The following is a 53539-nucleotide window of genomic DNA, read 5'->3' as shown; positions in this document are numbered from 1 at the left end:
TGGCCTGCAACTTACTTCCCCAAGATCATTGCTGATATCTTTCATGCTTGGGATTATTCCTTCACAATAATGTGAGACTTTAAAAGTCAAACAGAAAATGATTACTTCAAATTCATGATGCAAAAGCTACGGAGTCGTGTGGTGTATTCAGTTTTTTCTTAAAATATCAAACTATATTGATGCTCACAGTACAATGAAACTGTAAAATATTTTGCAATAAAAACTTGGGGGGAAAAAATCAAGAAATAATATCGTAAGAATTTATATTTATTATAGATTCTCACCAGAGAAACACAAAGACTTTAGACAGTGTAAAGAAGCACTGAGTCTGACGGCTCCTCCAACAATGGCAACATAAATCCGTCCAAAGTCTATAAAAGCAGAAGCTATCACTTAACAACAATTTCACTTTTTATTTGTTTTTCCAAATATATCTGCATTCGTGAACATTTACCAGCGGGTGTTACTGAATGTCTTGGCCTTAAAAACCACTGCGTAAATGGAAAGCCCTGAGAAACTGCCCGTGGCCCCAGACACCAAGTCAGCAGACCAGCTGATGGCTTCGTGGATTGGTTACAACAAAGAAATCCTCATTTTAAAAAAAAATACCGTAACTGTTTAACTCTTTTGCTCCTCATCATACTATTTTTGAGTATTTAGTAAGTGGCAAAAGATAACATATATATTTGTTCTTGGCTAATATATACTGGTACCTTCTTTTGCTTTACTGACTGATTGCAGCATTACAAATAATGGACTACAGGAGTTCAACAACTTCAAGGAGGGAAAACAGCCAAAATGTGATGTGCTTTGAAACCCAGCGAGCATTTAGTTTGGCTTGTTATGTATTCATGATATTGTTCCTGTCATTGCAAGAAAATGCAGTGACAACGGTCATGTAAAACACACCTACAGCTGCAACCTTCTTGGCAGGAAGTTCCTAAGACACCGATTGGTCTTCATCAAGGTCATGGGCTTTTGTTTCCCCAGTGTCGAGTCTTACCTTACACTTAAAAGTCAACACTAAGAAAGGTGTCAGTTGGGTAGTTGGTCAAGGTATAAATATTTGTTAAATTAGCCTATTGCACTGTGATCCTGTAAGAGTACTGATACCATGGTAACAAACTCAAACTGATACCATGGTAATTATGGGTAAATAATTAATTAATTAATAAAACATCACTCTTCTTCCTTTGGCTATTCACTTTGGGGGTCACCACCAGTGTTGGTCAAGTTACTTGAAAAAAGTAATCAGTAACTAATTACTGATTACTTCCCCAAAAAAGTAATCCCATTACTTTACTGATTACTTATTTTCAAAAGTAATTAATTAGTTACTTAGTTACTTTTTAAAAACACAATTTACAACCTGAATAGGTGATAAAGCTGATAGATCTGTCAGCCCAATTCTACTTTTTCTGCATAATCCATCATACAAAATGTAATCAAAGGGAAAAGTCTCTTTTTAAAACTTGTTTTATTAGTTTTAATCTTTTAACTTTATGCATCCAGCAAAAATTTAATTATATGCACCATTCACTGACTGGAAGAAGTTTGTTTAACATTCAAAGACTAGCGGTCCTGTTGCTCTATTTTCACCTGTAAAGCAGGACTGCGGTAGGCGGAGGTTTGCCCTGGTGCAGGTGTGCCGCAGCGGTCAGTGGAAGAATCCGCGAGTTTCTCTGTGAGTTTCCCATTACGTTGGTGTTTGCTTGGAAGTTTAGGGGTTTTTTCGCTTTAAAAAGAAGTTTTCTTCCCACGCACAATGGACGCTAATGTTTTTGTCACTTTTTATGGAATCAAACTTAAAGTAAGGTCAGTACTTCCACGCTTTAAACGCTGCACGCTCATACTCTCTCCCACACTCGATATGTGATCCATTGTTGACCTGCACACAGCTGTTGTCACGAACGTCGCACTCGCTTACGTCACTGCCATGAGACATTCTCGCAAAAAAAAATCACGGTTTTAGTAACGCAGTAACGCAGCGTTCCTACGGGAAAGTAACGGTAATCTAATTACCATTTTTGCAATAGTAATCCCTTACTTTACTCGTTAGCTGAAAAAAGTAATCAGATTACAGTAACGCGTTACCCATCTCTGGTCACCACAGCCACCCCCATCTCATCCTATCCTTATCCTCTATTACACCAACCCTCTGCATGTCCTCCTTCACCACATCCATGAATCTCGGCTATGCTCTTTTTCTTTTCCTCCAGCCTGGAAGCTCCATATTCAACATCCTTTGCCGAATATATTCACCATTGCTCCTCTGCACTTGGGCAAAACCATCTGTTCCTCACTACTCTAACTTTGTGTCCAGCCTGAACTGTCCCTGTGATATGCTCATTTCTAATCTTCATCCATCCAGGTTCATCCAGGTAACCCCCAAAGAACATCTTAGCATCTTCAACTCTTAATACCACCTTGTTACTTTACCAAAAGAAGAAGAAAATCCCTTTATCAAATTTCTAGCTCTACTCTCATTACATGCTTCAGATACACTGTACTTCCACTTTAGTACAAACAGTACAGCTTACACTCTAATTTATTTGCTGTTTCACTTTGACACATGGAATGATTAGATATTTGGAGTGTACTTGGAGTCATGACATTCCCATAAACTGCTGCTGAAACGTGACCGAACCTTTAGGGAATCCTAACACAGGAACTAAAGATAAAGAGGACAAAGAAGGGTCTGTCTGACAAATGAAAGATGCATTTTACTGTATTCTTCTCTATTCGACTTGAAATTTAGAAGACACTTCTGCGCTACCTAAGGAATTACAGCACAGTGCTTGCTTGTGGCATTGTGTGTTACGAGACCACACACTGATGGGCTAGGAAAAGGAAGCATTATCTGTGCTATTCTGCAATAGATCCTGTGAATAACCCATTATCATTGGGGAAGAACACAAGATGTAGCTTTGAATTGTCCTTTTGTGTGCACACAACTAAGCTTGTAACAAGTTGCATCCTCACACACCAACAAGTAAAATTCATTTGTATGCTTAACTCAGTTACGCATGGGGGGTGGCGGGGCAAGAAGCAAAACACATCTGACAAACCATATTTACAGTCTGTGGCTAACTTAATGTGCTAAAGGGCAAAACAGCAGGATTTTGTTTGCACCAGATGTGTTTTTTTTCTTCTTCTGACAATTGATCCCAAAAACTAAACCATAAATCATTTCAAGTTATTTTCTCCACAGGATACCAGGCCTCCAAAAACTCACTAGATACAGCGGGGAAAATAAGTATTTGACACATCAGCATTTTTATCAGTAAGGGGATTTCCAAGTGGACTATTGACACAACATTTCCACCAGATGTTGCCATCAAGCCAAATATTGAAGTCATACAATCAAATCAGAACATATAAGTATACAAGTTAAACCATAATAAATAAAGTGAAATGACACAGGGAATAAGTATTGAACACACTTTATTCAATACTTTGTAGAAAAGCCTTTGTTGGTGATTACAGCTTCTAGACGCCTCTTGTATGGATAGACCAGTCGTCTGCATTGCTCAGGAGTGATTCTGGCCCATTCTTCCACACAAACGGTCTTTAAATCTTGAAGGTTCCTTGGGCCTCTTTTATGAACTTTAATCTTCAGTTCTCTCCATAGATTTTCTATGGGATTTAGGTCAGGTGATTGACTGGGCCATTCAAGCAACTTGATTTTCTTTCTTTGAAACCACTTCATTGTTTCCTTGGCCTTGTGTTTGGGATCATTGTCTTGCTGAAATGTCCACCCTCTTTTCATCTTTAGCTTCCTGGTAGATGGCAGCAGATTTTTATCCAGAATGTCCCGGTACATCTCTCCATTCATCCTGCCTTCAATAATATGAAGTCTGCCAGTACCCCTTGCTGAAAAGCAGCCCCAAACCATGATGCTTCCACCCCCAAACTTGACTGTTGGTATGGTGTTCTTGGGGTGGTGAGCAGTGCCATTTCTTCTCCAAACATGGTGTGTAGAATGACTGCCAAAAAGTTCAATTTTGCTTTCATCTGACCATACTATAGTCGTCCAATAATCCACAGGCTTCTCCAAATGCTGTTGCGCAAATTTTAACCGAGCCTTGACATGCTTTTTGTTCAGCAATGGAGTCTTGCGTGGTGAGCGTGCATGGATGCCATGGCGGTTCAGTGCATTGCTTATAGTTTTCTTTGAAACAACAGTACCTGCTGATGCAAGGTCTTCCTGAAGTTCTGTCCGAGTGGTTCTTGGCTCTTGGAGAACCCTCCTGATTATTCTTTGGACTCCTCGGACAGGGATCTTGCGTGGAGCACCTGATCGTGGCAGGTTTATGGTGAACTGATGCACTTTCCATTTCCGGATAATGGCCCCCACAGTGCTCACAGGAACATTCAGCATTCTGGAAATGCACCTATAACCATTCCCATCAAAATGCTTTTCAACGATAAGATTACGAAGATCTTGAGAGAGTTCTTTGCTTTTACCCATCATGAAGTCTTTCCTGTGTGCCTTCTGGGTAATGAGGAGCCTTTATAGGCCATCAATTAGGACTAAAGCAGCTGATATCAATTAGTACTGATAGGGGACAGGATTTCTCTATCAATACTGACAGATTTCAGGTGATCTCCTGGCTTTCTATGTCATTTTGCCCCTTGTTATCTCCATGTATTCAATACTTATTCCCTGTGTCATTTCACTTTATTTATTGTGGTTTAACTTGTATACTTATATGTTCTGATTTGTTTGTATGACGTCAATATTTGGCTTGATGGCAACATCTGGTGGAAATGTTGTGTCAATGGTCCACTTGGAAATCCCCTTACTGATAAAAATGCTGATGTGTCAAATACTTATTTTCCCCGCTGTAATTGTTGTACTCACACAGATTAAGACAAATGCTGGGTTGTAAAATCTTCTGTGAAGGTACTCAACAGTCAGATCATCCAAGTGCAAGAAGGTGATGAAACAGTCAGGGAAGGAAAGCACCAATTTTAGATCCAAGTTACAACATGGAAATGGCTGAATCACAACTCATGCTTCCTGTTTCTCAGCGGCTGCGCTGCAGCGTTTACAACCTCGGAAAATTTGGGCTTCCACAGGAAGACTAAGGATAGCCTCCTGCCATATCATTGTGTTCCATATGCGTCTGTCATTTAACACATGTGAGTGAGAGTCAGAAATCTAATTATACTTCTTACTTGTAATAAAGCACCAAAAGACATACTTCGAATAAATTAGATTTCTAAGAACACAACATTTTTTCCCACCTTTGGTTTTCATTAGTTTTAGTTCACTGTTGGAGCACACAACATGATGTCAAGCTAGAGACAAGACTTTCTATTGATAATGAAGGAAATGAGGACACTGACCCCCGTGGAGAAAATGTCATGGTTCGCTTGGTGGTTCAGAGCTACCATCACCACAGAACTGAAAAGCTGTTTGTAACGATACAGCAGATTTTTATGAAGCGATAGCATAACGTAACATGGTCAATTTGCCTTTGGCACAAGTGCTGCACACTGTATGGTACGAAGACCTACATAAGCTATCCTGCTACATAACACAGTGCAGAGAAACACACACTGCTTAAAGACTAGTGATCAATAAGCAAGCAAATATGAAAACAATGTATATATCAATATAAAATACAGTAAAGGACAGACATAATGATCTTCACTTAAATTTTTAATTTGCTCCTAAAACGCCTGTGCACTGATGAGCACTTCTTACGTATCGCCTCCTCATTATCAAATCGCTCTTCAGCAGTTTCTCAGCATGTTTAACACTAAACTACTGTACAGTGCTTTTCCTGTCACACATCTGCAGCAGCTGTGTTGCTTGCATTCTATTATGTGTGTAATGTTACGATCCAATGTTGTCAGTGTTTTGTGTTAGGCGTGACTGTTATGTGTTTCCTGTTTTACTTTGAAGGTCTGTCTTATCTCAGTGTGTTCAGTTTACGCTTCCTTGTCTCGTCAGTTCTGATTTGCCCCAGGTGTGTCCCTCCTGTTGTCCATTCCCTGATTGCTCCCTCTATGTATTTAAGCCCTGTGTTTCAGTTTGTCATGGGTCGTGATCATTGTGGTGTTGGTATTGTGGTTTTGTATATAGCTGTAAATAGATTTGTAAAGTAGCAATTGAGTATTTTTTCCCCCCCACCTTGTATATATTGTTCACTGCAGCAGCCTAGTAGGCGTGAGAAGCCATTTTTGTTGATGAAGTTTTCTCCTGTTTTTCATGTAGTGAGTTAGGTAAGAGAATTGTCTTTTGTTTGGTTTTCATTTTTTTGTAGGGAAGCGTAGGGACCATTAGGGAGTTTTTTGTTATTTTTGGCACTGCTCACTGCTGAAGCAAATAAATGGCTGCTTAGCATTTTAAAAGATACTATTGTTTGGGTTCTTGTTTTGGGTGGAGTGTGGTGGGCCAATGTTTTGTTGCGTTCAAGACATTCCTAGACTTAGAACGTAACAGTAACCTTTTCCTAATATTAGAACATTTGTAAAGTCAGCCATTCAATAATAAATAATCAGTGTAATTTGTCACATGCTGCCAGTTTCACACCTTTAATGTGAGTGTACTCGTACCCAGATCAGAAAAGCCTGTGTGAACTCAACAAGCTGCCGACCGGCTTCGTATGACCCCGTATCCTGATTGGCAGTGTTAGGGTTAGTGAATCAAGATAGCAGGAAGATACCCTGGGTATGCTCAGCTTGCTTTGAGTCTCTTACAACAGCAACACACTCAAATCACAGAACTAAAGGTCAAATTCCAAACTAAACTTACCAAATAATCAGTACTTTACAGCACTTGTGTGATTATAAAACCAAAGAAAACCATCAGAAACAAACAAACAAATAAACAAAAACAAAAAAATCAGCAGCAAGTCCTTAATCTTCTTATTGATTTTACACTTGTGTCTCAAAGGTGCCGTATAAAAAGGGGTTACTGACTTATACTTAAAAACAAATTTCCCACGTGTGGGACTAATAAAGGTTATCTTATCTTAGTGTACCTAGTCTGGTTTTATTTCTTATTCTTTTTTGATTTCTACTGTAATAAATAAAATTTTATTTTACTCTTGGTCCTTGGACCAGCTCATCAAAAAGGACCCTTTTAAACGTGCAAAATTTCTGTTTCAACATTTTCTGTTACCTACTTTCATATTAAATTGTCAGAATGATAAGAAGATCTACTGAATTCTGTCATTTTATGCAGCCTCTGCATTCTTGATGTAAATGGGGTGCAAAACTGTTCACCATCACAGCTCTGAATGGAAAAAATGTTGCCTGATAACAGTACTATTGCAAAATTCCAAAATTGCTCATTCTCCTTCCCTAAATCAATATGTTCAATTAAATCACGGAAGTGGAGACATCTGTCACTCGTCTTTAGGCCAGCTCATGAGTGAGACAGCGTTGTGTCACTTCTTACATTTTAGAGCTCTTTAGAAAAAGGAAAGGATCTAATTTCTCAATCTGAAGCAGTGGTAAAGGGTGAATCCTGGAGTCACTGTCATGAAAATAAAAAGGTAAGAAGCGTCCTTGATTCTCTGTAAATATATCTTCTTTTATTTTGGGTCGATGCGCCTCTTGGGTTTAGAATAAAATTCAGCTATGTTTCCCTTAATATTATGTTTCACGTGCCCATTTTTTCTACATTTAACTGAAGCTTGTTTATCATTAACTAAATTGGAACTTCATACCAACAACTGGCAACACATCAGCTGTGTGTCTGTGCTGCACATGCATGTAAATCTTTTTCTTAAATGCCGATTGTAGAGAAATGGCTTGTGGTTATACAAAATCAAAAGGCAAAAGGTTTTTGGAGACTTTGAGATCTTAATTTCACAAACAACTCTGTGGGACTAATTTTGCTGTAGACATGATCCATTTATTTATATTTGTGATGCATCAGTTCATTATTGTTTAGTCAAATTTCCACGGTGGCACTAAATATGTGTTCAATCAATTTAGGAAACACAGGTGTGCAATTATAATAAGATAAATGATAATCTGCTAGGGCATGTTTATGCATATATGCAATTACAAGTCACATTTCTTAAAGGTTTAGTTATGACAGATAGTTGGTTCTGTATTTAAAAGTGACAAACACATGCAGATGTAAGGAACAAACTAACCACAATGGAGAAGCAAAACATGACTAATGGCATTTCTCTTTTTTTAAACCAGTTAAGCTTAAGTATTGTTACACAGTGGCCATATTCACTTTCTGGGATCATTATGACTGGTGAAAATATGTATAAAATGTGTCCTTAAAGTTTTATCAAAACTCTGCTGTTCCAAAACATGTTTAACAAAACATTTTCGGGGAGATTTATTTTAGCTGTTTTTCTGTCATCTTGTTCCATACTGCAATAAGGAGAACAACCCAAACACAACACACCTATAGAGTGAAGTCTGAAACATTTGCACCAAGAAGGAGGTCAGTCACTGTGGCAGAGGGGCAAGTAAAGCAAAACAGTCCAAAAAACTCAACTAGGAACATAAGGAAACTAAGTAAAATGCAAAAACTCATACCTGAGCAAGAAAATGGAAACAAAAACTTAGAAAAGTTTGATGTGGAACACTGAAAGACAATTTTCCAACAGTATATGGTGTAACAGTGTGAATAAAGCTAAAAGACGGAAGCAAACTAACCAACATTCAATAAAATCAGAGATTCCAAAATAAAGTAGGAACTAAACAGAAACCTCAAACTATGACACATGAATGCACATCACATGACTATCCATGTACACTGTGCATCAGCATGTTTTTGTAAATGGGAAGAAGATCGTTGTTTCCTTAATTATGACAAAACACGTAGGATATTGAGTGACTGATAAGATCCACTTGTGCATCTTATCAGTGGGTGAGAATGTGGGTGTCTACATGTTTGTTTCCAATAGTCTTTTTTTGGCCTGTCTACACTTAAACAATGTAAACAGTGTTTTAATATCCTCATCCTTTAGCATTTCATATCTTTGAAAAAAATACATTGTGGTTTGTCAGGGACTAAGCAGTAAAGCATAAAGGACACCGGTGGTTTTAATTCAAAAAACGGGTTTTATTGACCCAAAAATCTGAAAATATATTTAACAAAGCCAAAACTTAAACAGGCAGACCAATAAAAGAGGTCAACTCAATAAACTAAACTCAAGATAATAATTAACAAAACCTCAAACAAACATATGACAAACTGACCTGCTGAAATGACACACAGGTGACCTTAAATACTGGTTTAGCTAAACCAAATGACACACACGGGGGAAACAAGATGGCTGCCATATAACCAACTAATACAAAACAATTAGACAAACATGAAACACCCCCCAGGCAATGAAGCATGTGGTGCAATCCAATTAAGCTGTCAGTGGTACTTCAGGTCTCCCAGCCCTTTGCCACACCTTTGCCAGACAGGAGGAGAAGCCAACCCCCAGGTAACTCAAACAAAGAAAGATGTATTAATATAACATAAAACAGAACTTTGACCTTGCAAGGTTAATGTGTGCACGCCATATAAACATTGGAAGGTGTGATGGAAAAATAAATACATTTAATAAAGAAACAATATTGAACAATAAGTAGAATATTTTAAAGTAGTGACTGTAAATTAAACTAAAGTGAATCAACGGGTGGTGAGGTGTGGAGCTTACCATGTGTGGCATGGTCCAATACCGATATCATAAATTTGGATACCTGCTGATACTGATATATATCTAATATCCAGTATAGAGTATTTTATAATCAATAAAACCTTCTCTTTTTTTTAAATATCTTGCTGCATTTTGTATAAGTTCAAACTCAAGTTTAAAAAATAAAACTAAAGCTATTCTGGTATACCTGTATGCAAAAAATACAGTGTACCCAAAATATTTCATAGTTCAGCAAAACTGATCAATCTAATACTCCATCCTCCCTATTCTGGTATTTTAAAGAGTACTTAGTGGAAATATTAAGCAACCTAACTAATAGGGTTCCAACTCCCAGCAAAAAAAATAAATAAAAATAGGGACACCCCCCCCCCCCCCCGCCCGCTTCATAATGCTTAATTGACGTAATTGATTTTAATTTAATGCACGTGTAAAAAAAAAAAAAAAAAAAAAAAAAAAATGCACAGAAATCGATAATTTTTCTACAATGATTGAACATATTCACCATCTCTCTACAACAGAACTGCAGACTGCACAGATGGTATCTTCCCGAAGGAAAAAGTACTATAGCTTAGGGTATATTAGACTTAATAGTTACTATATACAGTAATGGATTTTGATACATTTTACATCAGATAAAAACTTTGGTTGTAAGATTCAGATAATTATTTATTAAAAGCTAGACATGACAATTTGAAAGAAAAGCATGGTTTTGTGCCCTCCCTTCCCCTGTTAATGCCCTACCTGCCCCCCTGGCTAAACTTTGCTAGATCCGCCCCTGCACAGTTACCAGCTGTCAGCTAAATAGAAAAGGATCCTGGTGTAGAAAGTAATATTAAATAAATTCTAACAACAGCTTAAACGTGCTACTGTTGTTTATCCGCTGGTTTCCTCTTTCTGGCGCAAAGTGGGCGCTAAACAAACAAGAGAGACGGGAGTCGCGACAGAAACGCTGATCAGCTGATCATTGATCAGTTTCATGATTGAAGTAGCAGCAGGAGGGGGAGAGAGAATGAGAGGCAGTCAATCCATATATCGGTTGTTAAGCTTAGCCTGGGAATGCTTTACAAAAATTCAGAGATGAACTTACACACTTGCTTTACTTCTCTGGGATAACGTTCTCGGAGATTAAGTGCTGGTTTGGAAGCACGTATTGAGGCTCCAAATGCTCAACCAGACCCCGTAGGGTGTACATTTTAGGACATCGTCAGGTCTCAGGAAAAAAGTCATCAGGTCTCAGGCAAAAAAATCGTCAGGTATCAGGAAAACAAGTCGTTGGGTCTCAGACAAAGAAATGTCAGGTCTCAGTTCTCAGGAAAAAAGTCGTCAGGTCTCAGAACACGAGCTATCAGACGGAGAGAAAATCTTCCTACAGGTGGCGCTGTTGTCATGTGCCAGCCGAATTGATTTTCAAATACGTCATCAACGTGTGACAGTGAAAGAACGAAAAGTCATAGACTATGTGCACGTTAGCATATGCTACTTCCCGTGCAGAAACTTTTTTTTTTCTTTTTCTTAATTTTTTTCTTAATTTTTTTTAATATGAACTTTATTTAGAACAATAACAATGACAATCTCAAAGAGACAAGCGACATATTAAATCAATCAGAACAGAATCACATCTCCTATACACCACAATGAAATCGACAGTAACTGAAAGTAAACATACATACATACACACACATATATATACATATATATGCATATACATATGCATACATACACATCCATATTCACACATCTACATAATAATATAAAAAGATGAATAACCAATACAAACATAAATAAGAATAAAAAAAAGAATGAAAAACAAGGAACAGAAATAAAGAAGACAAGGGGGATCGTAAAATCTCTAAAAGTGAGGTTCCATAAACAAGACTCATAACTTAAATAAGGGGCTAAGAAAAATCAAACTCTTCTAAAAATCTATGCAATTTGATTGCTTGGGGCTTATTTATTAGCTTAAGAGATTTACGGAACAGGGAGAGGTCGTTTTTAAGAGCAGGCCATGAAGGGGGGGATTTAGCATATCGGCATTTATGTATGTAATACTTTGTTATAATAATGAGATTGTTAATTAAAAACTCACTATTTTTGTCCTTAAGGATTACTCCAATTTGAATATTTTGAAAAGACCAAAAATCTATATATCCATACTGGGACAATATTAGGACATGGAGAGATTTCCATAAATTCTGGATTGTCACACATCCATAGAACATGTGCTCTGTTGTTTCCGAAATTATTTTACAAATATAACAGTTGTCTAACACAAATTTAAATCTTTCTCTCATAAATTCATTGGAGGGGTAAATATTTTTTGTAGTTCTAAAATGGACTTCTTTAAATTTGGGGGGAATTGGAAATGTTAAATATTTGGTTCTGATCAACGAGATCTCAGATTTTTTATAATCTTTAAAGACGAGTGAATGTTTTGTCCTACCTGGATATAAGGTGTTAACCAAATACCTCCTCAAAAACTGATTATTGCATTTTCCATTAACCAATTCAAGACCATCTAGTTTAACTTTATGCAAATTTGGAGTCTGTATATTTGAAAAATTGTTCTTTACCGTATTTACAAGGACTGTTGGGATATTCTGTGAAACCTTTTTATAGAGCTCAAACGAGCAACTCATGTCATATTTCTCATTAAGCCTGTTTAATTCAAGTATATCTCCATTTTCATCCATTATATGTGTCACAGACCAAATTTGTTTTGTCATCCATTCTTCCACAAACATAGATTTCCCCCGATTCAATATCACCCTATTAATCCACAATGGAACATTGTGGGGACTAAAGTTATGTTTAAACATTAATTTCCAATTTAACAAAACTTGTTGATGAAATTTGGAAAGTTTTATGGGTAGTTTAGAAATTTCAAAATCACATACTAAAAGGAATTGGATCCCCCCAACTTTGTTGAAAATAAGAGATGGTATCAAGAACCAGATCTCATTATCATTTTTCAAGAAAGATCGTAGCCAATTAATCTTTAAAATGCCATTCATTATTTCAAAATCGATTGCTTTTAAACCCTCCTCTTCATAATCTTTTATCAAGTCCCTGTTACTAACATAATGATGTTTATTTTTCCATATGAAATTAAAATTCACCTTATTGATGTCTTTTATAATTCTTGGTGGGATGGCTAGGGAATAAGCTGGATAGATTAATCTGGACAAAGATTCAACCTTGGTCAACATTATCCTGCCGAACAACGTTAAATCTCTCTGTAGCCAATGGTTCAGAGTTTTTTTGCATTTGTCAATTGTATTCTGAATATTCTTTTCTTCACTATCAGCCATGCATTTAGTTATCCAGATTCCAAGATATTTGATTTCATTTTTGACAGGTATATCATACAAAGAAGAGTGAGAACAATTGTGGATACTCATGAGTTCACATTTGTCCAGGTTCAGGCGTAGTCCAGAAGCATCAGAAAAGATCTTTATTGTATCTAAGGCCAATGGAATTTGTTCTTTATTTTTTAGAAAGACTGTTGTATCATCGGCAAGCTGACTTATTATTAATTTGTGATTATTTATGTCTAATCCTTTGATGTTTGAGTTTATGACAGTAATAGCAAGTAATTCAGTGGCTACAATGAATAAAAGAGGTGAGATGCTGCAGCCCTGCCTGATACCTCTCTCCACCCTGAACCTGGGACATGTGCCTTCTGAAAGAGAAACACAACTATTAATATCAGTGTATAACATAGTGATCATATCCAGAAATGCATCACCAAACCCAAAATGTTTAAATGTCTTAATAATAAAAGTGTGTTCAATAGAATCAAATGCTTTATGGAAGTCCAAGAACAACATAAAACCATCATCCTTAATTAGGTAATTGTAATCGATGAGGTCCAAAACCAAGCGGATATTATTTTGGATCAACCGTCCTTTGAGAAATCCTGATTGTGTTGGGCTAATTATTTCAGAAATACCTGTTTTTAGTCTTGTTGCTAAAACTTTTGTAAAAACTTTGTAGTCTGTATTTAAAAGTGTTATAGGTCTTAGATTACTTAGTTTTTTCTTATCTTTCCCCGGTTTTGGAATTAATTTTATAACTCCCTGTTTCATTGTTGTCATAAGCTTCTTTTGATTTATACATTCATTTATCGCACTGAATAATAGTAATTTTAGGTCTTCCCAAAAGTGCTTATAGAAATTAGTTGTTATACCATCTGGTCCCGGTGAGCGATCAGATGCCATGCTCTTAATAGCAAAATCAAATTCTTCTATAGTTAGGTCTTCATCACAAATTTCTCTAAAATTATCATCAATTACTGGAATCCAATTACTGATTTTGTCAAAGAAGGAGGTGACATTTTGTTCTGAGTATGAAGACTTATAAAGGTTACTGTAAAAAGTAAATACTTCATTTGAAATGCGTTTAGGGTCTGTACATTCCTCTCCGTCGATTATTAGGTTACATATTGAGTTATATTCTTGTCTACGTTTTTCTAGATTGCAAAAATAGGCAGTGTTCTTTTCACCCTCTTCTATCCACTTGGCTTTGGATCGCAAATAAGCAGCCTTGGCTCTATAAAGGTACATTTCGTCCAATTTAGATTGTAAATTATTAATTTTTCCTTTTTCTTCCTCAGTCCAATTCAATTTGCCATACAGATTCATAAGTTCTTTTACTACATTTGATTCCTCTTCTTTTCTTTGTCTGTTTAACTTTTTACCAAATGCAATTGAGGTTTTTCTGATTCTAAATTTAAGATATTCCCATTTGAGTATCAGTGTATTGATGGCTTCATCATTCTGAATATCTAAAATTAATTTTTTAATAGAATTACAATACTCCTCATTTCTCAGCATCTGACAATTAAATTTCCAATAATCCTTAAATGTGTCATTTTGGTCTTTGCTTTGTAGTCTCAGAATAATGGCGCAATGGTCACTTAAGGGACTGTTAGAGATGACTGTTTCCTTAACATATTGTAAAATTGAGTTGGATACCAACCAATAATCAATACGTGACCTGCTTTGACCATTAGGTTTGTGCCAGGTGAATTGTTTTACATCTTCGTTTAACACTCTCCATACATCTATTAATTTAGTATCATTAGCGAATTTTTCAAATATTGGGTTTTCATGCTCTCTTGAAAACTTTGAAGGCCATCTATCCAACCATTCATCAGGAGTCACATTGAAATCACCTCCAACTACTATATAATCAGTAGGGAATTTGGTATAAAGTTCCTTTATAACTGTAGAAATTTGATGCAGCAGGTTCTTATTCTCTTGATCATTGTTGTATCCATAAACATTAACCAAAATAATCAGAGTATTATCAATATTTAACACACAGGCAACCCAATGTCCATTTTTGTCTGCCATGTTGCACAAAAACCTACCAGGACATCTGTTGAAACAAATAGCAACCCCAGCTGACCTGTTTGTACCATGACTAAAAAAATTTTTATCTCCCCATTGTTGTGACCAAAATTTCACATCAGATTCCTCAGAATGAGTTTCCTGGAGAAAAAAAACAATTTGCCTGTTGCCCCTTGCAGAACAGAAAAACAGCTTTGCGCTTAATTGAGTCTTTAAGTCCCCTTGTGTTAAAGGAAAAAAGAAATATTAGGTTTTAATTGGAACACGGAACACATGAACAGCTTTAAAGAGGAAGTTTAGGAGATGGAGTAGGAAAATCTTGAGGTAAAAGTCCCATCATCCGAAATGTTCCACTGTATATTCCTTTCGTAGTCAGATGTCAGCCCGTACCTGGAGTCTCTACCCTGATACGTTTGCCTTCTATGAAACCAAAAGGACCCCTGAAGCCTGCAGCCTTGCCTTCCTTCCGTGCCTGGTCGATTTTTGGCCACAACGCTTGTCTGGATCTCCAGTCCTCTGGGGTCAGGTCTTCAGCAAAGCGGATGCCTTCTTCTTTGCACACGGGAGAAGCCTTTGTTCGCCTCCAGATGTCATCTCTCACGGCACGTCTCACAAACAGAATAATGATTTGTCGATGCTTATTCTCCACCGCTCTTCCCACTCTGTGGACAACATCAACTGCTTCTTCCATCTTCATCTTTAGGTCCGGAGCAATCCTTCCTAGAAGTTCCACCACTTCTTCTCTGATATTTTCATTTGTTTTCTCCTTTTTCCCTTTGATACGAAGACACCATCTTCTTTTGTATCTTTCCTGGCTCAATACACGATCCTTAATATCGTCATTATCTTTTTTGATTGATTCCATCTCTTTTTCCAGGTGTTTTATTTTCTTTTTGCATTCTTGCAGCTCCTCTGAATTAAATTGCACCGATTTAGCGATGGAAGCCAGCATGGCGCTATGTTGTTGAATTTGTTTGCTAACTTCGTCCATGCGGTCATCAACACGTTTTCCAAGACTCTCAATAGCTTTCAGTATAGTGTCAGTGGATGTGTTGGAGTCATTATCACTAGCCGTACCTTTTGCTTTTTTCTCCATATGTGGTTTCTCAGGAGTATTATCAGGGGTTGTTAACAGTCTGTCCCTCTTGTTGCTGCTGGAATTAGCAGTTTCCATCGGAGCTGGGTAGTCATGCTCGCTGTTTCTCTGGGTTGTAAAAGGGAGGTTTTTCACTGCCGGAGGTTTCGTGTTGTTGGTTTTCTTCATGTTCGGGCTGAAACGTCGTCAATATAGCTCAAAGGGGTGGATTTTATAACTTCAAGATTAAAACATCGGGACTTTAGTGAGGAGTTCAGATGGATGCGACTGCTCAGTCCGCCATCTTGCCCGTCCCCTCCCGTGCGGAAACTCCTGTGGGGAGCTTTGTTTCCTGTGTCCTATTCGCGCCCTGTTTACGGTCCAAAACAAGTTAAGCAAATGAATGAATCAAGCGGCGATTTACATTTCTATAGATGTCTTGGGCATTTACCTAATATATGTGTAAATGATGTTCATTGACTTGACAATATTTTCCCCCCGCGCCTCAGAGCAAAAGAAAAAAGGGATTCAAATTTTATATTTCTCAGTATCTGTAAACAGCAGTCCCTCAGTTATCGCGGGTGTTATGTTCTAAAAATAACCAGCGATAGGTGAAATCAAGTAGCCAATTTTATTTTTTGACGCTGAAAAACGTTTCGTGGACATCGTGGACATACAGTACTGCACTTCAGAGTCACACTGCAGCGATTCTGTACTGTACAGGAGAGACGTCACGGAGGAGATCGTCTGCAGCGATCAGGACGCAGGACAATGTGACGTAAAAAAAAAAAATAAGCATGCAAACTTGCACTAAAAAATCTGCGAAACAGCGAGGTGAAAGGTGAACCGCGTTATAGCGAGGGACCACTGTAATTTTGAAGGTAAGTCACAACATACCCTTCGTAAATACTAAAGTATAGAAACCCTTACCAGCAATCATTCATTTTTGTGTGGCTTTTTTTTCACGGTTTGTTAACATGCTGTGTGGGTGTGTGCTTGACTAGCTGATCTCGACATAATGGGGGAAACATCTGGTTTGACTATTCTTCACCTGCAGTGTGAATGCTGAACATTTGCCTGTTTAAATCATAAGACCAGTCACTATACAGAGATGTGCTTCTGAATGTGGACGATGTGTCTTCTGCTGCAGTAATGCATTTCTGCTTGTGTTGAGTGATGTAAACAACTGATCGATCTAAACTCTTTAAACGTCAAAATTGATCATTAGATTTTTTATGACACAACAGTGGTGAGTGTTCCCACCTTCTGCTCTTTGTAACTTAACGCAATCTTTCCGTTTTCGAGTTTTAGACCTGATTTTGGAGTATATCTTCGCAGTAGCGATTGACCGCAAAGTAAAGCTACCCTACATCCGGTCTCAAACCAAGAAGTTAGCATTTTCTTGTGCACAGGGTCTATTGACCTCACCGGAATACTACCACAGTTCATGCTCCTAACGACACAACGTAAGTTTAATTTGCTCTCCCTTTTGTCCATACTTGTTGGACAGTTGTGTTATATTAAGTTGCGGTTAGGTTGTGAAAGTTACATAACGCATATCAGAGAAGGAAAGCTAATTTTGTACGATAAAATAAGTCAGCACTATTTTTGTCTGACTAATTCCTTCTAGCTAGTGACAGTGGTGTTGAAACGCGATCTAAATTTAAACTGGTTAGTAATTGTTTTATATACGTTTCAGCGAATGGACAAGCTGAAAGCTTACGAGGAGCCTGCATCCTTTCTGTCGCTGTTTTCTTTATTTCTCTTTTTCTGTTGCTACTGTCAAGATATTTTGTGATCCCGATATGTTGTTTTTTGTTGTTGTTTATAGATTTGCTGGAATATGTCATCTGACGAAGATGAAAGGAGTATCCGACTTTGGCTGGTTTCTATGACTCTTCCAAAAATACTTTTTTTAATCAAGCATTAAAAATAAATGACAAAAGTACAACTTATTTAGTAACTACTGTTCACCTCTTTCATACATACACCTCTGTATGTATTATTGTAGGTTCTACCTTACAATATAAAGCGCCTTGAGGTGACTGTTGTTGTGATTTGGTGCTATATAAATAAAATTGAATTGAATATCAAAGAAGTGTATTTTTTTGCTACACTCCTCCTCTTCCTCACACACTGCTGAGTTTGTCCTGGTGGATGATCAGGGCTGCAAAGCCTCACAGATGATGTGCAGCAGTGTGTCCCTCAGTCTGTCCTCACTCTGGACACTTGCAGTTGTCACACATGGAAATCAAATGTGTGATAAGCTGCAGGATTCAAACACAAGTGTAACTTATTAATACATGTTCATACCTTTATTACACAATCAGAGAGAAAGAAAAAGAGAGAGAGTGCAGGACAGACAGGTGACAGTCTCAGGTGTACACACTGCTACAAAACGGCACCAGAGAAGGAGGATTTAGTGTTTGTGTTATTACGAGTGCTAAACAAGAAGAGTTCCCAGATGGTACAGTGAACACATGTGTGACTCCTGTGATTAAAGCATCTTTCTTTCAGCTTAACGAGTGAACCGTCAGCTCGTTCAAACACACGTTAAAGTCCGTTTGGCTCGACACCACCGGACAGAGGCAGCAATATAACATAGCTAACATTAACAGTGCAGTGAATCCTGCTTGTGCCGTGATATTCAGGACTGCAAACCGAGCAGCATCACTGACTTTCAGCTTGTGTTTGTGGATATATTACTGAACTTAATTATCCATAAAATCATCACATTCTCTGTCAGATTAAGGACAACTATTGAACTGCATATATTTTACAGTAAAGGCTTTAAAATCAAGTTAGTACAAACATCGCTAATATTTGTAACTTTGCCGACATGTGGCCAACAGTAATGTTTCAGTGTTCTTCGTTATTAAACATTTGCACATAAATAAGTGACATAATATTCAGTACTTACTTTTGAAAGCTTAGTCTTCGGTCGCCCCGCTTCTGCCGTCTGCCGTATTTCTCGGCAAAATTATCCACATCCATATGAATTGTGGGACATACGGGACCCCTAACCCCACTTCGAATTGTGACAGCCATAGTCGCGTGGCGGTGATGTAATAGGTCTCAAAATGCGTACTCCAAGCATGCGGTCTCTTAATTGGGACACAGCCGTTGTGTCGTTCGGAGCATGAACTGTGGTAGAATTCCGGTGAGGTCAATGACCTTATGTTCTTCCACTGTCACACACGTTGATGACGTATTTGGAAATCAATTCGTCTGGCACATGACAACAGCGCCACCTGCAGGAAGATTTTCTCTCTGTCTGATAGCTCGTGTTCTGAGACCTGACAACTTTTTTCCTGAGAACTGAGACCTGATGTTTTTTTGTCTGAGAACTGAGACCTGACATTTTTTTTTGTCTGATACCTGACGACTTTTTTCCTGAGAACTGAGACCTGACATTTTTTTGTCTGAGAACTGAGACCTGACATTTTTTTTTTGTCTGAGACCTGACTTTTTTTTTGTCTGAGACCTGACTTTTTTTTTGTCTGAGACCTGACATTTTTTTGTCTGAGAACTGAGACCTGACATTTTTTTTTGTCTGAGACCTGACATTTTTTTTGTCTGAGACCTGACATTTTTTTTGTCTGAGACCTGACTTTTTTTTTTTGTCTGAGACCTGACTTTTTTTTTTGTCTGAGACCTGACTTTTTTTTTTGTCTGAGACCTGACTTTTTTTTTTGTCTGAGACCTGACTTTTTTTTTTGTCTGAGACCTGACTTTTTTTTGTCTGATACCTGACTTTTTCCCCGAGAACTGAGACCTGACATTTTTTTGTCTGATACCTGACAACTTTTTTCCTGAGAACTGAGACCTGACATTTTTTTAGCCACTTTTACTTACTTACTGTTACTGTCTATTGCAAAAGCATGTGATTTTTTTCTCATTTCTTTTGTTGTATCTATGGAAAAAGCCAAAAATAACACAGTTTAACAGACAGATATAAAATTGTACTTGCACCAGCAAGATGATTCCCAAAGAAGCTGAAAACTTGGCATCTTACAACGTGTCCTTAAAACATTTGAGGAAACTAGGCGAGGCCTTGAAATATCTACAGCAGATGAAGAGTATCTGAGAATCAGGTCCTTCAGAAAATGGAAAAAAAATCCAGCAAATTCCTGACACAAATATATCAGGCCGTTCAGTTGATCCATCCATTTTCTGAAGCAGGAGTTTCATCAGAAATGGTCTCTTGAGAAGGGCTGCTCACAAAGGTAGCCATATTTACATATTTAAAGTCATTGGCAAGAGGTCTTATAGAGCGGTGAATCCAACGGAGGAGGCCAGGAAAGACGTACAACAGTGGGTGTCTAAAGCCATCTGTGAAACATGGTGGAGGCTCTGTTTCACAGATGGAGATTTTTCAAAATTGATGGAATTATCAGCTCAGAAACTCACATTTTGATCCACCATATAACATCATCTGGAAACAGTCTGATTGGGACTGGCTTTGTTCTTCAGAGATAACAATGATCACAAACATGCTGCCAAAAAAGTCAAAGCATAGGTGAATAAAAAACATGCAATGAAGTCATCAAACTGCCTCCCCAGAGCCTGCACCCCAACATTATGTAGTGTAGGCTCATCTTGATAGAGACCAGAACAAAAGGCAGCCAACATCCAAAGAAGAGCTTTGTATATCCTTCAAGAAGACTTTCCCATTTTCCAAACAAAATATAAAGAAATTAAATGTATACCTCACTATTTTACACTTTAAAACAATAGCTCATGAGCATAATATGGATATAAAATCTGTGCGTATAAAAATATTTCACTTTGCGTGTTTGCTTTTTTTGACTCATAAGTACATATGTCCTAAACCCTGACAGGGTAAATCATTTTTTTGTCTGTAGTGAACAGTGTTTTAAGGACAAAGTTGGATTGTTTCGCAGTAACTCAGCTTCTTGTGAAATTAGAAAAATAATCCAAATTATTTCGATTTTTAATTGATTTTTTTATTGATATTTTCAGCAAGGCAACAATGAGAATACAGCCAGTCTCACTGAACCTTAACAAATGAACTGCAGACTAAATTAAGCATGACTCAGCTTTTTAAAATATGGTTATAACACAAGTATGATTTAAACCATAGCAAGTGCATGAAAACTGCTGTCTTCTAAAAGGCCAAATGGAAGGTATTTTTCTGTGGAAAATCAATATCCGACACACAAACACTGAACATTATAAAACGACTTAATGAACTGGAACTTATTTTTCATAAGCAAGACTCCAAAGAATCACTTTTAATGAAACAAGATATAAATTTCTGTGAAATAGGTTGCATAAAAAAGAAAAAACAAGAGTTTCTTCTGAAGCTCTTTCACTGGTGATGTAAAAGCAATAGCTGTCGACCAGAGGCTAGATTTGACATGCCAGGCTAATTAGTGCGATTATCACACAGCTGCGCAGGCTGAGAGGATTTGAAGTGGTTTTATCAAAAGGATCATTTTCTGAGGGAATGCCTCATCCTGACAGCGTGTGCAATGCCAGACCCAGTTCAGTTTGGGATGTGCAGCTGCTGTCTGCTGAAATATGTACATGGATTCGAATGGATGAACTCTCAGTGGACAGACTGAGATTTTGCACATGAGTAAATCTGCGATGCTTATTAAAGGTTTTCCAAAGGCCTAAGGCACTGCCTCACACCTCAAAGCTGATTGGTTATTTGGAGTCTGACAGTTCATAGTCAGCATTAGATTTCCTTGAAATCATTGTCAGACTTGGCAGAGTTTAGATAGAAACCCAAGCAGACCCAGTGATATTACCAATCTTATCTGGCCATTGTTATTGACATTGAGGTAAAGATCAGAATGAAAAACTACAGTTGATCAGCTTAGCAGCTCAGCTTAGAAATGTACTTTTCCTGGCATCGAAATGTATGCATAAAGGAAACCCTTTATATAATAGAGTCCAAACACATAAATGCTGGGCCACAGACCCCTGACAAACTTTGTTTTGACTTACATATTGATTTATATAATTCATTAAAAATGTTAGGGTTACTGTATGAAAAAACGTTTTCCATTTTCAGGGGTCAAGTTGGAACCAATTACTGATTTTCCATTGAATGACCTTTGGTCCATTGGTCAGTTACTATGAGTAACATGGTAGAGGTTAGATAATGCAGTGAACCCATAACCAGGAATTATAGCACAAATCCCTTAGCTTTGTGGAACATTTATTGCCTGGTAATTTAATAGTTTGGTCTAAATGTTTTTAGCATTGGCACTTTTTTTTATAGTGCTAAAGATAGCACTGTTTATTTGAATAGCTGCAAAGCCCAGTGTAGCACTACACCAAAGTTACACCATGATGTTCATTAGGTGCTATTTCTCAAATCCTGATATTTTTACAAACCAAAAGCAGAGTTACAAAAGAAAATGGACGTTACAGTAATGCTTTCTGTATTATTTTAGGATACTTAATCAGTTAGATTACATCCGTGTTCAGGGTTGTATAGATAATTACCCACCCTCTTATAGTGTATAACAGTCCATGAAGCATAAATGCATCATTCACCCTCATTCGTAGAACAATAACATATTCTCAGTAAAAGAATCTCTGGCTTCCCTCTTGCTCAATCATTACATTGTGCTCTACTACAATACCTCATATAGCTCAGTGACTCAGGATGGCTCAGGAAAAAATGCCATTGGCCAAGTACATACACACCAGCGTTTTGTTTAGCCTGGCTTATTTAACTCCTCCCTCCGTTTTTTGCCCTTGGGTGGGCCGGTGTTTTCAGTGCTCCTCTGGACCAGCATGGCCTCTACAAGCGCTGCCAGGATTCCCCCCCTCTACCGGCCGTGATGTCACAGGTCCAACTCCAAGAGATGCCAGTGTTTTCCCCCTACCAGGTTCGAGAGTGTGGGGAAGCGAGGAAGAAGAAGTCCGGTCACCCTTTTCACCACGGCGCCCAACACAGGTCTGTCCACGACCTGACGCCTCCACCTGGCCCTTCTGCTGTGAGCCAGTCATCCATAAAGGACCTGAAGGTAAGGCTTCCAAGACTCTGGAAAACCTGCTTGAGTCACTGATGATCAGTAATGGGTATTCTCCAGTTGATCCTTGTTTCCAAAAACTGCTTAAGGATTTTGTTCTTCTTTAAATCACAATTTCAACTCTATTATGGACTATGAACAAATACAGTTTTTTAAGAGGGGACTGTGTTAATTCCATACAGGGGATTATCTCTTGACAGAATTCCTGTTTCCAGACATTTGGCATTAAACGCATTTAATCCTATTTGCTCCACTACACTGACATATTTTCATTCATCTGAGTCCTGGAATGACCGGATAGACCCTGAAAGTGTGAGTGTACACATTTTTCAGTCTGCGCTAGTTATAAATATTAGTTTCCTGAAATAAGGTCTTCAAATATAGTTATTTTTCCAGGTTTGAGATGAAGAGAAAGTATGAGTATTTACATTCTGCATTTTAAGTGAGCTGTTAAAGAAAATTTTGACTATAGTTGGTGTGTAGCTGATGGATTGGCTCTATAGATTTGATGTGTATTTGAGTTAAAGTAAAATGACTTTACCATCGCTCTGTTTCACTGGGTTCATTCCTGCTGCTCAGTCTTTTTGCTGATGTGTTGCACCTTTGATATATCATTGTGTTTAAGCCTGCCATAATGTTACTTGGTACATGGAAAAACACAACATTACTGTAATAAAGCAGATTATTTATGGAATTCTTTTGGAGGATCTTTTTCTTATACTTCATAACTTTCACACAACCCAGACAGAAATGCCATGTGGGCAAACACTTCCTGACAGTTTGAACCTTGTCTGTCTGGATTATCAGAGAGACCCCCCTTAAGACATGTATTCAGTGCAAAATTAGCTTAGAAGTACCAGGCAGAGCTGCTGGAGCATGAAAGTGAAAACATAAAGCTCAGTTGAAGTCCAAAAGGGGATGGGGGGGCCCTTAATTAGTCAAGCTTTCTCTGACCCCTGTGAGAATGGAGTGTAAAATAGTTCAGGGATTGAGACAAAGGCACTCACTCAGCAGTGTTAAGAATTGGGTTTCACAGAACTGCATATGACTTTGTTTTTGGATTTGACTGAGTTATGGCCAAAATTTTGGTGCAGATGGCTGGTAATTGATGACGATATGGGGTTTGATGTTTGACAGTTTCATAACCAAGGAGACAGCTTTGAGCTGCAGAGAAATTTGGGTCATAAAACACCGAAACATGAAGCGAAGACATGTTGTTGTTAAAACAAAACCAAAACTTTAATTTATGCAAATGCCTCTTTTTTGTCAGACCTAATGGCTGGAGAAAAGACCCTATAGGAAAAAAGACCAACTATAATATTAATAAAAAATAACTTGAGTTGAGATAATGTTTACACGTTTTTTTTAACAAATAGAATAATGTAGTCCCACATCCTTAACCTTTTCCATTTCATTTTTTTGATGCATGTTGTGGACCCCTATTGGAATTGATAATGTTGTTTCTACTCGTAACCCTACAGAAATGTTGTCATTTTTTGAGCTACTGCTTCAACCAAGTGTTTGCTAAATTGTGGGATGAATTAAATAAAGCCCATTTATTATGTTATCCTTGGGAAGTACCTGTAGCAACACAAAACTCTAACGTCTTACTTGAGTAACCAGACTTCCTGCAATGGCATATCAGGATGGATTGTTTAGTGAAATGTTTCTTTAATAGTTTAGATCATTTCGACTTGTTGGTAAAACGTAAGATAAGAAACACTTGATCTATATCATGTTTGGGATATTTACGCTGCTCTCAAGCTTTAAGAACCAGCTAAAATTCAGACTACTTAAGACTGACAGCACTGCTTATAAAATTATATTTAGGTCATCTAAAAACCAAATCTCACTCAGTTTGAAAACTTGTTAGAGAAACATTTTAAAGGTGATTTTTTTTGCAGTTTAACATCTTAGTGTGTAATAATAACTGCTTTTTGATTCCATGGTGCACCACTGATAGGAAAGCTTCCTTAATTTGTGCCTATGAGCTGGAACTGTTCCTCTTGGGGTTGTGCTGTGTGTACACGGTGGCTTCTAAGATCATATCAGAGCTGTTACAAAACGTCTGTTTTACTTTGCATGGAACAACATACGGACATGAAAAAGCTCCATCAGCAGCTATTTAAAGTTTGCCTGCCAGTCCACCTTCTAAGTTTCAGAACTTTGTCTTGTTTGCTTCAGCTGTGCTTGAATAAAATTCCCTTATTATGTGTGCAGGCGGAATTTCAAATTCAATTCAATTCAAAATTTATTTGTATAGCACATTTAAAAACAACAGAGTTGAACAAAGTGCTTCACAATCTGTTAAAAACAAGAGAAAACAATAGAGAAACAAATAAAGATAAATAAGAAGACAGTGAATTAACAATAGAAGCATAAAACAGGCCTGATGGTACTCATACTGAACTCGAATTAACAGCCAGTAAAAAAGTGAGTTTTAAGACGCAATTTAAAAGACTGAATAGACTGAAGTACGAATCTCCTCTGACAGATTATTCCAGAGTCTGGGTGCTGTTACTGGGAAGGCCCGATCTCCTCTATGCTTCAATCGAGACCTTGGTTGTGCTAAGAGCATCTGGCTAGATGATCTCAGTGCTCTTTCGGGGTCATAAATGTTGAGTTCGTTTAAATAACTAGGCACCATATTATTTAAAACTTTAAAAGTAAGTAAAAGAATCTTAAAATCAATACAATATTTTACAGGGAGCCAATGTAAATTTGCTAAAACTGGAGAGATGTGTTCATACAATCTAACACCTGTTAAAAGACGTGCAGCGGCATTTTGGACTAACTGCAAGCGATGGAGAGATGAGTGTTGGAGACCCAAATAGAGAGAATTGCAGTAGTCCAGTCTAGAGGTGATGAAGGCATGAATAAGTGTTTCTAGGTCTCTTGGAGGAAGATAAGGCTTAGCTTTGGCAATTTCACATAACTGATAAAAACTTGTTTTCACAACTGTGGACACTTGCTTCTCTAATTTAAAGGAGCTATCTAAAAACACTCCGAGATTCCTTACAGTGTGAGAAAGATGAGAAGCAAGAGGACCGAGGGTGTCAGTTAACTTGTTTAAAGGCATTACACCTGTTTCTACAGCTCTGTCGCACATGACGTCCCACCGGGCTTCTCTCCTATCAAAGTTGCTCAAAAGCCATTATTTTCTGGGTTAGTGGTAGGATTCTGCATGGTATCGTTTGAAGGATTAATGATTAATAATAATTTTATTTATTTATTTATCTAGCTCATTATGCACAAGACTTGTGTTTTCTGTCATTTTATTCAAAAATGAACATAAAAACTATGAACATAAAAAGAGATCAGTTATTTTGAACTGACCATATTAAGAAGGTTATTATTAACAGGTAGTCTCTTTGAGATTGAGCTCTATATTTCAGGTGAGACCAGTGTACACAAAGGCTATACAAAAACTGAGACAGCTGCATAATAAAAGGACACATTATACATGATCACACAAAATATTATCTGTGGAAATGTTCCAGTGAAATCAGAAAATGCAGCTTCATAATTTTTTGTAGTTCAGTCCATTTATGAGCATCAAAGTATCTATGGTCGTAATGTGACATCCTAAGTAGCGTGCTTAAATTCCATAAAGAAGCTGAGGGAAGCAGGAAATCTTTTCAGCAGAGCCGTGTAAACAAATATCTTCAGTTTCCCAGGGAGCATCATACCGCTTCTTTATGTAAGAAATGATGAGTAAGAAAAAAATCTCCTGTGATAAATCGTAATACACAAGCCTTCAAGGTGGATGTGGAAGCATGTATATAAACAATAGTGGCACAAGCTAGGGTTGACTGGCATGTTACACTGTGATATTGGGTTGGGTAAAGATAATATTGGTTATATAGAAAGTGAATAAAAGAGGTCCAAGAATAGATTCCTGTGGAACACTGGTACAAATAGGAAGTGGTCTTAACCTGAAACTGCTGGAGATTACTTTCTGAGTCAGATGGTAATCGCCACTCAAAGTTGCCACGTGCCAAGTTAAATGGGCGAGTTGTATGAATATGTAACCCCTGCACAATTTTTTCTTAAGTTTAGGCTATTAGAGGAACTACAGTTTTTTGGCAATTCCTTGCTACCTGGTACTGTGACCAGTACTACCTGACTTTGTTTGGTTTCCCTGGCTTAACTGTTTGTTAATGCAAATATCTAAACCAATCATGTGGGACAAACTCAGTGCATGTGGAATGGTTGTTGAACCCACGGGTTAGTTTACTGGGATTTTCCCACACAACGATGTCTAGGGTTTAGACAATGGTGAAAATCCCTTATTGATGCTATAATTGCAGACTGCTTCAATCCAATTGGAAAGCAACAATAACCATAATCAAGGCACGCAGAATAGCATCTCTGCAGCATCTCTGAATGCACATCATTCCCATCCTACAGGAGTATTGTTGCCGGCCATCCCTTTGCACGTACACACCATGCCACAAATCTCCAACTATCTCAAACTTGTTTCTTGAACATAACCATAAGTTCACTTTACTTAAATGCCATCCACAGATATCAGTCCAACAGAGCACCTTTAGGGAGTGATGGAACCTTGTTTATTCTACCACGAAGAATGAATTCTGTACAGAAAAGGCAGTCCAATGCTATACTAGTTGTTCCTAATAAACTGTCAGGTGAGTCACATTTTTCATGTTTTCCTGTGGCAGTTATTACCTTTTTTGCTTATATAATATAATGTTCAGTGCTAAACTCTGAGCTTGTATTTATGTTTTCATTATTCTTATTTCTAGTAGGATGTTTACTGGTAGTATGATTTTATTTGCAAAAGATTATTTTATATGATCTGTTTTATATTAGATTTTTAAAATAGCATGTAAACTAATTTAAAAATTCATAAATCTTCATGCATAAAAATTGAATTTATTCAACAGTGCCATCAAAGATTTTCCAAAGTCATTTGATGGCACTGCGTAGCCCTAAATAAAAAAAAAACATCAGATTCAAGTCCGCGTGCAGCCCTTTGTGGTTTACACTGACCTTTTCCTCAAACTTCAGGCACATAAGCTGAATAATGCGAGATCTTTGTACTATTTGATTTTTGGGTTTGGCTCAGACTGAGCTGTAAACGACCTAAGAGAGAGTCTTTTGTTTGTTACATTTTTCAGAGTATACCTAAAGCTCTGTTCTCAATTTCGATCCTTCGAGATAACGTTTACCAAGAGTAGGACATGTCTCAACAAGTCTCAAAATCCATGACAAGAATTTTCAAACCCAAAATATAGCATTTGTATATTTTTAATACTGCATTTCATCTGTAAATGCTGGCACTGAGTAAGTGCGTGACCCTTCTCATTATGGCAAGATGGAAATGTACGCTGCTTGGTTAAAATTTCAATTTTAAAACTCAAAGCTTAGTCTAGTGCAAAGCTCCCACATCAGACATGACAGCCAGACAGCGTGTTTATGTAGCTGCTAAATTAAGCACTGTTGTTTGTAACTTAAGCAAGTGCATGTTTCTAATCCCACACTGACTGGACTGCGTGTCTCATTCTTGGAAGAGGATGTTACATTCTTTCTAATGTTACCCGTTAGCCTTAGGGAAAGAAAAAAGAACACGTCTTTGTCCCAAGCTGCTCCTCCTAATGAATTGGCCTGTCTCTGCTGTAGCTGCCTTTGCTAAAGAGAAGTGCTAGTGAGGGCATTGGGCAAGAGAGCAAACTGACTCCTTCAGGCCATGTCAAAACAACATAGTGTGGTTGTTCAACTCAAAATCCTTCTTACGACCACTTTGGATATGAGAGTTTTTGCTGCCTTCTTGAAAAAGAAACAATTTTCTCAAAAAGAGGCTTCGCAGTAACATTTTATTTATTATGTTTATTATGTATTCTGTTGCAATGTACGCAAAGGAATTCATAACTGTATCTACATCAGCGACCTATACTAAAACATTAAAAGTTTTAATGGGGGCCATTTCTTCAGTAGAAAGCAGATTGTGTTCTGTGTTCGGGGTTTTCTGGAATAACAGTGGTCACGGTTGTGTAAAAATATGTGACTGCTTTGTCTTGTTAAATGCTATATCTTTGTGTGAACTTCAAAGACAAATACAGTGTTTTTTAATAGTTTTGTTTTTCCTTGATTTCTCCTGATTAAAGCACCATTTGAATTTAACCCAGGGTAAAATCTGATTAAAGGGCTGATTGTCAGCGTTAATTCAAGGGGTTTAACAAAAGCATTACATTAAATGTTCATTTATCCTGTGCTAGACAGACCCAACACATTACATTAAATGTTCATTTATTACCATCATACATAGTAAAAGTAACAGGACAATTGAATGAGATGGCTCATTGTCAGATGGAAGCTTGCTGTCTTATGAGAAATTAAACACATAAATATGTGGAGGAATGAAGCTTTCATTGGAATCCTCAATGTCTTCACAGTGCAAATGAATAAACAGCTAAAGCAAAGTGGAAAAGCACTTCCCATTTTCCAGGAAAGTGTATTCTGTCATATTCTTGTGATCTACTTATGTTGCCAAATATGTTGGTATTTTGGTGTCCCGGTATCATAAATCATGTCAACATGAGTGAACTATGGCAAGTGAGGAATGTAATAAAGCCTCTATTCAAGAAGTTTCTTACAGATTTTGGTCCTTATTGATATTAAAAAGCACTGAAAGAAACCCAATTTTGTCCTTTGTGGCAATGAATGTCCCGGGTCACGTATTTTTCTGGCCTGTTGCTACAAGCGATTCGATCCTTATACAACCATTGCAAGAGGTGGATCTGCATAGCCGGCAATAAGTTGGACTTGTTCCCAGTGGGAGTTGGAGTCTGCCATGGCTGCCCCTTTGTCACCGAGTCTGTTCATAATTCTTTGGACAGAATTTCTAGGCGTAACCAAGTGGTGGAAGGCTTCACCTTGGGCGGTCTCAGAATTTCATCTCTGCTTTTCGCTGATTATATGGTTCTGTTGGCTTCATCGAGTGGTGGCGTCCAGCTCGCACTGGAGCCTCTGATCACAAGCTTTGGGTAGTGCCTGAAAGTACGAGAACGCAGATTCAAGCGGCGAAAATGAGCTTTGTCCGAATGGCCTCTCCCTCAGAGATAGAGTGGGGAGTTCAGCTTCATTTGACAAGGATGCCACAGACTCGGTCTGTCTCGGTCTCTCTCAGATAAGAATTGATGCCCACTCAGTGACTTATAATTCTGCTTATTATCTAATAATAATAAGCGAAATTATTATTATTAGAAAAGTTATTTAATACACACAATACTATGCACTGCAGAAATGTGAAAAATCCATCTTAATAATTCTACTAGGGTCTGTTCAGATGTTGTAAAAGTTATTTTATGACTAATAAAAATGTCATTTTTAGATATTCTTCATTGATATGAATGGCCACATTGACATTTAAATCAAAATAAGCATTGTTTTGCTTAGCAGCATGTCATTTTGGTAACTTTGAAATTTAAGCTAAGAACAGTTATTCACCAACAAAAAATGGGAAATGTAAGTTGAGGTGAAAGTTACCTTTTTAACCGATATGTTCTGTCTGCTTCTTTATGTCTCACGGTGTTATGAGTAGTTCAAATAGGTTTTGGCAGGTGGAGGAACCCTAAGATTGAGTCCAGCACTGCAGAGTGAAGTGAAGAATCAACTACAAACAAGTCACATCATGTGTTCTGTATGTCACAATAGATTTTTCTTTGTGAACGTCCAGAGATTAGATGATCTGTGCTGGTAGTCTGATGTTCCTTGCGCTTGTAGTTCTCCCCTTGTGGAGCAGTAATTACACTCTGAAGTACTGTGGCCACAACTTGATTTAATTCTGCACTGTGAGAGAAGGAAAAGGGAAACGGAGGAAAAGGGAACATGGTGTAAATATCAGGCTAGAGGACATGAAAAAAAATAATAACAAATTTGACAGTACCATGCATTAATATATCAGATTTAATTGTTTGTTAACTGAACACGCTAAAATCCTGCAGTGCATCATTTATGGGCACTGACATTTTCTCTACTGAATTATCAGAAAAAGTCAAGGTACTAATACCTGTACTAAAGATATTCACAGCTTATGTCTTACATTTGTCAGGAAAATATGTTTTGGGAAATTTGTCACCTTAAACACAAACTTTCATATTTGTGTTTGTATTTATGTGAATTCCTTCCATAAATACAAAAACTTTATATTTACAAAAATGATATTATGTTGGAGATCGATTATTCTACTACTGAAAATTACACAGAAGAAAATGTTAGTATTTTTTGCTAGTATAGTATTTTTAAATTCATTATAAGGCGTTATTAATTTTTGTCTTTTAAATTAACACAATAAAAAAAAAATTGTCAAAATGATCCAAAATATAAGCATGACTAGTGCTGTTTTTGTGGGTTTACTTGGAAAAGAAAAAAAGAATTTACAGATGACTTTTTGTTGTTTATGGACCTCATTTTAACTTTTGTGGTCCTCCGTTTTTGTTTATATGTTTTATATAGTTTTGTTGACCCCTATTACTAGTCGTGTAGTGCTTTGATAGGACTGAAATGTGTATGTCCTGGATATGTCTAATACTACTTTCAGTCAGGCTTAGCTTGACTAGGGACCAGAGAAATCAAATCTTTTCGTGTGCGTGTGTTTATTGTAAACTATGGGGCTCTGTAGTTTTACATATAAATCCGTGAAAGGCTGGACTCTGCAGTTACTGAGTCTACAGAGCTTTGGTGCCTTTACGTGGTCTGCCACTTTGTCGCTGACTTGTTGTAGTTCCTAAATGCTGCCACTTTGCAATAATATCACTGAGAGCTGATATCACAAAACGATTTGCTGCTACCATGATCAAATTCAGTGTGCACATGGCTGAATCAGAGAAAATTTTACTGCACTAATATTGTTCTCTCAAACTCAAGATATGAACTCTAAAATAATTTATTTAATGCTTGACTTTTCAATCTGTCTACTGTACTTCTGCTACTGACTCGCATTGCCTAAGATAGGAAAGATCTTAAGTAGTCAGGACCGCTACTGTAGCCATATTCTTAAATGTTAGCTCACACAATTAGCATCTTCCTTTTGACTGAATGCTTTGAGTGTGGCTGGTTGCAAAGGAAGTTGGAAACAGTGGAGTGGGGCTGGTGGAGTGATATGAATGGATGTATTTCTTTTCAGGGGTCAAAGAGTGACGACTATCTCGAAATGTTATTGGTCCTAAAGGCATTAGTTTAAAGCACGAACCCATGTGCTTTCCTTGAGAAGGTAATAAACCTCTGTCTCACAAAGAGTCTGTGAATAAAGTGAGAACTCGTCTTGCTGTAGGGATAGATGAAATACATCCCTTGTTAATAGTTCCCTCTGGACCCAAAGGTTTTGCTGAAGGAAAAGGCCAAGCTGTGAAGAAGAGACAAAGAAACGTTCTGCTATGAGTTTGCAAAGAATGCTTTCTCTGTTTCATTGTATAAACCTCTGTCGAGCCAGGGGGCTCCTCCTCTGTTTGTGCTCACCTCTCAAGCTTTTACTGAGTTTCCACTAATTCAGGCAAAGGCGTGACGCTCCGTGTTCTATCAGCGGTACACGAGATGCAGTAGCTCATATAGGCATTAAAGAGCTCCCTCGTCAAAAAAGCGTCATCGAGAGGATCTCTGAATAAATGTGAGATTATAGAGATAGTGTACTATTTTTCATCATGAAAAAAGAAGCACACAAAGAGCTTTCAGTGCAGAGTACCTCTCGCTTTGCAGTTGTTTTCTGCTTGTAAAAGCAGACATAAAATATTATTGACAATCACAAAATGCAATGTGAAATAGTGTAAATAATTGATGCTGCAGTTTTTTTTTTTAGCAAAAACATTGAATCTGCTTTCAAATGAGTAATTTAATTACTGGTAGCACTGTGGAACTTTATTTAATGGTTAATCTGCAGAGCCCAAAATGGAAAATAATTTGGCGTGACATCAATGTTACCCCTCTGTGAAGTATGGCCTGAAAATTTGACACCATGTCGGTGGTACAAGAACATGCACAGCTAGTCTAATGTTGCTTGTCATCATGAGTGAAATGTCCTCAACCCTAACTATTACAAACAGAAAAGACAGGTGTCTGTGAACGTGGGCTTTATTTGCCCTTCTTAAATAAAATGTAACGTAATAAATGTGGTGATGAAGTTTCTCATTAAAACTGCAAAAACTGTAAATAGTAGCAGTACAGTGAAAATGGTTAGTCTGTTTTCGTGAACATTGGCAACATTGACATTAAAAATGTTCAATAATAATTTGGGTTGAGGATAAGGAAAAAGAACAAACGCCACACTGTGAATACGAGCCAGAGATTAATAATAATAACTAATGATTAAATGCAGATGGTGTATACATGTTGCATCATGGGAAGCAGCCTAGACCTATTGCAGCCTAGACCTATTGCAGCGTAACTAAGGGAGGTTTCAGGGTCATTTGATTTATCAAAAAGGAATGTTTTAAGCCTGATCTTAAAAGCAGATTCATTCTAGGAACCAAAAGTAAACAAGCAGTCTGAAAGCAAAGTGCTCTGTTGGTGTGATATGCTACTATGGGGTCTTTACGATAAAATGCGGCTTGAGACCTTGGGCTGAGATTTCCAAATCTTGGTTTAAGGAGCTGATGTAAAGAAACCTATATGGGAGAATTGTGTTCTCTCATTCTATTTCCTGTCAGCATTTTGAATCGACCCTGAATGATTTTCAGGGAGGTTTTAGGAGAGTTAATAATATATTGTATCAGGCTAGTAGGCTAGTAGTACAATAACCTCAGTTTTATCTGAATTTAGAAGCAGGAAATAGGAGACCATCAAGATCTTTATTTCTTTAAGACATTCCTAATGGGCGTGTGTCACCTGGCTTCATAGATATGAAAGCTAGGTATCATCTGCATAGCAATGAAAATCTATGCTTTGCCTTCGAATGATACTGCCTAGTGGAAGCATCTATAACTTAAATGACCCATGGGCCACTGCTGGCACGGTCATCTCATGTGACGGCCACTTTAGCGTTCAAGTAGTACAAAACAACAACCAAACAAAAAAGAAAGCACCCACAAATATTTCCGAAAATGTAGTGTTTTGTTTGTTTGGGTGTTTTTTTGTCACGGTTTTGGGTCATTTTTCCAGCATTTTCAGTTTCTTGTATTTTGGTATTTATCTGAATTATGGTTTATGTTCTGATTCTTTAGTTATCTCATTTTGAATATTATAATCCTTTGTTTCAGTTTATTCTAGTTAGAGTTTTGTTCTCAGGTTTTGTGTCTTGTGCCCTCGTGTTTAGTGTAGGTTTAGTTCAGGGTTAAGTCTGCGTCCTTGTTTCTTGTTTCCTGTTTTATTGTGAAGGTCCTTGTCTCATGTGAGTATATTCAGTTTTTCTTGCCCTATCTCGTCTTGTCAATTACTTCCAGCTGTGTTCCCCACCTGTGCGTGTTCTCCCTGCTGTCTACCTTCATGTGCCTTCGCCCACCTTCCTTTGTGTTCAGGTTTTCCGTTTAGTTTAACCCAGTATAGATTATCTTTAGTTCCGTTTTGCCATCCTCTCCTTGTGTTTTATTCTACAATAAACCTCCTTCGCATCTCAGCGAGTGCCTGCTCTTGGGTCCTCATTTATTTCTCCACACGGCTCACTCTGTTAGCCGTGACAGTTTTAAAATTTCAAATATTGTATCACAAGAAAAAACTGCAAACATAATTTGTTCCCATTTTTTCCAGTTGAATCTGTGAAAAATGCCAACAACAACACAGTTTTACATAACTAAAATAATACGTTTGCACCAACAAGGTGATTTGATCCCTGGACTTCGACATTATTGTAGCGCTGTGGGACGCTCTTGACAGAAGAAGGTCAAATTGAAGGTCAAATGGTGCCCGTTATTAAGGTGAAAGGAAAATAGTCATAAAGAGCAATTTTGTTTTTGTTCCTGGCATTAAAAAGCCAATTAACATGTACGTTTGTGCGCGCTGACTCGCTTTTGAAGTCAGCCACACAGGCCACTAGAGGAGCTGCAGTTTGTGTCACTTCCACATTGAATTCATTTTCCAGTTCCAGGGGTTGCAGCTTGGCCGCAAGACATATTTATTTGAAGCATCCAGTTTATGTATTTCATGCTTAAAGGACAAAAGCACAGCCAGCATAAAAATGCAATGTTTTATTTTTTTACACCATTGTTCCCTTGTTGCTCCCAGATATTATTTTACATGTAACACAAGTTAATCATCAATCTTTTGGATAAACACAGCACCTACGGTTTACCTAATATACTCATATAATAAATATTGATATATGTGTGTAACATGTGGCTCTATACCACCTGTTGGACAAGCATTGCAACTATTCTCGACCCTGGGTAATGCCTTTCTGCTGTTTCCCCATCTTTGTTTCTTATCTATGGTTCCTGATAGTTCCATTTCTGGTAAGGCTGGGTAAAATAGCACTGGTTCCCAGCTTTCAGTATTATTATCTCCATGTTCCATCTTTTATGCTTGTTAAGGGCCAATAAGGGGTCACTACTTCTCGGTTCTTTATATAAGACAAGCCAACTTGTTGTTTTTTTGTTCAAAAGATTTATTCATATCAGGACCATCTGTGTAAATTTTTCAGTTGAAAGAAAACAACGCGACTTCCACCAGCGTTACGCTTCATGCATATCTGGCCAAAACATTTTTTCCAAGTCATTCAGCACACCCTCTGGGCTCAATGCAGTACGACATTGACTGAACTTGGTGACAACCAATTCACAAAAATGAAGCGTGTTCAATAAAAGATTTGAAAAGCAACAAATCCCTGTTCACTTTTGCTCAGTTCCAAGTTAATTCTCCTAAATACAAAGATAATTGACCTAGGCAGCACAAAACTGTAGCCAGATAGGAAAAACAGGAATGAAAAAATATTTTGCTGCTAAACCAAGACATTCACCTTAGATATATACATGATATCAATGTGACTTTAACTTTTACCTGCTGATGATCAAATGTAATTAACCTCTAAAAAATGTTTTAAATGGATGGGGCTAGGGAAAACAGCATACGTTTGAGTTTTCGTATGGCTAGATCGTAGTGAAACAATGGTGTCAATTGTGTTTTGGGTGTTCAGAACAAATAATGTTTTATACTGGATGAGCAGAACTAAAGATTAAATGTTAGTTGGCCTTAAGCAAGCTTCGGTTTGCAGACTACTGGCCAACCAGTAGAAAGACTCCTTTGTGAGCTGCAGGTTGTGACGTCAAATGGGCTGTATAAAGACATAAATTCATAGCTAATCTGGAACAACACAGGAGTGGGAGGATGAGTCTTGGTGTCCTCCTCCATTTCTTAACTTGCATAACTAATGAGCCTTAAATATCAGATAAATTAAGCAGGACCAGTGACTGCTGTCAGATTTGCACAAGCTATCTGTGGACCACAGTGTAAGCTAACAAGACAAAGGGATTGTACTGTATGTGCATTATTTTCAACTTCTGAAATACCTAAAAACCATGCTGGAGATGCTTGAATACAGCCACTATCAGGTGAGATGGACTGACATATTTTAAAATTTTTGAAAAAAAAAAAAAGAGTAGATGCAATTTTTACACTAAAAGAGTCAAAATATCTTTGCTGCGCTTGAAAACAGGACTTAAGGTTGAGGATTAGGGTTGAGTTCTAAATACTTCATTATGTGTACCCAGTTCACAAGTCTTTGGTTAAATGAAGACAGGGAAGCTGTTTTACACACAGTCGTATTTAAATTGCTGCACGAGTTGGACAGGTGCTGAAATGTTATATAGTGCTCTTTTAGAAAAAAAGAGCTTGATGAAAAAAAATGTAAAAGAAATGTTGTTTGGACATTTCAACATCTTATCACCGTAATGTTGCAAAGCAAGCACGTTAGATTATTTGGTTTTTAAAAGGCTGTTTTCAGGGGAACTTTTAATGTAACAGAGTAGTATAGTGTGATTAATTTGGATTTGTAAGTTGCACTTTGAAGCTGGAAACATTTGAACATTTAAGTTCTTGCATTTTTAATTTGTGCTTTTACCACACCGGGACAGATGAATTATTATAATGAAAACATTCATTTTTAAATCTATTTTTTTCTCTACGTGCCAGTGTATTTTTCTCCTTACCCTTAACTGTATCACACGAGCTTAGTCAAAAAATAAATCCAAAACTAATGTGGTGTAATGTTTACGACTTTGCCACTTAGGTCCAGACCCACCTGGAAAGTCCCACCAAATACCACATCCAGCAGGCTCAGCGGCAGCAGGTGAGGCAGTATCTGTCAACCACCCTGGGTGGTAAAGCTGGCAGCCAGCCCCCCGAACACAGTATGCCACCCGGTCCTGGCAGCAGTGCACCCAATAGTCCCATGGCTTTGCTCACCCTCAGCACCAACTGTGAGAAAGAGGTACACCTGCTCACTTCGAGGACATTCAGTATCCTTACATGCAGATGTCTCGACAGAGAGTGAGGAGTTCATGAATTGTGCCTTTGTGTTATACAGATGGATGATGTCATTGATGATATTATTAGCTTGGAGTCAAGCTACAACGACGATGTTCTTGGATTGATGGATCCAGGACTCCAAATGAACAACCAGGTAATTTATTTTAAGATAAAATAAATACTACAATAAATACCAAAGTGTGTAATGTTGACACCTTCTTTGAGTTTAAATAAAATATATGACAGTTGCTCTTTTCAAGAGGACACTATAATGACAGGTTTTTAACACCAACAGCTACCTGTGTCAGGAAATTTATTGGATGTATACACCAACCAAAGTCTCCAACTACCAGGCCTCGCCATCAACAGTTGTCCACCCAACATTAAAAGGGAATTCACTGGTAAACTAACACTCAATTTATGAGCGTTTGGATTAGAAAAAGTATAAGGCTTTACTACATGTTGTTTACTACTGGTATATTTGTGGACACTCAGTTTAGTACACTTTTCTGTGACCTTTCTGTGTCTAAAAATTTACTGCTGATAAAATACATGCATAACCTTGTTTTGTATGATGTAATCCCAGTCCACTCAGACATTTTTACATCTAAATACATAGGTTACTTTAGGCTGATGTCAATATTGTGTGCAATTTAGAAGTGCACAAAATACTGTTAAGTCAATCATGTGCCAAATAATTACTCCAGCTCCTGGCATGAAGCAAGTACTGGACAAGCCTGGATCCTGTGGCCAATATGAAAGCTATCAAAGGCCAGAGAGCTTTCCAGTAGGTAAGCAAAGCAAAATGAAGAGAAAAAAAAGACATAATGTTTTGTAAACTGTAAAACTTCACTTTCAGAAACTGTATGTTGAGTGTTTTGTGTATTTTTAAATTGCACACATTATACTACTGTATATTGCAAAATCTGAGATGCAAACTTTAAGCTTTTTTCCAGTTCTAGCCTTCAGATTGTTATTTTTTGTATTGTTTGTGATTAACAGGTTTCAAATATGCTAAACAAACCTCAAAGCATGTGAAATACAAACCTATAAAATGAAATCATTTACTCTGGATTAAATCACATTGTAATCAAATGCTTTTGTCTAAAGTATTGCTATTCAGCCTTCTTTTGCTTCACAGAGGCTGAAGTTCGTGCTCTGGCAAAAGAGAGACAGAAGAAGGACAACCACAACTTAAGTAAGGCAATCAAAATATTACTGAATTTCAATTTTTTTATGTTTAATTTTAGTAGCTTCATTGTGTAGTGGTTTACACAATCGCCTAAATATCCTAAAAAGCAAATAGTTTTTTTATTTTTATACTTAATTTTCTACTGCTAGTTTTTTCGTAAATCTATAATATATATATATAATCTATAATATATAATCCGTGTTCACAGTTCATGTCCTTACTTTGCATTCTAGTTGAACGAAGACGGAGATTCAACATCAATGATCGCATTAAAGAGCTGGGAACCTTAATACCCAAGTCAAATGATCCGTAAGTGTTTTTGCATGTATTTAAGCTAATGGATGCATGTGCCCAGCCATGTACTTGTCTGCCTACTGTAGTGATTCATGCATTAACCGTGTTTCAACATCCTAATGTGTCAAAGTCTCTTTAAAATGCAATTGCCGTTTTGCTCAGCAGGATGTAAAGAACCCTGAGGTGTTCTGGTCAGCTGAGTCTGACTGTAGATATTTGTCTCATGTATACCCCAGAGACATGCGCTGGAATAAGGGCACTATTCTGAAAGCCTCGGTGGACTATATTCGGAAATTACAGCGCGAGCAGCAGAGAGCCAAGGAGCTTGAGTGCAGACAGAGGAAGCTGGAGCACGCAAATCGGCATCTCATGTTGCGTATACAGGTGGGTCACTCTAAGGCTTTGCAGACGTTATGTAGGTTTTTTTAAATTATTATGGTCATGTTTTGTTTTTTTTTTACGTAAAACCACAAAATTAGTACAGCAAAAATCTACTTGATCCCAGATGTACAGTATTTAACACAAAATTAACAAATGCTTGTTCTTTTAATGCATCAATTACAGGTAATATGTAGAAAGCTACTTGTGTTTGACATTCTTATATATAAGGGAATTATCCTGTCCAGCCAGCAGCCAGTATAGCTTGGCAGCTATAGCATGAAGGGTGGCAAAAGAACCTGTGTGCAAAACCAGAGAATGTTTTATCTGGAAAAAAATTGTTCTATTCAACAGATGTTTCAGCCAATTTTGAGTAATTTGGGTCATACACTGCCTGACCAAAAAAAAAAGTTGCCACCAAAATAAAAGGGTCACACACTCTAATATTTTGTTGGACTGCCTTTACGGCATGCATTCGCTCTGGCATTGTTTCGATAAGTTTCTGCAATGTCTTTTTTTTTCCTCTTGCCTCTTTTGCCATCAGAATTAGTGTCTAAAGGCGAAGAAAGATGCCCAACGGATTTACTTTACCAAATGGACCATCCCAGCCTTGCCGTATTGGTCTATTTGGTTCACCTTTTATTGTTTATTTTATTTTATTTTCACTTTGCTAAATACGGGACAGACTTAACTGGGGAAAAGAAAGCGGAGAAAGAAAGAGGGAAAGAAAAACAGCAGAGAAGAGGAAAGGTAATAAAGGGCAAACAACAAAAACCAACAAAATAAGCAGACAAAAAATACATGTATCAATCACCTGGATCACCTGTTGAGAAAGAAAAAAGAGAGAACAATCAGAAGGAAAAAAAGCGCAATATAATAAACAACATCACGATGATCTATGGGAATGTAACAGAAAATACTAAATATTAAACATCATTGTGCAGCACGGAGGAGATAGGCCTCCATACCTTGGAGGGCCTGAGATGTCCCTAGAGGGGTGGCGTCTGATACCCAACCTGACATATAGACACAGACATACAGGCACACACAGATACAAACATCCATTCCCACCCTCATGCTCTCATATGCAATTACTCAACACTCACCCAACGTGGAGACAGACATAAAGAGACGCTGTACACACAATCACACTCCCCAAGTGTACTCTAAGCCCCAGGTCTAGGTACCCAGACCCAGGTAGTGTTACCCTCTTCCCTGGGGTGGAGAGAAGCAGACTGCCCCGACTCGGCAGCAGCAGGCCCCACATTCCAGACCCTAATCGGACGGCCAACTCCTCCTCCTAGCCCCCCTGCTCCAACAGGCAGCAGAGAACGGGGGTGTTTCTGCAATGTCACAAGATTTATTTCCATCCAGATTCTCAATGGGGTCTGGACTCTGTGGTGGCCAGTCTATGGCGACGTCCACATGTACATGGGTATTTTTGAAAACGCAGATTTTTCTATGCATTTGCACCTTTCATCCACACGTAAACGGTGTTTTCGATCACTGAAAACTGAGATTTTTTTAAAATTCCTGCCAGGGTGGAGACTTTTGAAAACTCAGTTTTTGCATTTACGTGTGGACGAGGAAAACGGAGATGCAATGTCAAAGGTGTGCCCCTTTTTTGACGTGATGCTGTGCGCCACGTTATTGTTTATATGTGATTATTTCTACAATGGCGGATATAGACAAAATACTGTTGCTGTTAATCTGACTACTTGAAGTTTTTACACACGTACATATACACAGGCAGTTACTGTCTCTCCATCACTTCATCTGCCTCTCTTCTTACCCTGAGCACTGAGCCCAGTTGGGGTTAAATAACTTGTTGCCAGCTGAACGATAATCGCCCATGCAGTAATTGTCCAATAGGAGGCTCATACCTATTTGCTTAGTTAAGTCCAGGTGGCGACTTTTTGGCCAGGCAGTGTATTTGCATCCTCCCACTTTTCACCAATTGTTTTGCACTTTACAAACAAGATGCAGCACAACCATTAGTGAGTTTCAAAAGATGCCTTTAGTTGGATTTTCTTCTTTGCTCTATGTTCCAGGTCTTATGCTGGCTTAGCAAATTTGCACAAAACATGATTTTGAAGTTGATTAGCGTAGATGTACTTTTTGTTCCAGTGTTAAAACATTGCAACATTTCCACCGTTTCTATCTCTATCTAGGAGTTGGAAATCCAAGCCCGTGCTCATGGTCTTACAGTGGTGTCATCCCCAACTGTCTGTACGTCAGAGCTAATGGCTCGTGCCATTAAGCAGGAGCCCGTCCTTGGTGACTGCCCATCAGAGCTCTACCAGCATAGTTCTGCCCCTGACATGTCCCCTCCAACCACATTAGACCTCAACAACGGCACCATCACCTTTGACCATATACCAGCAGATGCGGGGGAACCTGGCCCTTACGGCAGCTCTAGTGCGTGTAAAATGAAGGAGCTGGTAAGGGACAACACCCTAGGGCCAATTTCCCCCAGTGATCCCCTGCTGTCCTCGATGTCCCCAGATATTTCCAGCAACATCGACAGCCACCACACTTCCAGCTCAAGTTTGGAGGAGAAAGAGCATGGATGTTAGCCCAACAGCATGAGCTGCACTGACATTTACATTTGTAGCAACTCACCAGTGTGGCGCCTACATTAAAGATATCAATGTGAATGGATTAAAGAACTCGTGGTATGTTTAAATCTTTTCTTATTTTTGTCCACACTGGTGTAGAAGTTTTAAGTGTTACATGGTCAGACAGCTCAAAATTACTTGACATGTAATATACAGTGTCTGTGAAACATGACTGCAGTCTTATTTTGGACTTGCAAATCTGTTTATTTTTGTCATATTTCAAACTTTTCATATCTTTTCTAAATACACAGTGAACCTGGTGGCAATGCCAAAAGACAAAAGTATGCATATGTAAAAATGTATTGCTGATAAATTCCAAAACTTGGCACATGTTGTAATATTTGGAAATACTACATATAATAAATATTTAGAAAGAAAGGTTTTGGTATTAGAAATCCGTGTATTATTTAAAGTAATTTTTACACTATGTGGTTGTTGTATTATGAGGAAAGAGCAATCTTTTAGAAAAAGGGCCACATAGTAAAAAACATTATACTCATTTACTGGATAGAACTTTTGAAATTACATTATATGTGTGTGGTTTCTATGCTGATGAGAGCAGTGGAGAAGCATCTGGTGCTGTACAAGCGCTTAACACTTTGAGATTTGCCTTTTGCTTCTTTAAAATGACAATATAAAGCATGTGTCAAACTCAAGACATGCCGATGAAATCCAGTCAAGGTTAAGCTTAAATGCAAGGGTCAGAGAGACAAAAACCCAATGCAGAGTGTTGTGGGGGGACTGAGAAGAAGATAATAGCATTTAGGGCTAAGTAGAGAATGGTAAAACCGCAGGATATATTAAAGACGTATTAAGTAAGTAATTACAGTAATCAGGTGAGAACATTAACTACAACCTCATTGCAGGAAAACAAAATGAATGTTCACTGTGAACAGAAACTAAACATGAAGACAGAGGCCATGTCCACACTAATACGTTTTCGTTTGAAAATGTATTAGCATCTTTTTCTCTCTATTTTGGCCTTCCGTCCACACTGAGATGGTGTTTTTGGTCAAGGGAAAACGCGGCATTTTGAAAACGCTGTTTTCGTGTTGCAGTGTGGACAGCAAGCCCGGAGGCTTTTCGAAAACAATGACACAATTTTGTCATGTGATGCAGATAGTGAAGGGCATTATACAGCAGTTGTTTTGTTTGCTCTCAATTTTGACAGCCCTATTACAGATTACTATCTGTACATACTCCAGATAGCTTTTGTTCAAATTCTTTAATTCTCACTCGCTTCTGCAACTTTGTACTTTTGTGTTACTCGCAGCAACAACTCCACCTCATTGTTAGTCCATTTTTAAAAAACTTGGTGCTTTTCCTCAAAATTCTGCCGTGATGTTTCAGAGTAAATAATCGGCAGGCAGAAATGACGCAGGTCAAATTGTCTCGAGTTTCACACATGTGCAGTACTGGAACACAAGCATTTTCGGCCGTATCAATGTGGATGAACAACTCTGAAAACGATAGTGTTGACGCAGAGCGTGGTCTGGCGTATACGCTGTTTTAAAATTTATCCGTGCTAGTGTAGACATAGCCAGAGACAAGGTCAACAGTGGGGGAAAGTGGCAGAAAGACAAGATGGAGAGGCAACCCATTCTCACATCCGAGGCGTAATGTTTTATGCTAGGTGACAAATCGTCAACATGTTACGCTTCCGGGCACCCAAAATGTTCCTGAATGATGAGATCGGATACATGAGGAAGCATGAGAACCGTTTGAAATCAATCCACACATGTTCGTTCATTTTCCTCAGATCACTTTGGAAAATGCTATTTAACATCATTGAAGTGCTGGTTAAGGATAAGGTTAGGGTTAGGGCTGGAATACATGGCTGGAACGTGTTTTACCGCGAGACCATCATTCTACTGTATTTCACCCATAACCCGGCGCGTACCATAAGAACGCTGAAGGTCACCTTCCGCGTTCCTTAGGACAAATCATCAGGATGTTATGCCTCGGGAGTGAGAACAGGCTGAAAGAGGAGATGACAGGCGCTCAAAACGTACAGGGAGTGCAGAATTATTAGGCAAATGAGTATTTTGTCCACATCATCCTCTTCATGCATGTTGTCTTACTCCAAGCTGTATAGGCTCGAAAGCCTACTACCAATTAAGCATATTAGGTGATGTGCATCTCTGTAATGAAAAGGGGTGTGGTCTAATGACATCAACACCCTATATCAGGTGTGCATAATTATTAGGCAACGTCCTTTCCTTTGGTAAAATGGGTCAAAAGGAGGACTTGACAGGCCCAGAAAAGTCAAAAATAGTGAGATATCTTGCAGAGGGATGCAGCAGTCTCAAAATTGCAAAGCTTCTGAAGCGTGATCATCGAACAATCAAGCGTTTCATTCAAAATAGTCAACAGGGTCACAAGAAGCGTGTGGAAAAACCAAGGCGCAAAATAACTGCCCACGAACTGATAAAAGTCAAGTGTGCAGCTGCCAAGATGCCACTTGCCACCAGTTTGGCCATATTTCAGAGCTGCAACATTACTGGAGTGCCCAAAAGCACAAGGTGTGCAATACTCAGAGACATGGCCAAGGTAAGAAAGGCTGAAAGACGACCACCACTGAACAAGACACACAAGCTGAAACGTCAAGACTGGGCCAAGAAATATCTCAAGACTGGTTTTTATAAGGTTTTATGGACTGATGAAATGAGAGTGAGTCTTGATGGGCCAGATGGATGGGCCCATGGCTGGATTGGTAAAGGGCAGAGAGCTCCAGTCCGAGTCAGACGCGAGCAAGGTGGAGGTGGAGTACTGGTTTGGGCTGGTACCATCAAAGATGAGCTTGTGGGGCCTTTTCAGGTTGAGGATGGAGTCAAGCTCAACTCCCAGTCCTACTGCCAGTTTCTGGAAGACACCTTCTTCAAGCAGTGATACAGGAAGAAGTCTGCATCCTTCAAGAAAAACATGATTTTCATGCAGGACAATGCTCCATCACACGCGTCCAAGTACTCCAAGAAAGGGTATAAAAGAAGAAAAACTAATGACATGGCCTCCTTGTTCACCTGATCTGAACCCCATTGAGAACCTGTGGTCCATCATCAAATGTGAGATTTACAAGGAGGGAAAACAGTACACCTCTCTGAACAGTGTCTGGGAGGCTGTGGTTGCTGCTGCACGCAATGTTGATGGTGAACAGGTCAAAACACTGACAGAATCCATGGATGGCAGGCTTTTGAGTGTCCTTGCAAAGAAAGGTGGCTATATTGGTCGCTGATTTGTTTTGTTTTTTTTGTTTTTGAATGTCAGAAATGTATATTTGTGAATGTGGAGATGTTATATTGGTTTCACTGGTAAAAATAAATAATTGAAATGGGTATATATTTGTTTTTTGTTAAGTTGCCTAATAATTATGCACAGTAATAGTCACCTGCACACACAGATATCCCCCTAAAATAGCTAAAACTAAAAACAAACTAAAAACTACTTCCAAAAACATTCAGCTTTGATATTAATGAGTTTGTTGGGTTCACTGAGAACATGGTTGTTGTTCAATAATAAAATTATTCCTCAAAAATACAACTTGCCTAATAATTCTGCACTCCCTGTACTGTATATACTGATGTTGAATTAAGACCATGGACCCACCTATAACATGATAGGGATCCAAAATTTCATAAGTACTAAACAGCAACTAAAACTTTGTTATGCCCTTACTGACTTGTCATTACTAGAATGATTAGACACAAACATGAGAATAACAGGGAAAAAAATTAAAATGGAAATCAAAACTCTATTAAGGTATTACAGAAAACTTAATTTTTATATTTTATGTATACAGAGTTTTAATGGCAGAAGATGAGGCATTAAAATACATACAAACCATACACAAACAAATAACTCTCAATTTACAATTTTTTCATGTACCTGTAAAGTGAAAGAGTCAAGGAAAGACATGAAGGTACAGATATATTACACATAAATAACAATCATACATGTCATGTTTCCTCTCGCCACTGCGGGTGGTTTATCCTTTAAGCTTGGGTTGTCTACCACATGCCTGGAAGCTTGAGGGTCCTGTGCAGTATGTTAGGTGCTCCTAAGACTGGACTGCACTCAAATTTTTGCCGCCTGGGTGGTGCGGAGCTGTTACGGAAACGCACAATTGAAAGATGCAGACTGACACATCAAAAACCAGTAAGTAGGGTGTACAGTGTACACTATAGTCTATAGCAGTGGTTCTCAAACTTTTCACAATAACTACCACCTCATTGAATACATGGCTCTTGAAGAACTGCCCTTATGACCAGTGTTGGGTAAGTTACTTTAAATTAGTAACTTAGTTACATTACTAGTTACTTCTATCAAAAGTAACTCAGTTGCTTCAAGTTACTCGTTACTTTCAAAGCAACTAGTTACTAGGGAAAGTAACTTTGGTTTTACCCATAATTCTCTTATTAATGTGTTGTTTCCCTAACTGGATACCCAGCAAGGATGCCAGTCTTCTAGCTTGCTTACATGTTAGCACTAACCTGCCACAAGTGCACTCTGCCCCCTAATGGCCTGAACCAAAAATGGTTAAAATGGCAGTGTCGTAGTGTGAGTGCAAGTTAATGATGAAATGATAGAAACTAAATTAGAAATTAACAATGTTTTTTTTTATGTGTCACTTTTTTATCTGTCTGTTTTAATCTATTTCAACCCTCTACAAATGCAAACACATCATTTTGGGGCTGGTGCAGCAGTGTTATAAATCTAATCATTGTACGTAGTATCACTAGGAAGAAGCATTGGATCACAAAAGACAACTTACAGTGTGTTGAAACTTTTGAAAGATATATTCATTTTTGCCACTGAAATGAGTAGAAAGTATACTTTTAGCAGTGCCAACATTAAACTGTGCCTCAGACCATTTAGGAGCTGTAGGTATCAGAATAGTGCAAAAATGGTTCAACATAAACACAGTGAGGTTTGTCCATTCTTTGTAAACTTAACTGCTGAACTGCACCAACTGGAGACCTCATGTTCAGTAATGACGGGTAAACTTAAAGTATTTTAGAATAGAATAGAACAGAATAGAATTCAATTTTATTGTCATTGCACATGTCACAAATACAAGGTGACGAAATGCAGTTTGCATCCATTTAGAAAGTGCTTTAGCCATAATAGAGATTATTACAAAATATATATTAGCAATAATATAGATATATTACAAAAATGGGTCTGATATAGGCATGTGGGTACAATATATGGGTCTATTATTGGTATGTTGCAATGTACACGTATGAAGGTATGTTATGAATATGCTATAACTATAAGTATGTACAGGCTGTAGTGAGTGTACAAGCTATGAACAGGATATAAATATGAAAACTATACAGAAATATGAACTATGCAAGTTATAAACAGTTGTAAACAGTTGTGGAATTGTTATTGTCGTATTGTACAGAATGATTGTCTATACAGCATCTACAGTGGTGCAGTTTAGACCAGTGAGATATGTGGATAATTTGTGCTAGTGGTTGTGAGCAGTGGTTCAGTCCATGCTATTATTGTGTGTATGAGGGTACAGTTGTCCATTTGTTTGTTTTTGTCCATTGTGTGTTCAGTTATAGGTGGTTGTGGGTGTGTGTATGTTAAGTCTGTGAGTTTAATGTGGGTCAGATATCAGGAGGCAGAGTTCAGAAATCTGTAGGGAAGAAGCTGTTCCGGTACCTGGTGGTCTAGTCCAGAGGCTCCTGTAGTGCCTCCCAGAGGGCTACAGCCTCAGCCTGACAAAGAGAAATAAAATAAATAATATATAAATAAAATAAAAAGTATTTTCAACTGGGGCACTTGAAGGAGTGGCTGCATTAAGTTTAAGAGAGAGTTTCTTTATCATCGGGAAATGCTTCAGAGAGTCCAACCCTGTTGCTTCTGATTTGAGGTACTCGGCTACCTCAGCTTCAGCAGTGGCATATATGTCCTAATTCTCTTCAAAGGAGAACAACTCGGGTGCTGTGTTGTCTTGGTGGCACTGGAACATGGTTGTAGCTGATCTTGCTCGGGGAAAAATTTCGACACTCTACCAGCAGATGTGCTGGTAGAGCGCCTCACAAAGGCGCGGACGGCCTTTGTGAGGTCCGTCCGCGCCTGGTCATGTAACCAATGAAGCTTGAATTTTGGTAGTGTAACAGCAGTCAGCAAAGCATCTTCACTTCCAAGGACATGTGCAAACCTTGTTTTGACTGCCTGTAATAATGACACAGCAAGTATTTTAATTTGTAAATAGTGTGCATTTTACTATGTTGTATTTATTTATTTTATTTATTTTGTTATTGGGATTAAGAATCTCAAACTGTAACAGCATTCACTTGCATGTGACACAACAGCATAGCACAATCAATCAATCTTTATTTATAAAGCACTTTTCATACGAAAAAAATGTAGCACAAAGTGCTTTACATAGTTAAAAGCAGCCCACCCCACCCTCCAACTCACTCCCCACACTCTCATTAACATAAATGATGTGAATACACACATATCCCCCCCCCCCCCCCACACACACACACATACACACACACACGCGCACACTTAAAGAGTAAAAATTGGGCTGGGCTCGCATGAGCCAAGTGAGGAAACACTATAACAGGGAGCCGTCTGCACCGGGAGCCGGTCACAGACCGCAGCCTCCAGGCTGGGTACACAGCAGGAGGGAGGCCAAGGAGCCCCCCAGCCAGGCTGAGAGGACCCCCAGAAACCCAGCAGCCACGGTCGATCACAGCCCCGGTGCAGAGAGCACCCTCCAAGGAAACACTGGAGATATGACACAATAGGATATATACAGGGTAAAATGATAAAATAAATAAGAACAGGATACAATATAAATATAAATAGAGTAAGAAGATTAAAAAATGAATAAGAATAAAATCAATAAATATTAGGTAAAGTCTAAATTAATAATAGAATAACAGGATAGAATAAATAAGCATAAAATAAATAAACGTTAGGTGAAAGCTAAATTAAAAAGGTGGGTCTTGAGCCTGTTCTTAAAAACATGTACGTTCTCTGCGGCCCTGAGCTCCTCCGGCAGGCTGTTCCACAGACGAGGACCATACCACTGAAAAGCTGCCTCTCCGTGAGTATGTGTCCTGACTTTAGGGACAATCAAAAGGCCAGTACCAGAGGACCTCAGGGTCCGCGAGGGTTCGTATGGTAAAAGCAGATCTGAGAGATAAGAAGGCCCAAGACCATTAAGACATTTAAAAATCAATAAAAGAACTTTAAAATCGATCCTGAAACACACGGGGAGCCAGTGCAGCGATTCTAAAACCGGTGTAATGTGGGCCCGCCCTCTGGTCTTCGTCAGCACACGAGCTGCCGAGTTTTGCAAAAGTTGTAAAGTTGAAATATTCTTCTTAGGAAGACCAGAGAGCAGGGCATTACAGTAATCAATGCGACTGGTAATAAAAGCATGCATCAGCATCTCCGTGTTGGCCCGAGAGAGAATAGGGCGAACTCTGGCTATATTTTTTAGATGATAAAATCCAATTTTGGTTACATGTTTAACATGTGGGATAAAACCAAGCTCAGAGTCAAAATTAACACCCAGGTTTTTCACTTGTAGCGAAGGACATAGTGAAAATGCCTCTAATTTAGACAAGAGTTTCTCTCTCTGAGCCTCAGGACCGACGATTAAAACTTCAGTTTTGTCCTGGTTAAGCTGTAAAAAGTTTTCTGCCATCCAAGATCGTATATCTAAGATACAGTTAAAAAGGGCATCCATTGGTCTGGTGCAGAGGTGTGGACTCGAGTCACATGACTTGGACTCGAGTCAGACTCGAGTCATTAATTTTATGACTTTAGACTTGACTTGAAAAAATGTTCTAAGACTTGTGACTTGACTTGGACTTTTACACCAATGACCTGGGACTTGAATTGGACTTGAACCGGTTTACTTGAAAAGACTTGACATTTCACCCCAAATATAAAATTTAACATGCATATTATATAGAGATTGAAAATGTGACGTCATTCAGGGGTAAAACCGCAAAGGATTCTGGGAACTCGTGGCAAGAGGTACTAGCGCACGCAGGCTTTCAATTGAAATCAGTCACACAGCGATAAAAAGAAACACAAAAATGTCAAGAAGCTGTTGTATTATTAACTGCAATAGCCGGTCGCATGACAGCCACGGGAAGCCGACGGGTAAAGAGATCGGTTGTTATCGGATTACGTCGTTGAAGAGAAATTGTTCGAGCCATGTTTCCGAAGTAACAAAGACGCGACGGATGGCCTGGATTGCAGCCATTCAAAGACCAAATATAACGTCCCAGAACACTCCAGCTCACAGGTTAGTCTGCTCCAAGCATTTACACGAAGGTCAGTGTTTTTTAGTAGTTAATACGTCATTTTCATAACACAATTGGTGATATAGGTTACAAGCAAGTCTGGCGCTGAACAGAAATTGTCGCGCTATGCTCCTTTGTTTATTGTGCATAAATAGTAAATTGTCCTGACACAATATTGCGTTTCGCCTCTGTTATTATGGTACATTGACAAAAACATATACTTTTATTCACAGGATAAAACAGTTTTTTGTATCACTAATTGCCCAGTATGATTACAGCATACAGTATTATTGTCACTGCTACATTTCTGTAATGAACCAGAAATTATTTCCACTACTAATTAATTACCGTTGAGCTCAAAGGTCCTATTAATAAACGGTTAACGAATGTGTATTTATGACGACGATTTGTGAGACTGGTAAACTTATGATATGTACGATGGTCTTTCGTTCTACACGGTGCATTTCAAGGTCCTGCACCCATCCGTCGGTAAACTGTACCTGGGCTTGTTGCAGTGACCTGAAGTTACTAAACTTCATGAGTGTATGCACTCACTCCAAGAACCGTATAAATATGCATATAAATATGCTACGATGAGATAGCTGACTTCATCTAACTAGCAAATGTTGTCCAGGCTACGTTGGTGATGCAGTTTTTTTTAATATGTATGATATTTTTGTCATGCGATTTTAAAGCTGGTCCTACAAGCGCATCCAAGAATAACATGCAGCTTATCTCAGAACTGTCGGTGAAAATTATTCTTGGAGCTAGGTTTAATTGAGCTGCATTTTATAGAGGTGCAATTTCACAATTTGTGTATATTTTCTAAGTTCACTATTTTGTCATGTGTTGAGAAAAACACAGATTTAAAAATTACATGGTCTAATATTTACATTTAGCATAACTGCAACATTCTTTTTTCATTTTTTTTTTTTAAGACTCGAAAGGACTTGAAATTCAAAGTTTAAGACTTGTGACTTGACTCGGACTTTTACACCAGTGACTTGAGACTCGACTCTGACTTGCCTGACATTACTTGAGACTTGACTTGAGACTTGAGGATAAAGACTTGAGACTTACTTGAGACTTGCAAAACAATGACTTGGTCCCACCTCTGGTCTGGTGTCATCAGGAGACACGGAGATGTACAGCTGCGTGTCATCAGCGTAACTGTGGAAGTTCACTCCATGCCTCCTGATGACACTGCCGAGAGGGAGCATATACAAATTAAAAAGTACAGGGCCTAGAAACGACCCTTGAGGCACACCACATGTCGTTTTATGGATCTTAGAGGAGCATGTATCCATACTCACCATAAAAGTTCTGTCAGAGAGATAGGAAGTGAACCAGTTATGTACAGCACCAGAGAGGCCCACCATGTGTTTCAGTCTGTTTAAAAGAATAGCGTGGTCTACTGTATCAAAGGCTGCGCTTAGATCCAGTAGCACCAGGACTGAGAGCTTTTGGGAGTCCCAGTTACATCTAAGATCATTTAAAACCTTTAGGAGAGCAGTCTCTGTGCTGTGGTTCACCCTAAATCCAGACTGGAATATCTCCAGGATCTGTCTATCATTCAAAAAGTCATTAATCTGAGTAAAAACAAGTTTTTCTAAGATTTTACTTAAAAATGGTAAGTTGGATACAGGTCTGTAGTTATTAAAATCATTACAATCCAAATTGCTCTTCTTCAGAAGGGGCCTCACCACCGCCGTTTTAAAGGCAGCAGGGAAGACACCCAACTGAAGAGAGCAATTCATCATGTATAAAAGCTCAGCCTCAAAAAATCCATAAAGTGTTTTAAAGAGTGAAGAAGGGATTGGATCTAAAAGACATGTGGTGGGTCTCACTGTGGAGAAAACTTTCTGAAGGTTCTCAGCATTAACCAGGACAAAGCTGTCCAGTGTCTCCTCAGGTACAATCGAGCCCTCAGATGTGTTTACAAACATATCGCGATTAGATAAAATATCTGATCTGATGGCGCTGATCTTTCCCCTGAAGTGGTCTGCAAACTGCTCACAGAGTGAGTCTGTGGGGGTTCTTTGGGAGCTGTTAAAATCAGGGTTAAATAAATGATCTATAGTGGAAAAGAGGACCTTGGGATTATTTTTGTTATTACTGATTATTTTGGCGAAGTATGAATTTCTTGAGTTCCTTAATGTATTATTGTACATTTTAAGTTGCTCGCAAAATATTTGATGGTTGATAGTATTTTTATTTTTCCTCCATCTCCTTTCTGCTGCCCTGCAATTTCTTTTGAGTTTTTTGACTTCTTCGTTTCTCCAGGGTGATGCATGTTTTACGTTAATCTTTTTGGTGGTGAGTGGAGCAACGGAGTCAAGGCTTTTCTTCAGTTTGCTGTTGAAATGATTAAAAATCAAATCGCAGGGTGCAGGTAAAATCACAGGGGGGCATTCGTCTAAAACCCTGGTAAAATTTGCAGCCACTTCAGAGGTTAGATAGCGCCTCCTCACAGTTCACACCGAGGTCTCCCGCTGAATAAAACCGGTGATGTTAAAAAACACAGTAGTGGTCAGAGACAGCCAAGTCAACAACAATATAAAAAGCAATTGAGTAATACATTTCATTAAAGATAAAAAAAAAAAAAGAAAATATCATCAATTACCTGGACAACTGCATCTGGTAGCCCAACAAGGATTTGCAGACCATTTTTTATAGCCAGAGTCTTGGTCATCAGCAATTCCAGTGGGGGTGGGAGTGTGCCATAAAAACAATGGTCTTCTCCCTGAAGAATGTCCAGTGCTACAGTAAGTGGTTTCATGACCGCACTGTACTCACTGATGCTCCCTCTCATTGAAACATTTCAAATGTAGTGTGGATGAGATTGTGTTCAGCTCCACCAAAGGTATCTTTGAAATTCTCTCCAGAGCATAATAGAACGAGTTCCACATTGTTGTGCAAGGTACTAGTAGCTTCTTTGCAATAATGTCTTCCACAATCTCAGCAGCCACTGTGAAACGACTGGCCTTGTTCCACAGCCCTACACATTATGTGGTGGCACTTCTGTAGATCGTGTTTGTTGCAGCTTCAGACAATAGCCACTTCTCCACATCAGTGCAAGAGATAAGATTCATTGTGTGCGATATCCATCTCTGATGTGGCGGTAAAAAAATTGCACCATCAGCACCATTCTGCAGCACATCCCCAATGGAAACAGAAGTCACCTCATCCTCCTCATTTTCAGTCATTCGACTCAGGTGGTGGCTGGTACACTTTAAAAGCCTTGACAAAATTGGAGCCATTATTCGTTACAGTTGATGTGATT

General features: G+C 38.3%; 1 protein-coding gene across 5 annotated transcripts; it reads left to right on the top strand.

The window, feature by feature from the left end:
• The first annotated feature begins 7375 nt into the window (after window positions 1-7375).
• mitfa (melanocyte inducing transcription factor a) lies at window positions 7376-42320 on the top strand. 5 transcript variants are annotated; one of them, XM_086291404.1, is made up of 10 exons: window positions 7376-7511; window positions 22822-23071; window positions 37251-37451; window positions 37548-37643; window positions 37785-37890; window positions 38197-38280; window positions 38631-38687; window positions 38915-38990; window positions 39212-39359; window positions 41525-42320. In XM_086291404.1, exons 1-10 carry the CDS (start codon window positions 7498-7500, stop codon window positions 41927-41929), a joined length of 1437 nt encoding a protein of 478 aa, XP_086147530.1. In that variant the 5' UTR covers window positions 7376-7497; the 3' UTR covers window positions 41930-42320. The 5 variants fall into 5 exon arrangements, with proteins under 5 accessions (XP_086147530.1, XP_086147532.1, XP_086147531.1 ...); XM_086291405.1 differs by lacking the exon at window positions 7376-7511 and adding an exon at window positions 9292-9422; XM_086291406.1 differs by lacking the exon at window positions 38197-38280.
• The last annotated feature ends 11219 nt before the right edge of the window (window positions 42321-53539 follow it).

The sequence above is a fragment of the Aulonocara sp. 'chitande type north' Nkhata Bay genome, linkage group LG5, assembly GCF_057382095.1.
Source record: "Aulonocara sp. 'chitande type north' Nkhata Bay isolate Kocher_YH1m ecotype deep benthic linkage group LG5, A_spYH_male_GT1.1, whole genome shotgun sequence".
NCBI lineage: Eukaryota > Metazoa > Chordata > Actinopteri > Cichliformes > Cichlidae > Aulonocara > Aulonocara sp. 'chitande type north' Nkhata Bay.
The sequence above is the reverse complement of the archived record's forward strand: the minus strand, read 5'-3'. Positions and strand labels throughout refer to the sequence as shown.

Excerpts from the sequence above, each read along its gene's own strand:
- mitfa (XM_086291404.1), top strand. Across the intron at positions 23,072-37,250 it reads CATCCATAAAGGACCTGAAG|GTCCAGACCCACCTGGAAAG; the intron begins GTAAGGCTTCCA and ends TTTGCCACTTAG. Across the intron at positions 37,452-37,547 it reads GCACCAACTGTGAGAAAGAG|ATGGATGATGTCATTGATGA; the intron begins GTACACCTGCTC and ends TGTGTTATACAG.